This window comes from Peromyscus eremicus, chromosome 1 (assembly GCF_949786415.1).
Source record: "Peromyscus eremicus chromosome 1, PerEre_H2_v1, whole genome shotgun sequence".
In the NCBI taxonomy this organism is placed as follows: domain Eukaryota; kingdom Metazoa; phylum Chordata; class Mammalia; order Rodentia; family Cricetidae; genus Peromyscus; species Peromyscus eremicus.
The window spans coordinates 27,063,741-27,135,829 of NC_081416.1; positions in this window are offsets into that span (position 1 = coordinate 27,063,741).

The window sequence follows — 72,089 nt, forward strand, 5'->3', positions numbered from 1 at the left end:
AACTGTTCAAATTGATAGCTCTGTGGCTTGTGAGAAAACTGCTATTCAGCATTTTCTCTCAATGGAAACACTCTCATCTGAAAGGAGGCTAATAAGTCCCCAAAAGGTCAGACAAGACTTAGAAGGCCCTTCCCCAAAGTTATATAAACATCAAGGTGCTGGGGAGAGGAGACTTTCTCCTGTGGAGCTGCCTACCAGTTTTTCAGGAACTCCAGCAATGCTTTTGTGCATCATGACCAATCCTGAGTGGGGTTTTTAATGATGCGGCTGCTTGATTCACTCAATGTCCTGTATGGTACCCCAAGAAACTCTGGGTCACCATTCTAGAATGGAGTAAATCATTACTTTGGTCTGTCCTTGGTACCTTACCTGGGGATGAATAGACATGTGTCCATGTCTCCCCAGGAAACTTTACAGAAGTACTAGAGCAGAGTTCAAAAATTCTGATTTCCAACCTCATTGTTCTTAGGAGCTGTAAAAGCTCAGAACCTGTCATGTCATCTCAAGGCACATACATGTCACTAAATGTAGAGTAAATAATAATAAAATAAATGATATATGTTTCCATTTGAACTATAGAACCACTGTGAGTGTGAAATGACTACTTCACATGGGCCCACTGTATAGCATGCAACCAAGCTAGTTGAATATGAATACCTTTTGATGTGCCTTGGCTTCCAGTATTTAAAATCCACAAAATTACTTTGTTGGGTTTTTTGGTTTTGGTTTTTGTTGTCTTTCAGACTCCTTATTATATGGTGTGCTAGTTTCACAGAATTTTTATCTCTTTTTCCTGAATTAATCAGCTGTTGTTGTGTGATATTTTGTTTGTGTTCTGACAAATAAAGCTTGCCTGGAGATCAGAGGGTGGAGTTAGCCACTAGTTAACTATAGAGGCCAGGCAGTGGTGGCACACACGTTTAATCCCAGCACTTGGGAAGCTCACAGAGGAAGTAATGAGGCAGGGTGGAGACAGGATCTCTGCCCCTTCAGTCTGAGGATCTAGAGAGGTAAGAAGTCACTAGTGGCTGCTGCTCTGCTTCTCTGATCTTTCAGGTTATTACACTGATACTTGACTCCTGGTTTTTATTGATAAAAGTGATTAGGTTCATGCTCCAAGCTCTTGCTCCCCTGTTTTCTTGTTGTCTTTATCAAATCTGAGTAGATGACAAGATTATGTCTTTGATAGCTCTATGTAGAGCTGGGTTATATGAATAACTCTCATAAATCAACTCTTGAAGAAATAACAAACAAATGAACTAAAGTATTTAAAGAGTACCAAAAATGTTTTGGTCTCAATAAAATGATGGCTGTCTACCATGTACAAAGAAAAGTTGGATAGTTATTTGGGAAATTCTCCAGGTCATTACTTGTTTAACCTATGGATTTTTAAAAATATCTGTAGAAGAGCCAGAGAGATGACTCAGAAGGTAAAGCTGCTTACTATGCAAGCCAGAAGACCTGAGTTTGATCCTTGGACTTTAAGCAAATGTGGAAAAAAATAACTGACTCCATAAGGACTTCCTCTAACCTACACACACACACACACACACACACACACACACACACACACTAATACATACATATATGTGTAGCCCATGACATATATTTGTGTATATCTGTGTATGCACGTATATATGTATGTATCTGTGTAATGCAATCCTTGAAGTCCCAACAATGGCATGGCTGATTGTTCTAGGGAACTGTCTTCCTTTGTTTTTATATTTAGCCTGTGTTCTGAATTCAGAGCCCTCAGAGATGAAGTATGCTCTGAACTTTCTTTAGAGAAAATTAAAGCTCCAATTTCTACTATGCAGGAGAAGCATGCTCTATAAAGCATGGGCACCTGGACAGCACTCAGTGATTTGTGGTCTGTTAACAGGTCACTCATTTACATAATTATTTTCCCTTTTATTTCTGGACAAGCCAAGGAAGAAAATAAAAGTAATTAATTATTTAATTTTCTGGAGTCATATAACTTAGTTGGACTTAGGAGATCCTAGCAGCTTTTAAATGCCACAGTCCTTGAATTAATGTGTAATAAATATGTTCCTGAAATGTATAATTTGATGGCATTGATTATCCAAGACTTTTATGAATATTTTTACTGTTCTGAATTGTATTATTATGCATTATTCAGATGTTATTTGTATTTACCTTCATCTGTTGACATAGAGCATAAAAAGGAAGTTTTATGAGCATAAAATTGCTTTTAAATTGTTATACAAACAGTAGGCTATAATGTTCCCCTTTGAAAGGATAAAAATATTACATTTTTTAAAATCATCACTGTAGCTAAAGTTTTCCTGCCTGGCCCACAGTCAGGACAAGTCTCTCTCACCTGCCAGTCCCACAGCCGCTCAAACCCGACCAAGTAAACACAGAGACTTATATTGGTTACAAACTGTATGGCCGTGGCAGGCTTCTTGCTAACTGTTCTTACAGCTTAAATTAATCCATTTTCATTAATCTATACCTTGCCACATGGCTCGTGGCTTACTGGCATCTTCACATGCTGTTTGTCATCGTGGCGGCTGGCAGTGTCTCTCTGACTCAGCCTTCCACTTCCCAGCTTTATTCTCCTCCTTGTCCCGCCCACACTTCCTTCCTAGCCAATGGCCAATCAGTGTTTTATTTATTGACTAACTAGCAACATCATACAGAACGTCCCACAGAACATCACATAGCCAAATTACAATGGCTACATAACCTGCCTTCACTGATGGAATCTAAAACAAATGATAAAAATAACATGCTTTCAAAAGTTGGCCATCCTTTTCTAGATCTTAATCTTACACACGCACACAGTTAATGGGAGTCTTGTTTGACTATTTCTCTCTATGAAGAAAAGCTTGAATTTTGTCATAATACCAGAAGTAGCCCCATATGACCTAAGACCTGCCCATTCTAATGTCATCACTTTAGATTTGATTTTCTTAGTCATTCCTATAAGGATGTAACCTTGCATAAGAAATATGACATAAGAAAATGACATAATCAAGTCAGATTGACAGAGCAGACTAGGCCGAAGGTCCTGTTGCAAAGAGAAATGTGAGTTTGAAGTTTCACAGAGGTACCCAGAAATCTGTGGCCACTTAACAGACCAAATTCTCTTGTGGTTTTTATGAGACATGAAAGGAAATACTCACGTTATCAGTGGTGAGTTCTCATGATTGCCTCTGATTCCGCATGGTTCGTATAGTGAAAATGGCATTACTTATAGAAAAGCCACAGTGTTCCAAATTTAAAGAGTTCAGAATATACTTAAGCCATTCCTATTACATGACTATGAGCAAATTACTTGCATTCTTTGTTTCTAAAAAGATTAAATATGGAAAATATATGAAACTTTTAGCAATGAAATTACCAGCACTTTGGATCCAACAAATATACAAATTTAGTTGAGTTGAGTTTCCTTGTTTGGCATGTTTTTGGGTGGACTTCACCATGGAAGTTTATTGCTTTAGAAGTTTAAAGATTATGCAGAATCAAGAATTGAATAGTGTATACACATACACACACACACCAATTAAAGAAGTCCTGATGATACTAGGTGCTTCTACATATAAAACTTCCTTAACGTTTGATGGAGATGATATAAGAAGTTGTAAAGGCATTGTTTGGTACAGCAATTTATTTATTATTTATTTATTACTTTATTTATTTATTTTATTATTATTAAGAGATTTTCTATTCATTTTACATACCAACCACAGATTCCTCTCTCCTCCCTCCTCCCAACCCCAGCCTTACACCCATCCCCTATTCCCACCTCTTCCCAAGCAAGGTCTTCCATGGGGAGTCAGAAGAGCCTGGTACATTCAACTGAGGCAGGACCAAGCTCCTCCTCCCTGCTCCAGGGCTGCACAAAGTGTCCCACTATAAGCATTAGGCTCCAAGAAGCCGGCTCATGCACCAGGGATAGGTCCTGATCCCACTGCCTGGGGGCCCCCTAAACAATTCAAGCTAAACAACTGTCTTGCCTATCCAAAGGGCCTAGTCCAGTACCATGGGGGCTCCTCAGCTATTGGTCCACAGTTCATGTGTTTCCAACAGTTTAGCTGATTGTCTCTGGTACAGTAATTTATAACTTCTAGTGTTAATTGAGCAATTACTCAAGTTTAGCCAAACAAACCCTGAACAAAAAGAATATTGTGGGAGGTATCACCTTACTTGACTTCAGGTTATACTACAAAGTCACAGTAATAAAAATATGATACTGTTAGAATGAATAGAGAACCCAGTTTTCAGTCTACACAACTAAAGTTGCCCAATTTTTGGCAAAGATGCATAAAACATCCACTGGATAAAAAGACATCCTCAACAAATGGTCCTGAGAAACTGGGATATGAAGAAGTAGGAGAATGAAACTAGATCTTTATTTCCAGACCTTCACAAAACTCAACCCCAAATATATCCAAGACTTTAGAATGAGACATGATACCCCCAAATTGCTAGAGGAAAAATCAATGAGCATGTTTCAACGTGTGAGACTAGGTAAAGACTTTATGAATAGAACTTTGGTAATGAGAGAAGTAATGTCAACAATCAACAAATGAGATCTCATGAAACTAATTACCGTTTGTTCCACAAAGTAAAGTATCAATCGATGAGGCAGCCACAGAAGAAACACTTAAAAAGAATTCAACATCTTTAGCCATTGGGGAAATATATATTAAAACTATGTTAAGATTCCATTTCACCCCATTCAAAATGGCCATCAAGAGTAAAAAGGACGACAAACAGTAGAGTTTATATGGGGAAAGAAGACTCTTTATCCATTATTGTTGATGGGAGTGTAAGTTGTGGTAACTTTGTGAAATAATTTTTATGGTTTCTCAAAAAAATAAATATAAAACAAAACCTACAAATAGAACTCTCATACAACCCAGATATATCATATATTTGGCATAGAGATTTTTTTATATTCATGTTCATTGTTGCTTTATTTACAATGGAATCCACCTACACTTCCATCGACTGATGAACATATAATAAAAACAATGGAATTACATCAGCTGAAGTAAATAAAAATTTGAAACTATACAACTAGAGAAAAATATACTAACCCAGAGAGTCATATGCTGCATATCGTCTCTCATATATGGATGTAATGTTGAATCTTTAGTTGTATATGCTTAATTCAAAGTATATGTAAAAGCCAAAAAATTAAAAGAAACCATTGGAGGTGCTTTAAGAGAAGGGGAGTAATAGAATATGGGTGAAAAGCAACTATAGAGGGAATTCTAAGGGTGGGAAACTTTAATCATGAAGGAGAGAAGAGAGATAAGGAGGTGAGCAGGGGAGTTAGCCAGAATGAAGAGCATGTAAAAAATCCCTGTGGAAATCTGTTATATTGTAACTCAGTTAAAATATGCAATTAAAAAGAGTTAGGGGGAAGGTACACTTCATAGCTGTTTAGGGCTGCTCCTAGAAGCCATGGATTACTAAATAAAAATTCCAATGCCAGATGTGGGATACAACTATATGAGATGCTGGCCAGCAAGGCTCTAGAGGTCCCCAAACCAATACAGGTCCTTGCCACTCCACTTGGCTGTTCACCAAAGCTAAATGATAAGACACTACTGCTAAAGACAACACACACTTTGGTTGAAGGACATAAAAAAATCCAAAGTGGAACTAAGCAGGAAACTTGCTCCCTGTTGGCTAGACTTCATAGTGCTGGGAGATACTATGAAGCTCTTGGGGGAGCAGGGAGGCATCAATGGTCTTACCTTGCTATGCACTCTATGAACTACAATACCAACCTGTCAGGCAAAATGAGTCCACATGTGTAGTAGTGGCATGACTGTAAGTGGAACAGTCATCCACTTTTGTATTGGATTTGGGATCTGTTCCATATAAAGAAATCCATACTTATACCACAAACCTGGCCAAAAATATTTAACCGGGGAAGTCCTAAGTCCTAAGGGAGGGAACTTACTATGGCTGTCTAACTAAATTGGCATAACTTCAAGCTGCCTTTTTAAAAATCTATGTTTATATTCATAGACCTATTCTCAGCCTTAACAAAAATGACTTCTCTTTTCCATGAATATCAGGGAATACAGAGACTTATACCTGCTCAAGATGTGAGAATAATAAGTAACAGTTGAATCTCAGCCCTTCTATGAACATCACAAGATATATTCATAGAAGGTTATATAAGGATCAGGGAATATTGTACAAGATGACACAGAAAGACTGCAAGACCTGGAAGATAAGATGTAGGGCTGTCAAATGCCATCTTCTGGGCATGGAACAACCAACATCATCATGAATATATAGCAGCTTTGTTTTCTTGCATTGGGCCTTCACAAGACTGGCCCTGTTGACAATCTATCATGGATTGGGAAGAGACTTATAGGGTACTAACATCCCTAGCTGTAATCTTAGTTACTAATAGATTTCAGAAGGGTGAAGTTAACAGCTAATGTCTTTAAGTTGCTTTCTATGGTGGTATTTTATTTGTACTGAAATGTGATTTTAATTGTATGTTAATAAATAAAGTTGCCCAGGGGTCAGAGCTATTAGAGCCATAGCAAGAGCGTGGCGGTGGTGGCGCACACCTTTAATCTCAGCACTTGGTAGACAGAGCTAGGTAGATCTCTGTGTGTTCAAGGATACAGCCAGCATTGGAGACACACGCCTTTAATCTCAATACCAACCATAGAAGACCTGGAAGTCTCTACAGACAGGCAATGATGAGGCAGTCATATGTTTGGGTTTACAACCAATGAGAAGGCAGAACAGAAAGACTATATAAAGACAAACACACAGGAAGTAGGCCCCTTTTGGAAAGCTCTCTTGGCTGAAAAGGATCACTGAAGCAGGAAGGGTAAGGCTCTTAGCTCTGACCTTTTGGCTTTCATCTATGAATTGGCTCTGTGTTTCTTATTTAATAAGACAGTTGGTTACATCTACAGCTTTCCCACTCACAAACCCACCAGGTTTCAATGGGTGGTTCCAAATCAATAGTCACAAAGACAGCCCTGGATACAATTAGTGAGTCAAAAAGAAAGATTAAAAAATGCATCATTGTGGGAAAGAAATTTGAAGGGAAGAGATGTGTTTACAACAAAAAGATTGGGATTGGTGCTCTTAAAAATGGATGCCAGAAAGCTCCTTCTCTCTTTCAACCATGTGAAGATACATGAGTATGGCTATTAGAACCTGGAAAAGGTTTCTGATCAGTGCTGGTCCTACTGGTACCCTAATATTGAATATCTAGACCCTAGAACTATAATTAATAAATTTCTATAGTTTATAAACCATCCTATCTATCCTCATTTTTATAGCAGTCTGAACCCCTGTATCATCTGTTGACAGGGGCAGTATTTGAAGGCCCAGTACAGTACAGCCACACTGAATTCATGATTAGAATGGTCATGCCATGCTCAAGAGATGTATGGTTTTGAGTGTTGCATCACACATTTAAATACATAAAAAGCAATACTTTGTGTGTGGTATGACCTTAACATATAAACACATGTTTAATTAATATGTAAGCATAATATTCATGTCATATGATTTGGATAATTTATGTAAATTAATATCTAGAAAATTAATTATCAGTAGTTACATCTTACCAATACAATTACTGAATAAATTTAAACTTTATAATAGGATAATGATTTCTCCACACCCATGATACTCAACCATTCATTAAGGTATTCATGCTCACATGGCATTTTCCAATGATAACAATTATATGTCCAGTAGGTACCAATGATTGGTTATTAAATCTTCATGTGAATAGAACCATAGACATTTGTTTTATGTCAAATTCAACGAGACTCTTTTCCTCTCACAATGCCAAAATAAATGTAGGGTATGTGTAAATGTTAAATACCACTATAATGTCTCATTAAGAATAATGTTACAAATTTTTATAATAAAATGAAACGTCATGATCCCTGATAGTTTTCTTCTAATATTTGTGGGACTATTCTATTTTGTATCTTTAGCAGAAATAAATTCAAAATTTAAAAGTGATATTTCTATCTTCATCGTCTCAGACATTTTGTAGTGAAATCTATAGCTACTTCTTAATTCTTTTAAAAGGTATTAAATTTTCTATTGTGTTGGTCAGTTTTTCATCACTATGACAGAAACCTTAAAAAAAAAACTATTTAAATGAAGACATTTTATTTTGGCTTATGGTATGAAAGGTTCTGTCTAAGGTAGATAGAGTCATTGCTTGAACCTGAAGTAGGACAGGATATCACAGTGGCAACACCATGTAGCAGGAGATGTTCCCCACCTTATGGCAGCCAAGAAAGACACATAAACATACAGAGGTCCCAGGACAGGCTATGGCTCTCATAAATACGACACCAATTTAGCACAGTTTGCCAAGCATATTGTAGAAGGGGTGGAGTGGAGGGGGTGGAGGGGGTGGAGGGGGTGAATGCATATTTGATTCCTTATTACACTGTTCCCAAGTGTGAAGAGCAAGTTGTTTGTTTTTTTCTGATAGCATTTCAATGACAAAAAGTCGCATGCCTGTGTCTAGATATCAACGGACAGGGTGGGTATGAGTGTTATTGGTGAAATAAGGCTATCAGTTCCTTCCTAACAAATATGTCACACTGTGAAAGGCAGATACCTATCTATCCCCCACTCCATCTTCAGTAAAGGAGGTAAGATAACAATTCTCATCCTGAAGTTGAGATCCTACTAAAACATACATGGAAAAATAACTATATTTGCAAAGATGTTTTATTAAAATAAAGATACATCCTAGGTTATTGTGGTGGTTTGAATGAGAACTGTCCCCAATAGGCTCATGGATTTGAACACTTGGCCCGAGTTGGTGGCACTGTTTGGGAAGGTTATGAAACCTTTAGGAAGTATAATCTCACTGGAGGAAGGCCATCACTGGAGTGGGCTTTCAGGACTTGTAGCTTTGTCCCTTCTCTGTTGTTTTATCTGCTTTGCATGTGTTAATGAAAAATGTGATCATCCAGCCTCCTGCTTCTGCTTGCCATGCCATGACTTTACCATGATGGACTCTAACCCTCCAGAACCATAGCAAAATAAACTCTTCTCTAAGTTGCTTTTGCTCACAGTGTTTTCTCACAGTAACAGAAAAGTAAATAATATATTTATAACACAAAATGTGTGTGCACTTTTAAATTAAAACATAAATTTCGCCGGGTGGTGGTGGCGCACGCCTTTAATCCCAGCGCTCGGGAGGCAGAGCCAGGTGGATCTCTGTGAGTTCGAGGCCAGCCTGGGCTACCAAGTGAGTTCCAGGAGAGGCGCAAAGCTACCCAGAGAAACCCTGTCTCGAAAAACCAAAAAAAAAAAACAACCATAAATTTCAAGGAAATAGCATGTTTCTTTCATTATCATTGTCCAGAAAGAGAGAGAGACACACATACACACAGACAGAATTATCACTATCCTATATTAAGTGGAAAAGTTTGAGTACAATTAAAAAAAAAAAGACTTACATCTTAGTACTCTTTTCCTCCTTTCAAGTATTTGTTCTGTCTTTGATAATGAAGTTTGTGACAAATTTAGAGAGGAAACTTTCTCTTCTTTTCACATTTCCCCTATTGAACAAGTAATTCTGCTGTTGGAGTCCCATATAGAAGTTCAATTTCTTATTTGTATCAGGTGCATTACTAGAAGACACAAGAACACAGCATTCATAGAGCTCCGTTTTATAATAAAGATTGTTTTCTTCTCCCTAAAAGTATGTAAATGTCATAGACGAAGGAATAATCTGAAAATACAAAATTTTAGGGTCTTTCATATAAATTATATATAGTTCTAGATGGATTTATAGTCTAGAGACAGAAAGTTAATGGTGGGATAAATTCAATATAAAAGACTTGGAAAGGTGAGGATACCAACCCAGAAAAATAGTCCCTATGCAGGAGTGAGGGGAAAATGTCCACAGCAGAGGCCCCACAGAGGGAAGGTAGGAATTGAGGAGCCTTTCTTTTCAGCTGCAGATAACTGTGGTATTGTAGCCTCTAACTTCCAAAGTAAATGTTGACCTTCTGTCTCATAAAATATTTGCTGTGAAACTTGGAATGGATAATGCTCTTCTTGAAACCAAATTCAAAAAAAAAAGAAAAGAAAAAGAAAAATATTCCTCAAAGTTTTCTGACTTGTCATCTATATCACAGCAGAAAGGCTTTGCTATAATCTGCAGGACAAAGAAGCAACCATGTAGTGTGAGGTAAGTCCTGCTTGACTATGAAACCTTGAGATGCACTCTGTGTCCAGAGACTGGAAAACTTGAACATCAGTTCTCCTCCCTTATTCTAGCTCTACTAACATTACAGTAAATCATATAACAAGCCCAGATAGGTTGTAGGTAGAGAAAGAATCTGGCCAAAGTGGGCTTAAGTCCCACTTCCTAAGAGGAAACAGACTGCAGAAATAGCTGCAGCAGAATTACAATGGTGTGGGTATTTGGCCAGATAAAAGATTACAGAGAAGGTAGCAGAAACTTCTGTGACTGCATAAGAGATAGCCAGTAGCTGTTGGTCATGTTGCAATAATGGCACCAAGGGAAGAGTACTGGAGTAGTGCAGAGTGAGGGCTTTGTGCCCATGTGCCAGGATGACTCCTGTCAGCAGGAGATGGATGAATCTCCCAGGAAGACAGCCTGTGTCAAAGAATAGAATACATTTTCATCACCCACCTAGTCACACTGAAGGATAGGCCATCTCAGCCAAAGATCAGTGAGAACTAGAGCAACATGTAATCATATGCATTCAACAGCTATCTCTAGCTTCCAAAAATTCACTGTTTTTGTATTCAGAACAAACACTTGATAAGCAAGCCTACTAAGAACATTGAATGTAAAAGAGAATGAGACATTTAATTCTAGTATATATCAGGATACACTGAAGGATCAAGGCTAGAACTTCCAGGCTCTATGGAAGAAAGTTTTCTAATTGAGGTATCTACAATTTACACAAATTTGCAAAAGTTTGGCTACATAATATCTTTAAAACTTACATCTAGCAGAACACTTATTATGCATGGAATATATTTGTCGATTAAAGGATTACAAAAATAACAGTGTATTATCTTAAAACAAAAACTGATACTGTACATAATATCTGTATTCAAAAGTAATTTTTATAGCTACAAATGTACATGAGAAATATATATTTAAACCAAAATGGAAATACAAGACATTGTATAACTGAAAGTTTTTTACAGAGGCCAAGTAACGACTTTAACTTTGAAATACAAATTTAAATTGATTATCTAGAAAATAAACCCCAAAATTCATGAACTTCCCACTATTTTGGAATGACTATAAACAGTAACTTTAAAAATTTTTATGTGTAACCAAGGGACAAACATGCTACTTTTGGAATGTTTTTGGCCCCTTACTGGTCATGTCTTGGTTCCCATTGTGATCATGTATGGGATGATACAGCATTTATCAAGTGGGACCTACTGTGAGGTCCTTAGGTTATTGGTGATGCTGTCCTTGAAAGGAAACAATGGTACCATAAAAAGAAGTCCCCATGATCTTGTTACAAAAGCCTGAGCTTTTCCCTTTGGTTAGAGAATTCATTCCTCGTGTGAATATTCTTTTCTTCATGATGTAACACAACTAAGAGCACCTTCAGCAAAGCTGGTTGATGCCAATGCAGTGTCCCTTGAGCCTCCAAAACTTTCAGCTAAATACTCCTTTTATTTTAAAGTAGTTTGGCCCAAGTATTTCACTTTAGCTACAACATTCCGAGTATACAAGTAGATCAGGCAAACGGAAGAGAGACAAGAACTTTTGTATTTACTGCATTAATGCAATCAACTGGCTACTCTAATTACTTTACAAAGAGTGAATGAATTTTATTCAGTAACAACTGGAAGATTTTAAGACATAAACCAGAAGCATACAATAGTATTTTAACAAAGATAAAATAAAAACTAACAAAATTATCTACAGCGTAAAATATACAGTAGAAAAGCTAATATTACAAACATTACACAGACACACTAGAGGCTGAAGTTATTTCGAAATAAGAACAATTTGAATAAACTAAAGGGAATTATAGTTTTAGCCTTTCATCTTGACGCATGAATCTATAAGACAGAGTTAAATAAAATGAAGCCCACAAACGGAACATTAACCTTAAGCTGCTTGCTGGTTTGGATTTTGTGTTTGTTTTCCTAAATGTCATTTTCTCCAGGCACTGAATTGGATGTCCATTCCAATAACCAAATAGTTCCTGTGCTGACAGTATAAGGCAGGATGCTGAGTTACCATATCCATAAAACTGCACTAGTTCTTCATTTTACAGGGATTTAATTTTACTTAACTGGATTATCATCGATCCTCTTGCTCTAGCAGTCTACTTTATTATGACTCAAATATCACAGTAGGCCTTTTCTTAGTAGAAAATCATTTTGTTTTACATATTCAACTTTATCTGCTTTTCAGAAGGGTAATTTTGTTTCTTCCATGTCTGGGGTGATCTACAAGGTCATAAACTGTTGACAGTCTGCTATCAAATGATTCAAACCAGACTAGTAATGGGGTCAGCTTGCTGATACTGAAACACCAGTTGACTGATAATTTTCCTCCGTAGACTTCCAAATGATCAATGGATGTTCTATACTGCTGAAAAAAAATCGATAAAAGCAACTTATCTGTTGTACAGTGCTGCGTGTTAATAAGGGTTGCTCAGAAGGTTGAAGAGCACAGCTCTGTACTCAAAATCTCCCATGTCCTACCGCAAAGACTTGAGGCAATCATCCAGGATGCCAAAAGCAATTGTGCAGCTGAACTCCCACTGACCAATAGACCTACATAAGACTTGTTGCCAACGCTGCCTCTGTGCTCTCTTGATGCCACTTTGTCTTGTATCTCCTGGATTTGTAACCCACATGGTAATAACGTGGCTAAAATGGTAAAGATGCAGCATACAACAATGCAATTAAGGAGTCAAAGGCACAGGTGTATTTTCCACACTGTCAATGAGAATATTTGACAGAAAGTCTCTTACCTTAAATGTAAGAATAAGGAACTTCAAGAATCATATGATTTGCGTGGAGAACAAAACCCAACTTCCCTCGAATATGCCCTTTTTATTAAATATTCCCAGCTATGAATCACTCAATACACTTTCACCAAGACATTCTCTTCCTGAGTTGTTTCTATGCTTTTGTAATCTAATTAGTCAACACAGATTTATTCAGAATCTACTTATATCATAGGTCTCATAGGCATCAACAAGGAAAAAAAAAATGTGGTCTCTTTTACACACTTTTAAAATGTGTAATATATTTGGGAGAATTGTTTAAGGCCACTTCAAGAAAACAGGTGATTAGGTATCCACAATCAGTTTATTATAAATATGCTTCAAAGGGTTTATAAAATAAATAATAATAATTATCTGTGATTTTTTGAGTTTTTAAAAACATCTCAAGGGGACTAGAGAGATGGCTCAGCATTTAAGAGCACTTGTTTCTTTTGTAGACCTGAGCTAGATTCCTAACACCCACATAATGGCTTATAACTGTCTATAATTCCAGTTCCAGGAGATCTGGTGTCCTCTTTGGGCTTCTTTGAGCAATAGCCCACAATGTGGTACCTATATAAATGCAAGCCAAACATCCACACATAAAATAAAATAAATTAAATCTTCAAAAACATTTTAAAAATAGGCAGAACTTAAATTTAGCCATTAAAATGGTTGTAGGTTTCTCCTTCTTGGGCCAGTAAGATGGCTCACTAGGTCAAGGCGCTTGTCAGCTACAATGTACATTGTATTAGTGGATTTTTATGTGTTGTTTAAGCTTGTTCAAAAGCAAAGTTGGAGACAAGGAGACCCTCTGTGTCATCTCCAAAGCTCCCTCTCCTGGGTTAGTCTGGTCCTTAACTTTATAATAAGGAAAACAAGAAAATAAGGGTTTTTAAAACATTACACTCTTGAGGACAGCTAGAAAGTAAAGCTTCTAGGTCACTATTGTTAATCCCATACTGAAAAATATCCACAGTGGGAATGGAAAACCATATTGTTAAGGCATGGTTAACTCATCTATAAAGAGAAAGTTCAACTCCAGGTGACTTCTTCAACAACTCTAGTCAATTTCTGCTGGATATTGTGAGCATAGACACTGGATTTGGTGGTGGTATATATCTACTACTATGTGTTCTTTTTCTGGAAGCCTCATGGAAGAATGCATTCTGCTTCACTTGGAGCTCTGATAGGTGGGAACTCCAGATGATTGTCTCAATGAGTGTGGCAGGCTATTTCTACCAGGTGTTTCTAAGCTCCCAATTTGATAGTTATCTTTCATTCATTCTCTTCAGTTGACCTACTCCCATTGTCACTGCTACAGGTTGGGAGCATTCAGTGGAAGTCAGGGCAGCAGGAGACTAAAGCAGCTGGTTATATTGCATCTACAATCAGGAAGCATCGAACAATAAACGCATGCTGTTGCTCAGCTTGCTTTCTCCATGTACAGTCCAAGATCTCAGCCAGAGAATAGTGCCACTCACACTGGGCAGGTATTTCCACTTCAATTAACACAATCAACATAATCTCCACAGACATACCCAGAAGATTTATCTCCAAGGCAAGTCTAGAGTCTGCCAATCTGAAAACACTAACCACTGGGGATCTTCTTATATTACAAATATCAGCATGATTTCATGGCTCCCTTCATATCTTTTAGCTTCATCACTAGTGATAACAATGTATTCTATTAAAATTCAGAAACCTAAAGTATATTACTGACATATAGAGGTTAATAGATGGCACATAAAGTATCATCATGAGGCAGAGTTGATAGAACTCGGCTATTTGTATATAGGAGTTGAAGGTAAGAAATGATAAAACATGATTCCCATATCTTCATCAGAAATAATTTTCATTGTGAGGAAAAAAATGAATTGGATTTTCACCCCAAAAGATAGTAGTCTTGGGTAAGTTTCAGACCATACATATCATAGGCCTTTGAATAGGTTGCTTTTTGTATATTTGGTAATACTATAAATTACTAAGAACTATGGTAAATGTCTGGGTTTTCAAGATTAGCAAAGAAAATGAAAGGAGTGAGGCTGGATGAAAGTGGGACAAGATGAAAAGGACAATATAAAGAAACTTGGCAGGGCTGAAAATATTTGTCTCTGGACTGGATTTTCCAAGTCATGACCAACAGGTTAATCAGCAAGTGTACTGATTCTGTTAATAACATTTAACTAGGAAAAAACAACAGTCATTTTACTTTGAAGAATGCATGATTCTTTGAACTAAACAATAGAGTTGCATAGCTGTGAAGTTACCATCTATCCCTCAAAGCCTGAGTTATGTCCTCTGATGTCCTAGTCTCATGCACGTCAGCCCCCATACCCCTCCCAATAATTCTACTCACAGTTAAACTTCCCTGGCTTTAAAAATATGCCAGTTGCACTGAAACTTTCTTTATAAATAAAATTATTCTCATCACTGCAGCTTACCATCTGGATTGTAGCAAAAGTTACTTGTTAACCCATTTCTGCTTAGTCCCAAAGCACAGATTACTAGAATGATGTGTTAAAACATGAATTAGGATACTTCAGTGTTCAACACTCCCCATTAACTCCAAGCACTTTTAAGATGAAACTGTAATGATTTTCCATGATGCTGAGGTCACATTGACATCATTGACCCCGTGTTCTGTCTGTAGATATCTTTGACCCTATGTTCTTCATCTGTAGACATCTTTGACCCCATGTTCTCTGTCTGTAGACATCTTTGACCCTGTGTTCTCTGTCTATAGACATCTTTGATCCTGTGTTTTATGACTTGCTGCCTATAACAAGCCAATCAGTTTGCTGCCTAGAGCTTATGTCACTATTGTCTACTGCTTAAAAGGAAAAAAATCATTCTGATCCTCATAGCTGGCTATTCCCTGATATGTTTTTATCACAGCACAGATGTAACCCATTCAGGAAAGACACCCCCAGTTTTAGCACTGCACTCAGTAATAATCCTACCACTTAAGCCCTTCCTCTCTACCCAGTCCATATTCACTCATCTCTTTTTTTTTTTTTTTTTTTTTTTGTTTTTTGAGACAGGGTTTCTCTATGTAGCTTTGTGCCTTTCCTGGAACTCATTCTGTAGCCCAGGCTGGCCTCGAACTCATAGAGATCCGCCTGCCTTTGTCTCCTAAGTGCTGGGATTAAAGGCGTGGGCCACCACTGCCTGGCTCACTCACCTCTTTTATATTCCTCCTAGCCCTCATAGCAATCTGAAATTATCATCTTTCTTTATTCACTATTTTCCACATGCTAGTGCATTCTTTTCCTCATCAAGGACTTTGTTTCTTGAGTTCATTATTGCATTTTCAATGTCTAGGATGATTACTGGAAGTTCAACTTAGCTTTATGAGTTTATTGACAGAAAAATTAATGAACTGTACAAGTATTAATTTATTTCTATTTTTTCTCAACCATACTTCAAACACTAAGAAGCCAAACAACATGCATTTTTGTATGTATAACATACAATATAGTACCCAAATTCAATTAATGTATTTAATAACTGTTTGTTGAACAAATAATTACCTCCTAAGGAAATTATTAAGAGACTACTTAAAAACCATGAACATGCATGCAATCATAAATAACTGGAGTTTTAACCTAGAAATTTGCAAACTATAATTAAACATTACATCATTCTTATAAAATAACAGATGTTACTAGTATTGAGCTTTGCAAATTTTGAAAGAATTCAGTTTGTAATGATGGTGGCAATTTACCTTACTGACCAATTATTTTGCTTTTCAACTATAACCAGCATCTGTAGATGCCTCTCTTTTGTTTGTACTAGTATTTGTACTTGGCCATGGGTAAGACCTACAACCCAGCCACCCACAAATGTAAATCTGTTTCAGACACAGTCGTCAGCTTAGATGCCAGACAGCATTACAATGAAGAGAAATTTTACAACTGACAGTCAATTTACCTCCAGGTTCTTTCTTAAAGACACTAATCTATATGCTTTTGTTAGTTCAGACTTTGATCACAATGAATAAAGAATAGAAATCTGAGTGTCATGGCCATTTTCTTTCTAAGCTACTTTATAACCTTAAAGAAGAAAAAGAAATCAGTCTTCACAAGTGCAAAGTTATTCAAAAATCAGCCATTGAAAATCCAAGTTGTTATTAGGATAGATGCTATGGATGAAGGTCAGGTTTGAGGGATATTTGTTATGTAGACTTCAAGCCCAAATCTGAAAACAGGGGTAGAAGGACAAATTGCCTCTAAGTCTACAAGAAAATGAACCTTGGGGAAACTCTGTCTTAGAGCTGGCCCCATGCAAATGTCCAGATATAACGCAGTTATGTAGTAGCATTTCAAGTTAGAGGGTCAGTAAATGTGTCATTGGGGCTGCAGCTCTCAGGCCCTGCCCTGGCAGGGAATAGTCTCTTTGCAGGTCATGATATTCTAGCATCTGCTCTTCCATTTGCAAATCCACAAAATCAAAATTGTCAGTGTGTCTGCATTTGATTAATCCCTGGGAATTTAAAAGAGGCTGATAGACAAAAACAGAGTGCCGAATTTGCAATTTACACTAAGAAATGTAACGTCCATGCAGTTCAGACTGTTTATGTCAGCAAGAGAATACAGCCTCCTAATGGCATGAGGTAAATCACAAGCACAACTTCACTGGGTGAGCAGGGAGTTAGAACAAGAGGAAGAAGCTGGCAGACCTCAGTAACCAGTGTCATTGAGGCCTGACATATCCATCTACCAACTGATTTTTCTTGCCAAGAAATCAAGACATTTGGTTTTGCTGGCCATTGTTGGAAATGCACTGGCAGTTCTTCTCACTTTCTTTCCTTTTCCTAGATCCCTGATCACACATTCTCTCTTCATGTATATCAATGTCATTAAAGGGAGTACATGTTTGTTTATTAAATGAGCCTTCACTAAAAAGTATTAATGAGCAGATATTTATCGAGAGGTAATAAGGACTAGATGAATGCTAACAGTCATTTCTATATTTGGAAAAGATACTGTTGTTACAAAATGACTGGTATATTAGTAAACAATTTGAACACAATGCAAATTTAATTTGCTTATGTGCATTTTTTTCTGAGAAACACTAGACAGACAGAGAACTACTTTTTTCTTTTTTTAATTTTATAATTAATTTAATTTTACATATCAGCCACGGATTCCCCTGTCCTCCCTCCTCCTATCCCCCCACCCTCCCCCCACTCCACCCCCCATTCCTACCTCCTCCAAGGCCAGGACTCCCCTGGGGATTCAGCTCAGCCTGGTAGATTCAGCTAAGGCAGGTCCAGTCCCCTCCTCCCTTCACCTAGGCTGAGCAAAGTGTCCCAGCATAGTCCCTAGGTTCCAAAAAGATAGCTCATGCACTAAGGACAGGTCCTGGTCCTACTGCCTGGGGGCCTCCTAAATAGTTCAAGCTAATCGACTGTCTCATTTATCCAGAGGGCCTGATCCAGTTCCATGGGGGCTCCTCAGCTATTGGTTCATAGTTCATGTGTTTCCATTAGTTTGACTATTTGTCCCTGTGTTTTTCCAATCATGGTCTCAATATCTCTTGCTCATATAATCCCTCCTCTCTCTAGCCAATTGGACTCCTAGTGCTCCACCTGGGGCTTGGCCATGGATCTCTGCATTTGCTTCCATCAGTCACTGGATGAGAGTTTTATCATGACAGTTACGGTGTTCGGCCATCCAATCACCAGAGTAGGTCAGTTCTGGCTTTCTCTCGACCATTGCCAGTAGTCTATTGTGGAGGTATCTTTGTGGATTTCTGGGGACCTCTCTAGCACTTTGCTTCTTCTTATTCCCATGGGGTCTTCATTTGTCATGGTCTCTGTTTCCTTGTTCTCCCTCTCTGTTCTTGATCCAGCTGGGGTCTCCCACTCTCCTAAGCTCTCTTTCCCCTAACCTTGTCCTTCATTGCCCCCCTCATGTCCAGTTTGCTCATGTAGATCTCATCCATTTCTCTGTCATTGGGTGAACCCTGTGTCTTTCTTAGGGTCCTCTTTACTAGGTAGCCTCCCTGGAGTTGTGAGTAGCAGTCTAGTTATCCTTTGCTTTACATCTGGTATTCACCCATGAGTGAGTACATACTATGTTTGTCTTTTTGAGTCTGGGTTACCTCACTCAGGATAATTTTTTTCTAGTTCCATCCATTTGCCTGCAAACCTCATGATGTCATTGTTTATCTCTGCTGAATAGTATTCCATTGTGTATATGTACCACATTCTATTTATCCATTCTTCAGTTGAAGGGCATCTAGGTTGTTTCCAGGTTCTGGCTATTACAAACAATGCTGCTATGAACATAGTTGACCATGTGCCCTTGTGGAATGATTGAGCATTCCTTGGGTATATGCCCAAGAATGGTATAGCTGGGTCATGAGGGAGATTGATTCCCAATTTTCTATGAAAGCGCCATATTGATTTCCAAAGTGGCTGTACAAGTTTGCATTCCCACCAACAGTGTAGGAGTGTTCCCCTTGCTCCACATCCTCTCCAGCATAAGCTGTCTTCAGTGTTTTTGATCTTAGCCATAGAAAGCTACTGTCAACTGAAATAAACTGTTTAGAAATACACAGAACACATCAATCATACATTTCAACTACTCACCCCATCTTTCTTAGTTCATCATGTTTTGATTCATATTCAGTGTTAAAACATTTCAGACCATGTCAGAGAACCCTCCATCTCTCAATCTACCACTCTTCACACTGTATTGCTAGGGGATATATTTCTGTATGCTGTGAATATATGTTGTTCCCATGGGTTAATAAATAAGCTACTTTGGCTTATGGCAAGGCAGCTTAAAGGCAGGTGGAAAATCCAAAGAGAGATCAGGAAAGAGAAAGGAGGAGTCTAGAGAGACGCCAACCTGCCACCCAAGGAGCAACATGCCAGCAGACCAGTAAAGCCGCAGAACATGTGGTAAAACATAGATTAATAAAAATAGGTTAATTTAAGATATAAGAGATGGTTAACAAGAGGCCTGCCATAGGCCATACAGTTTGTAAATGGATGATTATTTTATACATGGCTGGGGGACTGCAGGGCTGGGCAGGACTGGAGAGAACTTTCAACTGCATTGCACTATCTGATTTCCAGATCTACAAGCTGACTTTAGGTCACATCTGCTTTTGTAGTAATGCATTTCCTAACTACCTAACACATGTGAAACAGCACTGCTATTTTCATTGAGATTATATCCTCTTTGTGAATATGTTTCATGGATTTTTTTTATACTGAGTCTCTAATTCCCATAAATCTTGTGGCTTTTATTGTGTTATTTTACACAATATGTTGTGTCGTAGCAAAAAAATGGTGGTAGATTTAGCATTTTTCTCAATTCCTACAAACATTCACCTGAGGAACTTGAGAGCCAAGAAGCTCAAGTCATTTACCCAAGAACAAACACCATCAATGGCAAATTGCAGATTCATGCTATCTACATGATACACTATGGCATCTTGAGGTTCTACATTGTTAGATAAGTCAGATATCTTTAATGTCATTTTTACTGAGAGCTTATGATATCTCTTACACACTCAGAGGTACTAGTGGGTGGGAGTAAAGTATATGCCCTCTGGAATCCTGTTCCCTGAATTCAGATTCTGGCTTAGTCACTGACCTGTGCAAAAATGAACAAGTTCCTAAGATAGTCTGTTATTATAAAATGATGCCAGGAATCTCGTTTCTTGTCTGTTATGTCTCATTGCTGGGACCAAATACCTGGCCATAAGCAGCTTAAAGAAAGAAGAGTCTGTTTTGCCTCACAGCTATAGGGCACAGCCCCTCATGGTTGGAAAGACATGGAGGCAAAAGTGACTCTTGACAATGGTGACAGGAACCTGAGGCAGTGGCCACATTGTGTCCACAGTCAAAAGGCAAAGAGAGGTGAAGTAAGCTTCCTCCTTCATGCCTTTTTTAATCAATCTTGTCATCCTATAATTGGTTCAGTCCAAATTCATGGTACATTTTCCCTCTTCAGACTTCTCTGGAAAACTCTTGCAGACACACTTGCATATACATACAGATGTGTATTTCCTGGTGACTCCAAATCTATTCAGCAATGAAGATTGCCTTGCACATTTTGTACCCTCACCCCTTGCAATGGATTTTTCTGAGAGATAGACACAATGAACTCACCCTTAAAAATGATTTCCCCATCCCTGGAGTCTGGGAAGCCTTGTAACATTCTGTTGAACAAAATAAAACAGAAATGACATTGTATTGGTCTGAAGATTAAGTTTCTAGATCCCTTTAATTCTTCATTTACTGTCCTGGAATACTTCCAACACCACAGGAACAAGTCCAGATTAGCCTTCTAAAGAATCAGTGAAGATATCACCCAGTCATCCCAGTATCCTCAGAGGTAAAAACAACAGCCAAAAATGCAAGAAAGATGGTCATGGACTCCAGTGAGCCAACAGCTAATTGCATATGCACCAGTGCAGCCAAGTAGGAATTGGCCAAACTAGGCTCATATTGGCAGAATTGTCATATTCTATTACTAGATTTCAGGGATATTTTTTACGTGGATATATTTAAGATTTCAGTAAGTTAACTGTTCAATATATAGAACATGGAAAATAGTGTTATTGGATTAAATGAGTTTAATGTATTAGAAACTTAAAATTATACTTAGATTTTATCCTCTTGTGATTGCTAGTTTTTATGTCAACCTGACACAAGCTGAAGTCATCTGGGAAGAAGGAACTTGACTAAAAAATGTCTTCCTCAGATTGGCCTACACACAAGCCTATGTATCATTTTCTTGAATAAGCATCAGTGCGGCATGCCAGGTGGTGGTGACCCATGCCTTTAATCCCAGCACTTGGGAAGCAGAGGCAGGCAAATCTCTGTGAGTTCAAGGCCAGTCTGGGCTGCAGAGTGAGTTCCAGGAAAAGCTACACAGAGAAACCCTGTCTTGAAAAAAAAATAATAATCACTGTGGCAGGGTTCAACCCACTGTGAGTGGTGCCACTCCTCGGCAGGTTGTCTTGGGTTGTATAAGGAAGCAAGATGATAAAACATATGCATATAAGCAAAACTAAATGAATTCAGTGGGTTGTGTTTATATATATGTACATATATACACTTATTCACTCATATGTAATTAATAACAATTAACAATAATAAAGAAAGAAAAAGAGGACATGAATTTTAGCTGGGTGGGGGGTTGAAAAGAGAAAGTGGGGAATGGTGTAGTATTTTAATTTTTAAAAGATTCTAATTCATACAACAAAATAAAAAGAAAGAAAAGAAAATAGAAAAGTGAGTAAGCCATGAAAAATAAGCCAGTAAACACCAACCAGTATCTGATATGAGTTAAGGCCCGCTCCACAGGATGGAACCTATATTCAATGCTGCTTGGATGGTCAAGCACAGTAGATAGGCCAGAGACCTAGTGGAAAACCAAATACTACTGTTCTGCTAAAAAACACAATAAAATGACTCCTAAAAACATTCTACTACATTCATAGATCAGTGCCTTGCTCAATCATCATTAGAGAAGCTTCCTCCTGCATCAGATGGGAACAAATACAGAGACTCATGGCCAAATATTATGCTGAGAGTAAAAGACCTTGGAATACTCAGCCCAAAAAGGATGTCTCCATCAAATTCCTCACCTCAGAGCTCATGTACCTCATAGAAGAGGGGGAAGAAAGAGTATAAGAGCCAGAAGGGATGGAGGGCACCAAGGATCCAATGCATTCTAAACACAACGGGACTAACACACATACGAACCCACATACACTGAGGCAGCATGCACAGGGCCTGCATGGGTTTGCACCAAATGGGGTGCTAGAGTTGAAAGAAGTGGACACATGCCCCCATCACTAACCCAGAAACTACTCCAACTGATAACCACTTGCAGATAAAAATTGCATTTTCTCCAAGGGAGCCTCACTTGGGGAATCAAACCACTTTTAAGGGTAGGCCCCACGCCCAGCAGTAGATGACCAACACGAAACAAACTCAATGACATCTTTAGAGGGTCTTCATCTCATAATCATAAACAGGGCATTTTTTTCTTACCTTACATTTCCAAGCTCCTGACTTGGGAATTTTATGGGATTCCTCTATGTGCAAACATGTGTGTTTCTTCTTCTATACACATTTCTTGTGCCTTTTCTTTGGTTCTTTTTCTTGTTTTATCATATTCTGATTTGCTTATTTTTATCTTACTATATTTTATTATTATTCATTAGATGCCTATATGTTTTCTAATGAAAGACAGAAAGCATGTGGATTTGAATGCATGGGGAGGTAGGGAGGTTGGGAGGAACAGGAAGAAGTGAGGAGAGAGGAAACCATAATCAGAATATATTGTATGACAATAATCTATTTTTAATTTAAAAAAAATCAAAAACAAATGATCCAGACTGACTCTTGACATTTAAAAACAGCCTAACTTTTTGCTGCTGTAAGAAATCTATATATATATAGAGAGAGAGAGAGAGAAATAAAAAGATGATAACATAATAAAATTTACATAATAAATACTAATATCATAATGAATCAGGAAAATTCTGAAAATATTTTCTTTAAAATTCTTACCACTTTTATTCACTTACCACTTTTATTTTATTATTTAAATAATACTTGAAACATTAGGCACAGCAAGAAGATATGACCATGAATTAAAGGTATACAAACAGGAAAGGAAAACTTATTCCAGTTAGCAGATGATATGGTTCTATATTTAAAATGTCTTAACTAATAACACAGAAGACTTTTTAATCTGGCTGAGAAATTCATCAAAGCAACAGGATACTAAATTAACTTATACATTCTATTAGCTTCTTCATGCATTAATCATGAACTTGCTGAGAAAGAAATAAAAATATTCCCCTCACAATATCTTCAAAAAGCACATCAGACTTATTCAAGAAGTTGAAATTCCCTTTATAATGAAAGTTATGACACACAATGAAAGAAATTAAAGAAGACACTGAAATATCCCATGTTCATGAATAAGCAAATTAATAATGTGAACATTGTAGTGGGTGGTTGTTTGTGCCATGCTCTGAAGCACCAACCATAGTGAGGCAGCAGGTACCTGCTCCTTGGGCATGGCCACCAGGGACCCTTAAGACCTGGGATACATGTACATAGGCTCTCTTCTCTTTGCTACCTCGTGGTGGTCTTGGATGCTGGTGTGGATCAAGGCAGAGCTCTCCTGAGAACCACCTTGGACTGTGTACCATCCCTCCAGGATTCTGTTACCAAGTCCTTTATTATGATTGTGAGTTAACTCCCAAATAAATTCCTTTGACCATCAAATAGACTCCATGGATATATGCCATTAGAAAATGGCTATTTCGTCAGATGTAATCTGCAGATTTAATGTAATCCTCACAAAAATAAATTATATTCTTCAGATAAATAAATAAAAATATTTTAAAATTTATATGGAAGTATAAAAGAAATATCAATGTTGGAGGTATGACAATACATGATATCAAAATATATTACTACAGAGTCATAGTAGTATAAACAGCAGTAGTATTGGCATAAACACACCAAAGAAACAGAATGGAATATTCAGAAATGAACCCATATATCTATGCCATTTGAGTCTCAGCAAAAGTGCCAAACCCATATTCTGGGAGAAAAATATAGACTTTTTGACAAGAGATACTATGAAAACTGAATACCCACAAGTAGAAGAGTGGAACTAGATCCCTATCTGGGACCCTGTGTAGGTTTCAATTAAAAACTGATTAAAGATCTTACTATGTGACTTGAAACTACTAAAGGAAAACAGAGGAGAAGCACTTTAAGATAGGCAAAGACAATAGTTTCCTGAATAGGACTCAGTTAGTTTAGGAAACAATATGAAGAATTGACAAAAGGGATCACATCTAATTAAAGCTTCTACATCCTGAAGGACACAATCAACAGTGAGAAGATGACTGCAGAATCAAAGAAATTCATTGCCAGCTAATCATCCGACAGAGTCCAGAATATACAAAGAACTCTGAACAGTTACCACTGTAAAGAAAAGAAGTAATCTAGCCAATAAGTGTGCAGAAGAGTGGAACAGATGTTCTCAAGATAATGTGAATGATGAATTATTGTATGAAAAATGTCCAACATCTTTAACCAGAAGAAAAATGTAAATCAAAACTACATTGAGATTCCAACTCACTAAAATCAGAATTGCTATCATTAGGAAAATATAAAAAGCAGATGCTAGCAAGGATGGAGACTGGCTTATACAATGTTGGTAGGAATGTGAATGAGCACAGCCACTATGAAAATGAACAATCTGGTTGTTCAAAAAGATAAAACAGAACTAAAACATTTTCCAGGTTTACCACTCTTGGTTTGTTTACTTGTAGGTATCAGAGCCAGGATATATAAGAGAACTCTATATGCCCATGTTTATCACAGCATTATTCAAATATAGTCAAGCCATGCAATATCCACCTAGGTGTCCATCAGCCTATGAATAGGTAGAGGAAGTGTGGTGTGCATACACAAGAATGTTTATTCAGCTATTAGGAAGAACTGAATTAAGTCAAGAAGATGGCTCTGTGGGTAAAAGCACTTTCTGAGCAAGATGACCACTTGAGTTCTATCCTCAGATCCCACAATGGAAGACATCCAAGTCCTGAAAATTGTCCTCTGACTTTCACAGGCAGATTGTAGTGTGCAAATGCCTGCAGTCACTCATATATAACATCATATACACACATTATACACACACAATAATAAAAACAAAAAAATTAGAAAAACAACAAAAGAATAAAATTATGTCAATTGCAGGATTATGAATAGAACTAGAAATATCATGTTTAGTAGAATAAGCCAGACTCAGATAAATGAGTATCTTGGTTATTCTGTTGTGTGTTGTAAATATATATATATATATATATATATATATATATATATATATATATATAGAGAGAGAGAGAGAGAGAGAGAGAGAGAGAGAGAGAGCTCCAAAGTAGAAATGAGAAATATTAAAAAAGAGGAAGAGAAAATAGGAGAAAGTGGGTGGTAGTAAAAAGTATATTTGATCAAGGAACATTATATGCATGTATTAGAGTCACATTGAAGCACATTACTTTGTACAATTGTCATGAGGTAATAATTACAGTAATAAAAGAAAATAAAAATCTTACTGTAGATGGTATCAACATTATAATAATAATGTACATGGAGAAGATATGAGGTTAAGACTATATCCCAAACCTAATGCTAAGAAAAAGCAAATACTTCATCTCTGCAGCAGAACACCTGTGGCAGCCTTCCCTGTCCTCCCCCCTGTTCTACCTCCTGTGGATCTCACAGATCTTTCCCTTCTAACCTCCCTCCCCCACTAGTTGCTTTTTTTCCAGCTCCCAACCCCAGCAGGTGCCTCCCAGCTAACCCAAGGGCTGCTTCTGCCAGGGCAACAAGTAGACTGACAAATCTACACCTCTCCTTCTGCTCCTCCAGATCCAGTACCCATAATAACATCCCCAGCTCTTCAGCGTAAAACCTGTTGTGGTCTTCCTTTCTTCTCTCACCCCATTCCCAAAGGATAGCAAAGATCTCCTCCAACCTCCTTTCTCCAACTCATCCCAATATTCCAGCCTCCAACACCAGCAGTCATATGCTAGGAACACACCAGCTAAGCAGGCCGGGGACACAGGTCCACATAAGGTTTCCTACCAAGCAGCACAGAGCCACTACAGTCTCCTAAAGTACATAGAGGAAGCAGAAACCATGGAACAAAACACTCACACACAAAGACAAAACCGGGTGTCATAACCCAGATGTATAGTCATCTTAATCCCAGATGTCTAGACATCAGCATAAAAATACAATCAATAACAGCCAGGAGAATATGTCTCCACTGGATCCCAGCACCCCTACCACAGCAGGTACTGAATATTCCAACATAGCTGAAGTCCAAGAAAAAGACCTTAAAAGAACCTAGATGAAGATTATAGAAGCCCTTTTAAAGAAATCCAGGAAAATACAAACTGCAAGGAAATGAATAAAAATGTTCAAGACCTGAAGATTGAGGTAGAATCAATGAAGAAAACGCAAACTGAGAGAATTCTGAAAATGAAAATTTGGGAATTTGAAAAGGGACTGCAGAGGCAAGCTTCACCACAGATTAATGGATGGAGGAAAGAATCACAGACATTGAAGATAGGAGAAATGGATACAGCAGTCAAAGAAAATGTTAAATCTAAAAAATTACTGACCCCAAACATTCAGGAAATCTAGGACACTGTGAAAAGGCCAAATGTAAAATAGTAGGAATATAGGAAGGAGGAGAAACACAGCTCAAAGGCCCAGAAAATATTTTCAACAAAATCATAGAAGAAAATTTTACTAACCTAAGGAAGGAGATACCTATAAATGTACAAGAAGCATACAGAACACCAAATATATTGGACCAGAAAAAACATGCCCTTGGAACAGAATCAAAACACTAAATGTACAGAACAGAGAAAGAACATTAAAAACTGTAAGGAGAAAGGACTAAGTAACATAATAAGGCAGAGATATGAGAATTACACCTGACTTCTCAATGGAGACTCTAAAAGGCAGAAGGACCTGGACAGATGTCGTGCAAACTCTAAGAGACCATAGATGCCAGCTCAGACTGCTGTACCCAACAGAACTCTGTAGATGGAGAAAAATAAGATATTCCATGATAAAACAAAAATTAAGCAATATTTATCAACAAATCTGAACAACTCTCTACTGAATGAGAAATGGGTCATGACAGAAATTAAAGATTTTCTAGAAATGAATGAAAATAAATGCACACCATACCAAAACTTTTGTAAGAGGAAAGTTCATAGCACTAAGTATCTATATTTTAAAAAAAGAAAAGAAAGAAACTGAAGAGAGCTCTTACTAACAACTTAATAGCACACCTAGAAGGAGTAGATGTAAGAAATGATCAAACTCAGATCTGAAATAAATAAAATAGAAACAAAGAGAACAAAACCAAGAATTGATGAAACAAAGAATTGATTCATTGAGGAAATAAATAAGATTGACAAACCATTATCCAAGTTAACTAAAGGCAGTGAGAGAATATCCAAATGAACAAAATCAGAAATGAAGAGGGGAACATAGCAACAGACACCAAGGAAATCCAAGGAATCATAAGGACATACTTTAAAAACCTGTACTCCATCAAATTGGAAAAGTTAAAAGAAATGGATAATTTTCTCAATAGATACCACTTACAAATGTTAAATCAAGATAAGAATAACAATTTAAACTGGTCTATATCCCCTAGAGAAATAGAAGCAGTCATTAAAAATCTCCCAACAAAGTGAGAGAGAGAGAGAGAGAGAGAGAGAGAGAGAGAGAGAGAGAGAGAAAGGCCCAGGGCCAGATGGTTTTAGTCCAGAATTCTACCACTTTCAAAGCAGAGTTAATGCCAATATCCCTCAAATTACTCCAGAAAATAAAAACAAGAGGAACATTTCCCACTTCATTCTATGAAGCCACAGCTTTCCTGATACCCAAACAACATAAGGCCCCAACAATGAAAAAAAAAATTACAGGCCCGTTTCCCTTATGAACATAGATGCAAAAATACTCAATAAAATACTTGCAAACTGAATTCAAGAACATATCACAAAGATCATCCACCACGATCAAGTAGGCTTGCTTCATCCCAGAAATGTAGAGATGGTTCAATATATGAAAATCAGTAAATGTAACCCACCATATAAACAGACTGAAAGACAAAAAATACATGATCATCACATTAGTTGCAGTGAAGGCCTTTGACAAAAATATAATACCCCTTCAAGATAAAAATCCTATAGAATTTAGGGATACAAAGGTCATACTGCAACATAATAAAGGCAGTTTACAGCAAAACTATAGCCAAAACCAAGTTAAATGGAGAGAAACTCAGAGCAGTTCCACTAAAATCAGAAACAAGACAAGTTTTTTTATTCTCTCCATATCTATTTAATATAGTACTTGAAGTCTTAGCTAAAGCAATAAAGCAACTGAAGGAGACCAAAGGGATACAAATTGGAAAGGAAGAAGTCAAAATATGATAGTATACATAACTTACCCTAAAAATTTCACAAGGGACCTACCTCCTACAGCAAAGTAGCTGGATACAAAATTAACTCACAAAAATTAGTAATCTTTCTATATATAAAAAAACAAATGGACTAAGAATGCAATCAGGGAAATAATACTTTTCTCAATAGTTTCACTTAATACAAAATATCTTGGGGTAACTCTAACCAAACAAGTCAAAGCCTATATGATAAAATCTCAAGTTTTTGAAGAAAGAAATTGAAGAAGATATCAAAAGATAAAATGATATCTCATGCTCATGGATCAGTAGAGTTATCATAGTAAAAAATGGCCATCCTACCAAAAGCAATCTCAAGATTCAGTGCAATCCGCATCATAATTCCAGCACAATTCTTCACAGATCTTGAAGCAACAATTCTCAACTTCATATGGAAACATGAAAAAAAAACAGCATAATAAAAAAATCCTGGATAACAAAGTAACTTCTAGAAGTATCATCATCCCTGATCTCAATTTATACTCCAAAGCTATAGGAATTTTTTAAAGCATGTTATTGGCATAAAAATAGATTCATTGATCAATGAAATCAAATTGAATACCCAGACATGAACCCGCCCAACTATGCACACCTGACTTTTGATAAAGAAGCCAGAAACACACACTGGAAAAAAGACAACATCTTCAACAAATGGTGTTGATCTAACTGGATGTTCACATGTAGAAGAAAGGAAATAGATCCATATATATCACCCTGCACAAAACTCAACTCCAAATAGATCAAAGACCTCTACATAAAGCCAAATATACTGAACTTGATAGAAGAGAAAGTGGGGGAATATTCTTGAACTCACTGGTAGTGGAGAAAGTTTTCTGAACAGAACACTGTTAATGCAGGCACTAAGATCAACAATTAGTATTTGGTACCTCATGAACCTGAAAACCTTCTGCATAGCAAAGCACACTACATTTGGACAAAAAGGCAGCCTACAGAATGGGAAAAGATTTTCAACAAGTCCACATACAATAGAGGGATAATACCCAAAATATATTTTTAAAAAATCAAGAAACTAGACATCATCAAAGCAAACAATCCAATTTTAAAAATGGGGTAAAGATCTAAACAAAATTCTCAATGGAGGAATCTCAAATGGCTGAGAAATACTTATGTTCAACATCCTTAGCCATCTTTAAAATGCAAATAAAAACTACTTTGAAATTCCATCTTACACCTATCAGAATGGCTAAGATAAATAATATAAGTGAAAGATCATGGTGAAGATGTGGAACAAGGGGAACACTCCTCCATTACTGGTGTGAGTGTAAACTTATATAGCCACTATGGAAATTAATATAGTACTTCCTCAGAAAGATGAGAATTGATCTACTTCAAGATCCAGCTACACAACTTTGGGCATATACCCAAAGGATGCTTCATTCTATCACAGGGACACTTTCTCAAGCATGTTCATTGATACTCTATTTAGAATAGCCAGAAACTGGGAACAATCTAGATATCCCTAAACAGAAGAATGGATAAAGAAAATGTGGTACATTTATGCAATGAAGTATTACTCAGCTGTTAAAAAAGTGACATCATGAAATTTACAGGCAAATGGATGAAACTAGAAAATATCATCCTGAGTGAGGTAACCCAGATCCAGAAAGATAAATATTGTGTGTATTCACTTATATGGATATTAGACTTTAAATAAATGATAACCAAGCTACAATCTATAGACCCAGGATGCTAGGCATAGAAGAGGGGACTGTGTTGGAGACATATGGATCTCCCATGGGAAGGAAAATAAAAAAGATTTTGTGGGTTGACTTGAACATGGAGGGGGCAGAAGGGATGAGAGTAGAAGAATCAGTTGGAAAGGGGAAGGGGAGATGAGATTGAAGGAGGAAATGAGCAGAGAGACAGCTGGAATTGAAGGGCATTTGAGGGGTATTATGTAAATCTAGCACAACAGAAAATCCCTGTAATACATGAAGGTGATCCTAATGAAGTCTCTAAATAATGAGGGAGATAGAATCCCAACTGGCCATCTCTTGTCAGCAAACTAAGTTTCCAGTACTAGGACTGGGCTTCATCCAATCGAATTGTTGGTCAAAAGATTTCCCATAGAAATCTCCAACAACCCAGGCTGTTGTCAAGACAAACAGACAGCAAGACCCCATTGCAGAAGACAGCACCCACACAACTCACTGAGTATAGAAAGGTAAATCTGGTGCCTCCATAGAACATTTACCCCATGTTCTGGTGTCTATGACATGAAAAGGTAATCTTCAGTCTAAGAAAAAAAGAGAAATGTGAACATCAACCTAACCACAAACTTTCTACCTACAGTAAAAATATGCCAGAGCAATGGTGGCACTATCCTTGTGGAGTAACCAATCAATGCCTGATTTGACTTAAGGCCCACTACAAGAGATGAAACCCATACCTGACACTGCTTAGGTGATCAAGAACCAGACACTAGATAGCCCAGATAACTAGGGTAAAACCAAATGCTACTGGTCTAAAAAGAAAAGTAACAATAAAAAGATTCCTAATGGTATTCTGCTATACTCATAGTTCAGTGCCTTATTCAGTCATCATCAGGGAGTATTCCTCCTGTAGCAGATGATAACAAATACAGAGACACACAGCCAGTGAGATACCTTGGAACACACAGTGGTAAATGAGATATCTCCATCAAATTCCTCTTCTCAGAGCTCAGGGAACCCCACGGAAGAGGAGTCAGAAAGAGTGGGGGAGACAGAGTGGATGGAGTCACCAGGGGAACGAGGCTTAAAACAACAAAGCTCAAAAGAATTCAGACTGAAGCAGCAATCACAGGGCCCACACATTTCTGTGCCAAGTCCTCTGCATACATACTACTTTCAGTTTAGTACTCTCACGATGAGTCCTGAATGTGTAAAGTAGTGGGTCTCTGATTCTTGTGCCATCTCTTGGGCTCTTTTATTTTTATTTTTCTGTTGACCTGTCTTGTCCAATTTTGATATGATGGTTTTTGTTTTATCTTATTGTATTTTATTTCATTATGTTTTATTATCACCTCTTAGAAACCTGTTCTTTTCTAGTGAGAGACAGAAAGGGAGTGAATCCAGATGAGAGAGGAGATGGGGAGGAACTGGGAGCAGTAGAGGAGGGGAAACTGTATGCAGATTATATTGTATGAGAAAAGAATCTGTTTTTAATAAAAAAGGGAAAAAGACAAAGCAAATATTATAGAAACTCTTTAGTGAGAAGCAGGAATCATCCCCATGAATGAATGTCTACTTAAGGGGGTGAGGCATGCTACCTTCTCCACTGTCCCAGGGCTTATTGCATCTTGAATCTCACAGAGCCTTGATTTTTCCATCTCTTATGACATAATTGGGAATATTCATGACATTGGATTCTCAACCATTTTTTCTTATTCTTTCACAGAGTTTCATTCAGAAAAGGAGTGGGATGAAGGAGAAATGAACAGGATGGAAATGGAAGAAATTTCTCCTGTCTGATTCAGACTTAGCAACCTTCTAGGAATTAGTTAATTGAATATTGTAGTCTCTTGAGTCATGAGGATCAAGTCATGTTTGGAGCATGTGTGGGAAGAAATCTATCCTAAAAATGAGCAATAATATAAATAGAGATGAAGATTTAAAAGAGAAGATTAAGACATTTTCCCATTTATCCTGAGAAAAAGGAAGAGTCCTTAGATTCTTAGGGGCCAAAGGATGGTAGCCCATGAGTCTGAGGTGAAAGGACATTATAGTATCTCATTGAAAGAAAATACAACCCACAAATTCATGAGATACTGTTGGGGAATAATGTTTTTGTACACTGTGAAGATGTGTTGCTCTCATTGGTTTAATAAAGAGCTAAGTGGCTAACAGCTAGGCCAGAAGAGGTTAGGCAGGACTTGCAGACAGGGAGATAGCTTTGGAATGTAGAAGGGCAGAGTCGTCAGGAGGCTCAGTGAGAAGTAAGATGAACATGCCATACTAAGGAAAGGTACTGAGCCACATGGTAGATGTAGATAAGAGATATGAGTTAATTTAAGTTGTAAGAGCTAGCTAGTAACAAGCCTAAGCCATCGGTTGATCATTTATAATTAATAATAAGTCTCAGTGTGGTTATTTGGGACCTGGCTGGCAGGACAAAAAGTTCCACCTACAGGATACTGTCAAGGTTTGGCTACTAAGTCTTCCTCCTAATTTCCTAAGGTAGCTTTTTGACCAAGCCACACTTCACTCTTTCTGCCACAATGCCTCAAACATGGTCCTGCTACTTCTCAATAAAGTACAGTCATTTAAGTACCAGATGAAATGCTCTTTTTCTGTAAAGGCATTTTCTTTATTCCTCCAAAGTCTCTGGTGGACATGAGTGCAATATAACTATTTGGATTCATGGCAAACCTCCCTTCTGACTATCAATGACAGAAGCATAACTCTGTATTTCCATATCCTAAAATGATACCTGGCACCCAGAAGATGCTGAATAAGTGTTCACTGAAAAAGTAAGAAATGTTTCTCTTAATTAAATCTCTGTTCCACCAGACCTAACTTGCCACACTTGCCTTAAGAAGTGGCAGTCACAGATGGAAAGCTAAGGGTCTCCTTAGGAATCCATGACACCACAATAAATCTACTGACCTTTGCAAATTTGTTTCATTCTAGGAGCTGCATCTAGAAGCTTGCCAATGGAGTGTGTGAGCATATTTCTATGATTTGCACCCAGGGAGAGACAGAGAGGAAGCCTGTAAGACAGAGAGGAAGCTCATAAATATACAGTAAGGTGAGTCAAACAGTCCATTTCAAAATTTAGGATTGTTGATCATAGTCTGGCAGTAGATATCAATTCTGTCTCAAGACCAAGAAAAGGATGGGGTCAAATGTCAGGAACATAACATAGAAACTACACAAAGCTCCTATTCTGCCTTGCTAATGCCTCATGCCGATTTCTTCAATAAACTTGCTTCAACTAACTTCTCATTCTGTCTGTAACATCCACAGAAGCCTTAAACATTATTTGACACCTAATTTGCAGTTATATTTTTGTTGTCACATTGGCCCCTAAGAATGAAAAAGTGAAGCTTATAACCACCAAATTCTGGAGCTAAAGATAAAATTTTAACTCAATGTGTTTTACCGTATGCACTTCTAGGAGATCCTTGTTCCTGCCATTCTAAGACATTCTTTTCCCTAAGACATTGTGTGTACTGACCAGAATCATGGATTATAGAAATTATCAAATATGGAAAAATGGGGGAAGGGTTTTGGGGAAAATTCTTTCTCTTAGTCATGCAGTGATAAAGTGCAGTAGTATTTTATCTACCACTTCTAAAAGTAAAAACTTATTCAGTTATATTGCAGTTTGAAATGAAATCTGCAGTCCTACTGACTCCTGATTGCTCACTAGCGCTTGGTTTGGCCATTTTGATCCCATGCAAGATTTCTGTGTCCAAAATGATATCAGCTCTTTGCACACATTAGCTGCACCTGTAATGAAAGCAAAAAGTTATCTGGTGAGATTAAGCAATAACTGCATATGCATAAAAATGCCACAAGAGTTTAAATTATGCACTCTATCAAACTGACTACTACAATAAAGAAAATCCTTGCTTTCCTTCCAGCTTTATATTCATTAATATAATGTATATCACCACTTTCATTTCTTGCTTTTATCACTACCAGTTCAGATAAGTGGTTATTCTTGACAATAAACTATTCTGCCCTATAGAATTTCTTCACAAGGAGAAAACTAAATTCTTATAGCTATTTCCTCATTCATTCTTTGAGTCTAAGCTATTGACTGGAATTTTATAGCTATGGAAAGATGAATAAATTAAAGTTTTGATCTTCAAAGAACTCAAAATGCAATATGAGAAAGCAGATACCACAAAATACTCTTATTACTTTGGTAACAAATCTAAAAAATAATATGTTGCCACGGAAGAAGAAAGCTCTAATTTTGTTTGGAAGGAGAGATGGGGATTTGAGAGGACTTAAAATGAAATTAGGTATTTAAAGCTGATTTTGAAAAAAAAGAAAAAGTAGGGACTCCACACTTGGGCCCACAAGGAAGCTAGACAAGGGACAAAAGTCTAGCATCCCTGCCTTCATGTCTGCCTGTGTTCTTTACTTGGGCCAGTTGCTTGCCTCTATGGGCCCACATGCTAATCACTCAAAGTCAGTCAGTCTGTCTAACAGAGCTCATCCTCCCTCAAGTTGCGGGCACAGAGATAAGTCATTGTCCTTAACCTGAAGTCATCTTGGATTCCAGGAAGAATAAAACCTCCTTGAGCAGACTTGCTTCCCTTCCCAGGTCCCAAGCAAGAACAATTATCCCTGAGGGCAGTGCACAGCCTAGATCAGAAGTAATCATCTAAGAAACGTCTCAGCACACTTTGGAACACTACTTAGCATCAGGACTTGGGAGAAAGATAAATGAGACTACATCTTGACCACTATTACTTATTTGAGCTTCTGCTAACCACTTGTCCTAATTATTAAAGTTCCTGTCAGTATTCCCAAAGCAAACTTAGCATCATTAGACCCTTTATCTGTTCCTATTTCTAAACTGGCCACATGAATAAACCACTCTCTCTCCACCTCCTCTCTCTTCTCACTCATATAACATGTCTCTTTGATGGCAATGTTAGAGATGTGGAATCCAGGCTTTTACCCCAAAACTCCAGTCATAGACATTTCAAGAAAGATAACATGGGTAGTCTATCCATAGCACACTGGGAATTTTGGAGACATGTTTTTGGGGAATCTCCTATGATTTGTATTCTTCTTTTCAAATAATAAGTTAGTAGAAGAATTGGCCATTAAATGCAAAATCTGTATAAGGCTTGGCTCAAAGCTCTTGAGTTTATTCATTTAGCATGAATCACATCCATAGTCTGAAAGAAAAAGGCTCAAAAATAAAGTATGTCATTCACAAAATAATAAGTTGGCTTAGATTACTTGCCCTACAAATTATCTCTTAGGATCATAATAAACTTAATTCTAGGTTCACTACCCTCCAAAGATGCAGACAAACTGCCAAAGGTGATTTAGTATCGTGGTTGTGGTGATTAAAATAGGTGTAGCCCCCATAAAGTGATGTGTTTGAATGGTTGGTCCATAGGGAATGGCACTATTAAGAGGTGTGGCCTTGTTGGAGTAGGTGTGTCCTTGTTAGAGGAAGTATGTCACTGTGAAGGGGGGCTTTGAGATCTCATATATGTTCAAGCTACATCCAGTGTGCAGTTTCTCCTTCTGTTGCCTGTGTATCAAGATGTAGAACTCTCAGCTCCTTCTGTAGCACCATGTCTGCCTGCTTGCTTCCATGTCCCATCAAGATGATAATGGACTAAACCTCTGAAACTGTAAGCTAGCCCCAATTAAATGTTTTCCCTTACAAGAGTTGCCATAATCATGGTCCCTCTTCATAGCAGTATTAACCCAGACTAACACAATGGTATTTCCTTGATGGGCAGATGTTGTTGAGCACTAGAGGATAATGAGAGTTGAAAATCTGGACACACAAATTAGAACATCAGAGACAGCAATAATTAAGAATAAAGTTCTATGGGAAATTATCAAGATCTATAAAGTATCCACTTTAGCAAATTGATACACACATTGTAGAGGGGATAATGGACGGACAATGTGGCTTGGTTGCAGATGCCTAGACTCAGTAAAACTAACTCATGGTTTTCCTGATTTGAAAAGAAATTAGAAAACAGAAATTTTTATGAAAAAATGGATTTATTTATAGTTGGTCAAATCAGGAGGAGAATGAAGTCTACACACACACACACACACACACACACACACACACACACACACAATACACTTGTTGCCATCTTAAAAATATATACAATTAAGGCCATGAAACAAAGAAGTTGAAACATATATAAATTTAATTTCATGACAGATGGGTTATATTTTTTCTGAGTAAAGGAATCTGGATTCCAAGTTGTCTCTAAAATACTTTTCCCATTTAATTCTACGTAAAATAAATGAGATCTTAATCTTTGCTTTGAAAGTTTCAATGCAAAGTATAGACATCATCTCAAATGGAATAAGAGATCATTTGTGAGCCAATTATGAATGACCATGCACCACACACACAGATTCAGCTTGTACCAAATACAATGTTCCAATATGGACATGGCTTCATGAAGCTCTCATAGCCACAGGACAAAACAAAAGCATAAATGGAGGCATTTCCCAAACACATCAGTGGGCACATCAGATAGGCAGGTGACAGCCAAGAGACAAAATCATTTTACAGGTTCCAGAGCTGTGTGATGATATTCTTAGCTTTTGGGTTGGTAGAAATTAGTGGCTACAAAGGTAAAGCATTGTTTACTTGTCTTGTCCCTGGGAGAAAATACCCTGACAAAAGTATATTAAGGGAGAAAATGACTTATTTTGGTTCACAGTTCAAGGACACATTCCATCTTGGGCCATTGTAACAGGTTACAACTGTATCAAAAGTTCTTGATGAGATGCAGGTGAGCCAGCCCTGAGGGAATGAGAGCATCAGAGCTGACTCCACCCCACTCCTTCTCTGCCATGTGCTAGCATGAATGAAGGAAAGATGCTCTCACCCCTGACCCCTTGCTACCTGTGGCAGGTGAGAGAGCTGTCTCCAGGGTCATGAGAGTAAGAGAACTAGTCCTGCCCTATACCAGCTGCAGCACACAGAAGATCCCTCCCTGGGCAGCACACTAGAGTTGACCCTGTTGTCAGGTTCATAGGTGAGCCAGCCCTCAGGGCTTGAGAGCAGGAGAGCTGATCCTGCTCTCCCCACCCCATCCTATGACCTCTACAGTAACCTAGAGAGAGGGTCCTGCCCATTGCTTGGGCAAAGTAGTAGAGCTGGCCTTGGCAATATGAGTGAGTGGGACCCAGATCTGAGGGCCTGAGAACAGGAGAAGTGGTCCCACTCCTTCTCCTTGCTGTAGGCTGCATTGGGTGAGCTAGCTGAGACAGTACTGGAGAGCTCATCCAGGTGGTGATGATGAGGGACAGACAGTGAGCCGACCAACCCAGCTACCACCCAGAGCCAGGACCAGGGCTATGAGTTGGCCCTTCCCAGCATCCACCAAATCTATGAACTATTGGAGCATTTGAAGGGAATGAACCTACAGATCCAAAGCAGCAGGAGCTCCATGACACAGGACAAACAGGATATCCAAGAGGAGCCCAAGCAAGAGTCCATTATCAGTGGTATAGCAGAAATCAGAGGCCTTGCAAGTAAAGATGAATAGACTAAAGGATGAACTCTGTGACTCAGTAAACTACAGCTTCCATGACAAGATTCCTCTTTCTTCTTCTTCTTCTTCTTCTTCTTCTTCTTCTTCTTCTTCTTCTTCTTCTTCTTCTTCTTCTTCTTCTCCTCCTCCTCCTCCTCCTCCTCCTCCTCCTCCTCCTCCTCCTCTTCCTCCTCCTCCTCCTCCTCCTCCCCTCCTCCTCCTCCTCCTCCTCCTCCTCCTTCTCCTCCTCTTCCTCTTCCTCCTCCTCCTTATTCTTTTGTTGTGTGTACTTTTTTTTTTTTGGTTTGGCTTTGTTTTTTTATTTTTCTTTTAAATTTTGTTTTGTTGTGGGGGGTGGTTTACAAGGGCAGAGGGTAGATGGGAGGAACAGAGAGATAAGTAGAATTGGAATGTATGATGTGAAATCCATGAAGAATCAATATAAGTAAAAAAAGAAAAGTTCTATTTAGGAAGTGATCTCCTGTGCCAATGCATTCTAGGCTACTTCCTACTTTCTACTCTATCAGGTTCAGTGTAGCTGGATTTATGTTGAGGTCTTTGATCCACTTGGATTTGAGTTTTGTGCATGGTGATAGATATGGATCTATTTGCAATCTCTACATGTTGACATCTAGTTATGCCAACACCATTTGTTGAAGATGCATTCTTTTTTCCATTGTACAGTTTTGGCTTCTTTGCCAAAAATCAGGTATTCATAGGTGTGTGAATTAATGTCAGGATCTTCAATTAGATTCCATTGGTCCACATGTCAGTTTTTATGCCAATATCAAGCTGTTTTTATTGCTATAGCTCTATAGTAGAGCTTGAAGTCAGGGATGGTGATACCTTCAGAAGTTGCTTTATTGTAAAGGATTGTTTTAGCTATCCTGGTTTTTTTTTGTTTTTCCATATGAAGTCGAGTACTATTCTTTCAAGTTCTGGTAATCAGATTGGTGAATACCCCAGCTGTCATCATAGAGCCTTCATCCAGTAACTGATAGAAGCAGATGCAGAGATCCACAACCAAGCACCAAGATAAGCTCTGGGAGTCCTATCGAAGAGAGGGAAGAGGGATTATATGAGCAAGGGACATCAAGATCATGATGGGGAAACCCACAGAGACAGCTGAACCAAGCTCATAGTAACTCACAAACTTTAGACCGATAGCTGTGGAATCTGCACAGGACTGGACTAGACCCTCTACATTTGGGAGACAGTTGTGTAGCTGGGTCTCTTTAAGAGGTCCCTGGCAGTGTGATCAGGATCTATCCCTGGTGCATGAGCTGGCTTTCTAGATCCCATTACCTACGGTGGGACGCCTTGCTCAGCCTTGATGTAGGGGGAAGGGGCTTGGTCCTGCCTCAACTAAATGTACCAGGCTTTGCTGTCCCCCGATGGGAGGACTTACCCTTTTGGAGGAAAGGATAGGGAGTCGGTCGGGAGGGGAAGCAGGGGGGAAGTGTGTGGGGCAGCAGGAGGAGAGATGAGAGGTAGATCTGTGGTTGGCATGTAAAATGAATAAAATATTTTTTTAATAAAAAAACAAAGTTCTTGAAAGAATCTTCTACAGATAATCAATTCTTTTAAATAATTTACTCTTACATGCTGCATAATTCATATTCTACACAAATTTGCTTCAGGGAAGAAATTCCTCAAAAAATTCTTTTCAATTTTTAATTACTTATTATTGTTTGTATGTGCATGGTGTGTGTGAGTGTGGCACTCACATTCCATGATACACGTGTGGAGGTCAGTGTGGCACTCACATTCCATGATACACGTGTGGAGGTCAGGTGACAACACTGGAGTTGGTTTTCTCCTTCCAGTGTAGTTCTCAGGGATGGAACTCATGTCATCAGGCTTATGTGCCAAGCCCTTTCACCTTATGAGCCATCTCACCCACCTGCAAAACACTCCTGTGTCTTATCTAATAGTCAAGCATGGTTAAATCGGTTAAATGGTCATTTTGTTGTTGTTTTTTTTTTTTTTTAAAAAAAATAGCTAACTTGTTTATTTCTCCAGACATAGAGGAAGTCTATTTTTTTTTAACTAGAAAACATAACCACTGTGCCGTTTGCTATTTTAAAAACCAGTTATAGTGGTTGCCCTCTGGTCACCTGGACTCCTGAATATTTTTTCCTTTTTCCTTTTTAATTTTTTGTAAAAAGGCAAGGTTATAACAATTTATAATTGTCTGTAAAAAAAATAAAGGATTATAAAAAGAGCTCCATTTTGAATTTTTTTAAAGATTTGTTTTATTTTTATTACTGTGTATATGCATGTGTCTGTATTATTTATGCACACATGTGCAGCTGGCCAGAGAATCCAGAAAAGAGTGTCAGATATGCTGGACCTGGAGTTATAGGAAGTTGTTTAAGAGCTTATGTAGATTCTTTGAACTCTGGTCCTCTAAAAGAGAAGCGAGCTCTGTTTGCCATGGATCCATTCCTCCATTCTCAAGAAAGCCCCAGTTTGAAATCTCCAAAATATGCCATTGAAATCTACCAAACATTTGAAAAGATCTCATTCATCAGACATTAGTAAGGGTAAGTCTCTCTGAGTATATGAATAAGAAAAGGTGTTGGGGTGGGGATGAGAAACCACTACCTTTTCAAAGCCGGGCTTTGCAAGTAGTATATTGTTAGAGAAATGACTAAATAATTGAGGGGATTTCTGCATATGGAGACGTGGAGATTTTGTCAGCCTCTTTTACTGTTTCAGTCTTTTAATTATGATACAATCTAGTGTTTGACTCCGCAGGTTCTACCAACTTTGCTTTTGAGACAGTTGTTCATCCTATCTGCAAACCTTGCTGCATATAACACAACCTAGAATGGAGTTGAATGGGGGAGACTGCATACCAGTGAGTAACAGTCAAGTCAACTTAGACTGGTCTTCTTATGTCCCAGCCACTGGCCATACATTCTTCGGTAGACAACTTTTCAATCCACTAATACATTTTGGGTATTTTCCCTTTACCTCAATATGTTCTTGTCTTATTCTAGCAATGACTTAAGGTTCAATATAATCATCGCCTATATGTATCTTCAAGCATAAGTTATCATCTTAAATAAGACAAAACATATCATTGACTAAATACTTTATGCTACAGTTAATTATCACAACTCCAATTAGTTTATTTATCTTATAGATAAGGAACCTAAGGTTAAGAGAGGCCATGGTACTTAGCTGGAGATACACCAGTAGAGATGTTAAACACAAGTATAAAATCCTAACTGTTGAGCCCTGCCTTTAGTCTATCACAACTACCCTTAATTTCCTGGTACATATGATCTTGATTTATTCTTTCTGCTAAACTGAAAGTTTTATGAACCAAGAATCAAGTTTTGCTTTGTCCCTTCAAAAATATCTGTCACAATGCTCTACATTAATTTATTTCAAAATGCTAGGATTTTCAGACACTAAGATTTAATAGATGAATAGATAGATGATAAGATAGACAGATAGATGGATAGATAAATAAATAAAATTGTTTAGAGAACAGAAATGGATGGGGAGATCCATCTCAGGGGAGATCAGCAATGGACTCTCAGGAAGAAATGAAAAGAAATTTCAAATTTAATACTTCAGTTCTAATTTATTTCAACCAAATCAAGTAATAAGATACATCCTCACAGAAAAAATGGCTAATATCTCTCCTGATTTACACTTTAAAGGATTTATTACTAGTCTCAACTCTGTAAAGTAATGTGAGATGAATAGGATTATTTGTATTATATTGTGTTATCCACAGAATTGAATACTAGTTGGAGCTGTTAAAAATTTATAGAAACAAATAAGAATGTCCAGTATCTGCCAAAGCTCTCTAATCCCCTCTAAATGAAGAACCAACTTCTAAATTACCATTTTCTTGGAAGAATAAACCCAAGCAATTGCAGTTTTTAAATGATGCTGGCCTTCCCCTGAAGTAAGACCATGGAAGAAAGAAGGGCTGGCTGGGTAAATATGGAGGAGGAACTGAAGACACAGTCATGCAGAGGTCATTGCATCTTTTCATTACGTGTGTGAACACATGGAGTATTGAGTACAGAAGTGACAGTGAAATGACTCCTCCTGAGGGAAGAGATAACTCAGAAATGAAGAAAGTGAATCTGCCCTGTCTATATTGAAGTCTAAAACAATCATATAAGACTTAGTTGTGCTGGGCAGTGGTGGCACACACCTTTAATTCCAGCATTGTAGGAGGCAGAGGCAGGTGGATTTTTGTGAATTCTAGGTCTGCTTGGTCTACAGAGCAGATGCCCAGTACAGTCAAGAATGTCACACAAACAAAAACAAAAAAAACTCAAAACAAACAAAAAAGAATTGTTAGCAAACTCCCCTGAAGAAAGCATGGTGACATCTATGGTATTAAAATTTATTCATTCACACATTCATTTGTTCATAAGTTTAAAAGACGGTTACATCTTTCAGAAAGGAAATTTGTTAACAATAGATATTTCAATATTCAAGATTTTCTCTGATATTCAGTACCCAGAGAGAAGGTGCTTTGCCTCTGAGCCCCAAGCCATCCTGGTCATACTGGAAACTCCACCCTTCCATGGAATCAGGTGCATACAGCTCCTCTGAATTGTAACAACTTTCTTTCTCCCTGTTCACTGTGGAACCTATGGTTTAAAGAATCCATTCAAGGATGAATATTGTATCTATCATTCAAGAAGAAAAAGCAAGTCATACCTACACTATGATAAATACTCCTTAAAATATGCAAGTGTGGTGTTAAAGTAAAGCATTGGTCCGAGTTTTGTTCTGTTAATTTTCTTCTTACCCACTACTGCCCAAAAATCTACCCTCACCTATCTCCATACTGTATCTGCCACAAGGGGCTGACCTGAAAGGGCCACATCCCTAGTTCTCAGGATCTTCCTCAGACCTTTGGACCTCCATGAAGCACTCAAGGTCACGCAACTTTTTAAATGACAGTAAGTGTTCTGATCAAAAAAGCAAGGTTGAGCACAGTTGTGGTCTCAGCAGACATTAAGGCAATGGTACCAAGTTGAGTTATAGACAAGACTGGGTGCACTCAGGGTAGTATGACTATACCCAAGTAGTACTACAGTAATTGTACTCTTCACTTATCAAGTAAAATGGAGAAAAATCAATGTCAGTTTATGAATTCCACAATTAGACAGAAAGACTAGCCTTAGCCTCTGAGTTCATGTCTTTTTACTCCAGGTAATACAATGTGTAGATGAAGGAAGCATTTCTGCCATATTCAAAAAATCAAATATTAGCCTCCCCTGAAAGCACTTACTGCTATTCCTTTGAGCTGCTTGCTGAACTGCCTGACTGCCTGCTTTTCTCATAGACTAGTATGTGGAAAGAAAATCAATACATAAACTATTATTATGGAGAATGAGAGTTTGATAGATCTATTATCAAAAAATATGAGTCTGTCACTTCAAGGAAAACAGCTGACAATATTTGTTGCCAATAAAACAATTTATGCTTTTAAACAGCAATAGGGTTTGTGAAAACTTTTATCAGTGGTTACGATTTTTGCACTGTCAAGTGAGTCAATATTTCATAGAACTGCATGATTCATTAAACTAGTATCTTCTAGATGATCAAACCTTGAAGCTCCAAAATCATGTATGGTTGATTTGAATATGCAAAATAAATCAATGAGTATCACCCAAAGACTATGTATTGAAGACTTGGCCCCAAGCCTGTGTGGTGCTATTGGAAGGAGAATGAACCATTAAGAGGTGTGTCTTCTATTTCTCATACTGGGTTGCCTTGTCCAGCCTTAATACAAGGGGAGGTGTTTAGTCTTACTACAACTTAATATGCCATGTTTTGTTGCTATCCATGGGAGGCTTGCCCTTTTCTGAATAGAAATGGAGGAGGAATAGATGGAGGGCATAGGTGGGGAAAGGGAAACTGTGGTTGAGATGTTAAATAAATAAGTAAACAAACAAACAAACAAACAAACAAATAAAAGAAATGGGTCCTAATGAAAAGAAGTCAGATTGTTGGAGGTGTGCTCTTGAAGGGTATAGTGGAATGAGAGGGCCTCCGATTCCTCTCCCTTTGCTTCCTGACTCATGAGGTCAGCAGTTTCCTACCATGGTATATTGCACTACTGTGGACTCAGAGTCCATAGAACCAGAAATGATGTACTGAAATCATGAGAAAAAATAACCTCCTTGTTATAAGTTGATTTATTTCAGGTATTTATTGCAGTGGCGGAAAATGATTAATGTCTAAACTACAAAATGAGTATTGCTATAATTTCAAATTCTGTATTATACTAGATGTTATAGTTGCTTTCTGCTGCTGTGATAAGATATTGAGAAAATCAACCTTCGGGGGAAAGTATTTATTTTATCTTACAACTCCCAGAGCACAATCCATCACTGAGAGAAATCAAGACAGAAGCTCAAGACAGGAACCTTGAGGCAGGAACTGACGCAGAAAGCAGAAGTATCATTGTTCACTGGCTTGCTTTTGATGGCTTCCTCAGTTTACTTTCTTAGACAACTCAAGACCACCTGCCCAGGATTGGCACCACCCAAGCTGGGCTGGGAAATCCTACATCGACCATTAATCAAGAAAATGATCCTGTCCTAACCAAAAGCTAAAAGCCTAACCAACACTCTAACCTTTAAGAAAGCACTCATTGGGCATTGGTGAGTTTAAAAAGAGTGTCTGTAAGTATCTGAAAAAGACACTTAAAATCTTTTACTTTTCTCACTATCTTTCTGTACAAAGACAGATTTTATTCTATATTTCAACCAAGACATTATATCATAATATTTGATTGAAAAATCAACATAAAAATCTATTTGTTTTCTATTAAAGCAATTTTGAAACATATGAAACAGTGGAATGATAGCTCCTGGTTTTTAAATATGTCTATTTTTTATAAAGAGACATTTTTGTTTTTTGTTGTTGTTGTTTGTTTTTGGTTTTATGGGTTTTTTTTTTTTTTTGGTTTTTCGAGACAGGGTTTCTCTGTGTAGTTTTGGTGCCTTTCCTGGGACTTATCAACACAGTATGGATTTTTGTGCTTTAGGGTTTTTTTTATTTGTTATTGTTTTGTTTTTGTTTTAAGAAAGGGCCTCACAGTGTAGCCTGTCTGGCCTGGAACTTACTATGTAGACCAGGCTAGCCTCAGACACAGAAATTGCCTGCCTCTGCCTCCTGAGTGCTAAATTAAAGGTATATACCACCACACCAGGCTCCCACACTAAAGACTTTTAGTTTTTTTGTTTGCATTAATAACTTAATTTCTTAGACTTTATTCCTAATATGACAAATACTAGGAAAGATAAGTAACTTAAAAATTCCTGGGGTCATCTGTAATTTTTCAATATGTGTGTAGTGGAAACATGCATGTACATATGCATGTTCACATATAAGGGAATACCTGTGTGTGAGGATGTGTGTGTGTGTGTGTGTGTGTGTGTGTGTGTGTGTGTGTGTGTGTGTGGTATGTGTGTACTACATGTAGAGGTCATGTAGAGGCCAGAAAATGATGTCAAGTGTCTTCCTTGATCACTCTCTACTTTGTATGCAGAAGAAAGCTCTCACTTGAACTCAGAGCTCCACAACCCAGCTTCTCTAGCTAAGCAGCTATCTTTGGAGATCCAGTCTCCACTTCCCACATACTGTGATTACAGGAGGGCCACCATGCCCACCCAGCACTTACATGAGTACTGGGGATCTGAACTCCAGTCCTCACACTTGCTCAGCAAGCATTTTTGCCTGCTAAACATCTCCCAAGGGTCCTCAGATTTTAATGGTGTAAAATAATTCTGTGATCAAATGTTTAAGAACTAACAGATTCTATCAATGGGTCATTTGATTACTACTTTCCAGTTGGGTTTGACTACTGTGCAACTTAAGCAACAGGAAAAGCGAGGCTTTTTACAATTTGGGTGGTTGTATGCCTTCTCCTCTTACAGTTAAAGGATTAGGCCCTGCTTCAAAACTCTCCTCCAGTTTCTGGTAGGATCTGTCCCATCAGCCTAACAGGAGAAGGATTTTGTTGTCATTCCTGAGTGATCCTATGCCCTCATGTATGTTTTCCTATTCCTTAGTTAGTTTCCTGTTGGGTTTCCGCTACTTGAAACTGTGATATAAGCATTGTTATCTTATATATACATAAAATGAAAAGTATTAGTTAATAAAATGCTTGTAAAAAATCCTCCTGTTCAAACCTGATTCTTTCCAATATTTTTTTTTCCCTGGGTCACTGAACTTCCTTTCTACCTCTCATGATCACAGAAATCTGGATTTCTTAAAATAGTGATCTACATTCTGTCCAGTCTCAACATCCGCTAAGGTGCTGACTCATTTTTCAATTTCTCATACTGGTGTTTTTGAGTTTATTCATATAAAGATTTCAATGAGCTACATTGTTATATTCTAACCAATAAGAATAGGAAGATGCCATTGTCTAAAACAGATAATGCCAAAGGTTCTAAAACGTGATCGTACATGTGTCTCAATATCCATGAACTGCAGATGATTAATTAGATGCCAGTAACTTTCTGAAAGATGTTTCACATCTTTTACTTCCTAATCCTCACATCACTGCATTATTAAAGCATCAGTTCATTGTGTATGGTTGTTTTGTGAACTGGAGTATTAGGCAGGAGGGTGTTACAGCCGTGTCAAGGATTCTACAGGGCTGATTGATTAATGATCAGAATTCATATGGCTATGGAAAGTGGAAATGTTGCAGGACCTTTGTCTAATCACTTGGGAGCCATTCATTGTACTTGGCTTACCACCCATGCATGTGAATGTTAGGGAAGACCTTCTGATGTGGCCAGCGACCTGAAGGCTGGGAGTGTCCTCGGGTGACACTGTCTGACGCCCACTGTGCTGTGGTGCTTCCATCAATGTGTGTGTAAAGTGCCCCGAGTTATGGCTTTCTTTGTTCTGTCGCTATTTTAAGAATCTCAAAACTGTTTGTGTTAGAACAGAATATTTGGGATGAGTTAATTCTGTGTGTCGGAGCCATGGTCATTCACCTGTGACTTCAGAATAAACTATTCTCTTTGAGGTAAGAAACTGTGTTTCTACATCTGTATTATGAGGACATTTTTTAAAAAAACAAGGAGTATTACCAATCTACAGCTCACTCACCAACCTGCATTTGGGGTTTTTTAACAGATGAGTTTTGCTGCCTCGAGAATAAAAGATTCAGCCCCTCGTGAGCTTAACATAAACACGGCCCTTTCCAGTAAGACTTAGTGTAAATCCCCTGCCTCAAGAATATCTCTGAGCTTCCAAATTGTTCAGCCCTCAGGTATCCACATATAGAAAGTGCCTAATCTTTTCTATGCCTCTTTTCTAGTTTGTGGGAGGTACCACAAGAATAGTTTCCCTTTACATTGTTGTCTCCTCCCTCCCTCCCTCCCTCCCTCTCTCTCTCTCTCTCTCTCTCTCTCTCTCTCTCTCTCTCTCTCTCTCTCCCTCTCTTTCTCTGAAACAAATCTGTCATTCCAAATAGCCAGTCCAACTGCTCCTCACTGCTACAGCTATTTATCTTGAGCACCCTCTTCATAATTAGCTTTCAATTGCTGCTTTCCAACATCAGCTACCCCATCTCCACAACTCTCTAAATCTCCATAATCAGCTACCCCATCTCCACGACCCTCTTAATCTAAGATGCTGATTTCTGGTTTCTCAGTGCGTCATAAAGCCACTGCCTATAAAGCCTTTTTGGCATTAGCATGTCAGAATTCATTATTATACAATAAAGACAGGGATGTGGTGACACGTACACATGTAATTGAGCATAAAGCCACAAGGATTCCCTCAGTGCTCACAGGCACTGAGTTTATTATGCATAATCCTTAAGAAAATGAAAGGCCAAAAACAACACAAACAAACTTAACTAATAACAAAACAGGATAGTTTAAAGAGCTCTGCAGTTCAGCCAAAGACTCAGAGCTAAAAGGAGCAGCTGCAGTTGAACCTGTGTTTCCATCTAAAGAGAATTAACTCTAGGTGTGACCATTCATTTCTTGAGTATTTATTAATACTTACATTAGGTAGTGGGCACTGATAGGTAGATACAAAACAGGAAAGAAGTGGATCCCCCCTCTCAAAGAGCTTAGGTTCCTTCAGGAAACTAGACCAAAAATGTAGTAAATCTAGCTCCTGGTACAATGCAACCTGCCAGGTGAAACCCACACAAAGTGTGGATAGAGCACAGAAGAGGATTCCAGCTGAAAAGCGTACGGCTTCCAGGAGGCAATGGCATTTGAACTGTACTTGAGTGATGGGTAGAATATAATGAGGAAGCTGTCAACGGAGCAGAAAGTAGGCTGAGTGCCTAGGGGTCTAGGAAGAAAGAAAGGGAAGCCGGGGAAAGGAAAGCTATTTATTACCACTTGTCACTCTTTGGAATTGTGCTGCTTATATTCAGAGGCAGCTCAAATCAGAAGCCAGAAAGGGCAGGCTCTTCCCCAGGATTGCCTACCAGGTCATTCTCTTAGCTACTGCTGCTTCCCAGCTATCTGCAGATATGCCTGGTGCTGGAGGCTGTCAGCGAATTTTTAAAAGGTTTCTCATCCCTGCTTGTGCTCCCCTTCAGCTTACAACTCTGGCTGTCATTTCATTCTTCACGCTCGCCCAATCTCAAAGAGACGAAGAGCACTAAACTATGCAGTTATCCCCAGACTGTCAATGCAGTCAAGGCCCTTTGCAGTCACTGGCACCAAGGGTTAAAATGCTTTTCAAAAAGAAAAAGAGGGGCCAATAAGATATCTAAGCAGGTGAACGCTTGCTGCCAAGCCTGATGACCTGAATCCCTGAGACCCACATGGTCAAAGGAAAGAACTGATTCCAGTAGATTTTCCTGACCTCTTCCTCATGCACACAGCAGCACACATACACAATAAACAACAAACATACAAATAAATAAACAAATAAATAAATAAATACAAAAGTAAAGAAGTGTGTGTGTGTGTGTGTGTGTGTGTGTGTGTGTGTGCCTGTGAACAAATATGACTCATTCTCCTCAGATGGCATCAGACATTTAAGTTTGGATGTGTTCAGTGAGTGGGAATCAGAGGCTGTCCATCATCACAGCCCCTGCTTACCCACTGTCTTATACACAAAGTATCACACTTTACTTCCTCAAAGAGGAATGACACTTTGCAAAGAGGCATGGCATTTTAATTTTTTTCTGAAGTGATCAATCATTTATAATTAAAGTAAGAAAACGAATGTGTGAAAGTCTGGACCAAAAACTGTGGCTAATTAATAACAAAGCTAAAAGAAACCCAAGAATCACCTATCATTTCTGTGATTTTTCTAGCTGAATCATACTTCTCTTCAACTTTGTAAATGAAATAGAAGCTTATAGTATAACATTTAATGGTCATAGATCTTATTTAAGAAATCCTCAAATTGATACCTTTCACTTTGTCAATATGTCATGCTATTGACATTAGGCATTTAGTTTTGTTTATTGATATTTGGTTATATTACAAATAAAACTTATAAATTACTTTTCCAAGACACATAAAAGACATCCATCTACATTAGAAGGAAGTAGGAGACTTCAACAGTAAGGAAATAAAATCAAGCAGGCAAGAGGCTCTTCAAACACACATTCTACAAAGTACTATTTGTGTGCCATGGGAAAGCGACACATCTGTTCTCTAGTTTCCAACAGGCGGTGTCATTTCCAGTTCACATATAATTCTGCTTCTCAATGATAAAATCAAACTACTTGTCACAATGTTAATCAATAACTTTTCACTGAGAAGCCACAGGTCTCATGTGGGCCAAGCATCAGCTCCTAATGAGCTCAGCCCTCAGCACCTCCATGATTCATTTTGTGTTTCATCTGGTGTTCACACTGGGGCTAGCTCATGACTCCTAACCTGTGCACACAAATACCTGAGGGAACTTGAAGTTCTTGTAAGGCCTTCAGAAACAGTGTCCATAAATTTATGACTGGGACAATTTTCCCAGTCACTAATGTTAAAATATATGTAGAAACTGTTGTGGCTATATAAATACGCTTTAGTTAAACTTGATAAATGACTCATAGAATTTTATTTTCTCATTTTATAGTTGACAATATATACTAAAGTTATTTTCAATGGTGGAGGATGGAGCTACAGACTCCTCATGAGGATGTAAAGAAATGCATCTCCAAAGGCGGAGCCAGTCATTGAAGCCACCATCCATTCAGACATATTTTAAAACTTTATTTTGTAGAAAAGACACATGTGTATCTAGAAGACTTAAAGAATGGTCATCCTCTTTGAGACATCCTCTTTATCCCATCCCTGGTTGGGACACCTTCCTCTTGCTATATAAATATGAAACTGTGCATCATAACCAGAATGTGACCAAGAAGAGCAGTTGGTACCATCTTATGATGTATGAGATGCCTGACATGGATATATCTCTCACTGCTGTACTAAAGAGAGATTCAGGCAGTACACAGAAATATACCTGCACATCCTCCTACCTTCCCCTCACATAGTAAAAACAATTCATATTCCAGAATGAGCCAAAGAGCATTGTCAAGATTGCCTTAACCGGCCAGGCAGTGGTTGTGCATGCCTTTAATCCCAGCACTCAGGAGGCAGAGCCAGGCGGATCTCTGTGTGTTCGAGGCCAGCCTGGGCTACCAAGTGAGTTCTAGGAAAAGGGCAAAGCTACACAGAGAAACCCTGTCTTGAAAAAACCAAAAAAAAAAAAAAGATTGCCTTAACTAAGAATATTTGACAGCCAGTTGAATCTAAATGCTTTCACTACCATTTTAAAATATCATTCATGGAAAACCTAATTTTTAGGTTATATTATTTCTTCCTGGTCCTTTCATTTAAAAAAAAATGTCAAGACCACTAAATGGGGTGGCTTGCTATGTGAAATTATTAAATAAAACTAATTTAAAGCAAGTTGAACTCTGTAAAGTTACTTCATTGGTGTCTTAGAGTTTCAATTGCTGCAACGAAGTGCTGTGACCAAGAAGCAAGTTGGGGAAGAAAGGGTTTCTTTGGCTTATACTTCCACATTGTTGTTCATCACCAAAGGAAGTCAGGGCAGGAATTCAAGCAGAGCAGGAACCTGGAGGCAGGAGCTGATGCAGAGACCATTGAAGAGTACTGTTTACTGGCTTGCTTCCCATTCAGCTTGCTTTCTTATAAAACCCAGGGCTACCAGCCCAGAGATGGCACCACCCACAATGGGCTTCACCCTCCCTGACTGATAATTTAAAAAAATGCCTTACAGCTGGATCTTGTGGAGGCATTTTCTCAATTAAGGTTCCCTCTTTTTAGACGACACTAGTTTGTGTGTCAAGTTGACACAAGACTAGCCAGTAGGGTTGGGGTGTACTAGTCTGTAATCTTTCCCTTCTGTAATAATCACATAGCATGTCAAATTGTCTTCTGAGATCTCTCCGAGATCATTAGATTGAAAACGTATCAACTTTATATAAAAAAAGACCTATCCCAATGTGTTATGAAATGATAAGAAACTAATTAAAATGAAGGAGAATCAGGACACAGCCAGGCTTTATCTCAATGGAAAAGCTTGGCTCTTTGAGGAAGGGTGCCTCTAGTCACTCTGCATGTTGGGAAATGTTAGGATTCAATTTTTTGTAGCCACAATAACTCAATGCAAGGCACAAGGGAAAGTAAGGTATTTTCAAATAACTTAAGGAATCTTTTGCACACAAACCCAAAACTAATGAAAGATCAGTAAAATAATGACAAGTAGTTTTCCATTACCTTGGATAGATTCATGAATAAATTTGCCCTGTATCATAGCAATAACTCAGCCTTGCTTTCTCCTTATTTAAAATACTAGATTGAGGAACTCAGATTTCTACTTGGATGGCCAAACACCCTAATTGTCGTGCTAGATACCTCATCCAACTACTGAGGGATCTGGATGCAGAGATCCATGACTAGGCCCCAGGTGGATCTCTGGGAGTCCAATTAGCGAGAATGAGGAGGGTTTATATGAGCGAGAATTGTTGAGACCAAGGTCAGATAAAGCACAGAGACAAATAGCCAAACAAACGAAAACACATGAAATATGAACCAATGGCTGAGGGGTCACCAACTGGATCAGGCCCTCTGAGTGGGTGAGACAGTTGATTGGCCTGATCTGTTTGGGAGGCATCCAGGCAGTGGCACCGGGTCCTGTGCTCATTGCATGAGTCGGCTGTTGGAAACCTGGGGCCTATGCAGGGTCCCTTGGCTCGGCCTGGGAGAAGGGGACTGGACCTACCTGGACTGAGTCCACCAGGTTGATCTCAGTCTGTGGGGAAGGCTTTGCCCTGGAGGAGATTGGAATGGGGGGCGGGCTGGGGGGAAGGTGAGGGGGGCGGGAGGGGGGAGAACAAGGGAATCTGTGGCTGATATGTAGAACTGAATTGTATTGCAAAATAAAATTTAAAAAAAAAAAAAAAAAAAGAAATCCTCTGCATGGCGAGACAGTTGTGTAGCTTGATCTGCTTGGGGGCCCCCTGGCGGTAGAATCAGAATCCATCACTGGTGCATGAGCGAGCTTTTTAGAGCCCACTACCTATGATGGGACACCTCCTGCAGCCTTAAGGCAGGGGGAAGGGCTTGAACTTGCCTCTACTGGATGTACCTCCCCATGGGAGGCCTTGCCTTCTTGTTGGGGGTACTGAGGAGGTGGGGTGGGAGGGAGAGGCTGGGGGGGGGCGGGAGGAGGGAAGAGAGGGATCTTTGATTGGTGTGTAAAATGAATGAAAAAAATTTCTTAATAAAAAAATAAAATTTAAAAAAATGAAATGAATCAGCCAATATTTTGAAGGGAATGTCTTTTAAGTGACAGATTTTAGACAGGAGCTAAAATATTTACCTTCTCCAAGAGAAGATACAGTCCACTGCATTTTCTAAAGTTGAATAAGTCTAAACCTTCTCCAAGAGAAGATGCAGTCCATTACATTTTCTAAAGTTGAATAAGTCCAAAAGGAACATGGTCTGCCGTTCTACATGTGTCCCAAATAACCAAGGCAGTGCAGGCAATATTGCAGGGTGATTGATTTAATTTGAGTATTCAGACCATGTTGATTTAAAAACAAACACACAAAAAAACCAGATAAGCTGAAGGTAAGTAACTTGCCTCTAAAGTGCCTCACAATTGTGAAGCAGGATTTTCAGCTTCTCAACTACAGTCAGTAGCCACAGTTCCATCACAAGCTTATTCCCCACGCCCTGCCTCCCTCTATCAAAATACAGCACCATTCCCGGGAGATGCCACCTGATATAATTAGGATGGCTCTATTTTGCAAAGTAGAAAATAATCAAGAGTTAATAAAAATACAAAGAAAATCAAAATCTTATATACTGCTTTTGGGAATGCAAAATAGCACAAATATTATAGAATATAGTTTTGTGGTCCCTAAAAAGTTAGGCATAGAATTAAATATGATCCAGCAATTCTGCTTCTGAGTATATGCCAAAAAAAAAATTGAAAGCAAGGATTTACAAGACTTACACATCCACAAATATTCACAATAGCCAAAAGGAAATAAGTGAAGTGGCCATCAACAAATGAATGTCTACACTAAATGCAGCACACACTTGCAATGTGACATTATTCAGACACACAAAAGGAACAGCATGCTGACACCTCCTTCACTGTGACCGTTCCTTGGAAATACCGTGCTATGTGGAATAAGCCAGACGCAAAAGGACAAACACTGCATGATTCTAGTCTTATGAGGTTCCTAGAAGAGGAAACTTCTTGGAGACAGAAAGTAAAATGTACCAGGCACTGAGGGAAAGAGAAGAAAACAAGTTGTTATAGTTAATGGTTCTCTGTTCAGAATGGAACAGGTTCTGGAAACAGAAGGTGATAACAGTTTGTTTTTTTTTTTTAAATCTGTGAATGAATGTACTTAATGCCACTGAATTGTATAGTTAAAATTGCTAGGGTAGTAAATTTTGTTATGTGTATTTTATCATTCTCAAAATTCAACCTAGAAACCACTACTCCTACCCAACTCTCTCTACACACATGTACACACACTCACACCATGATTCTATGACCTTTTACTTCATCCATCCCTAAGCCACTGTACTCATCCTATGAACCCCTGGGACTGCCTCCCTTGGGAACTCAGACATGTCCCTAACAGGAAATTTTATGATGCTTCTTATGTGATGGTTTTGGAACATCAATGATGGACTTAATAGCTGTAACGTTTTTGAAAAAAAAAATGGGTTGAATTGCAAATTGGCTAAAATTGTGTGGGCTTAATGAGGGTCAAGTTCTATTACAAGAGTTTTAGAATGCAAGAGTATGTACCAGATGGAATCATTTAAATCTCTAAAGCAATTGAACATTGTTGCTTGAAAAACTGGGGATTTGAAACAGTGGGAACAAAGGTTTCTTCTGCACATTCCCTCAACTTTCCAACCCCCCTTTCATAAGAAATGACCCTACAGGAAAAGGTATGTATCAATTAACAAAAGCACCAAAAAAGTGACATTGGCCTGAGTAATCAGGCCTTTGGTCATATCTGGAAGTATTGGTTATGAGTACTTAGACAGTTGGAAAATTCCCTAATGACATTGAGTCCTTTGGTGTGATTATTAGAGACCCATTTCCTCCCTCAGACTGGTGGCTGCCCTATTACATCCTTGCCGCAGATGAAACAGCTATGTCTCCTTTGACTTCTAAATACTTCTAAATCCCCACATCTGGGTAGGAATTTAGAAACAGTAGCAGAAAAGCATGGAGAAGTACAACAGAGCTACTCCCTACTCTTTCCTCCTTGTTGGGACAAAAGGTACTTTCTAACAAAACATTAAAGAACATAGTAGCTCTGTCTGGTGTGTAGAACATCCTGCCTCAGATGAAAGTATTTGCCATCCACATGACTGCTTTCTTTCTACCACTTCCCTTAGCCACGTGGGAGTAGAGTCATGAACAATCCTGTTCCTTGCCTTACAGGTTCTATGTTGTGTTACTTGCCAACAAAGCATTTCTCAGTGGTTGGGAACATATTTATAATCCATACTACCACCAGCATGGAGTGAAATGATGCAGTTCAGAGACTGGAACTAGATCAGTCACTGAGCGTGAGAAGTTCAACTCTCTCATTTCACAAATAGGAAAATGAGGTAATGTGAATTGAAAAGACCTGCCTGGGCTCATTAGTGATCGTGGTATTGTATTCCCCCAAATATTTTGCATGCTAATAAACTTATCTGGGGTCAGAGACAGAGCAGCCACAATATTAAACATAAAGGATAAGCAGTGGTAGCACACACCTTTAATCCTAGCATTCCAGAGGCAGAAATCCATGTGTTCAAGGATACAGACAAGCATGGTGACTCATGTCTTTAATCCCAGAAAGCAAGCCTTTAATTCCAGGGAGTGGTGGTAGAAAGCAGAAAGGTATATAAGGCGTGAGAACCAGAAACTAGAAGCATTTGGCCTGGTTAAGCATTTGGCCTGGTTAAGCATTTAGGCTTTTGAGCAGCAATTCAACTGAGAGCCATTGGGATGAGGACAGAGAAGCTTCCAGTCTGAGGAAACAAGACCAGTTGAGAAGTTGGCCAGACTCGCTAAGATTACTGCTACAAGTGATAGACAAGGAATTCCCTCTCAGATGTCCCTGTTCTTGGTTTGGGTGGGTGTTCCTGAATTTAGAACATTCTTCAGTTGTAGACAAGAGAAATCTCACCCTTTGGCTAAGGATATGTGGCTTTAGTGAGTTGACATAATTTGTATAAGGGCTCCAAATAGAGAGAAAGCATGTTTTCTTCTCTTTGAGTGATTAACTCTAAGTCATCCCTCTGGGTAGTGGCCTCCATTTAAATGATTGATGTCATGACAGCCATTACATATTTGAAACTCTTAAAATTTTGTTGAACCTATGATATATTGGGTTTTACATTTTCAATGTAAAAAAAATGACATTTCCCTCTCCTTTGTAGCTGGAATTTGATAGGTACTGCCCCCAAGAAATTTCAAAGGTGATATTTTTTAAGAAATGCTTGACTACTGGTGCAGATTCAACTCCCTGTTTGTTTTCAGAAATCTAGTAAAATGTGTTTTAGTTGAGTGTACGGCCAGAACTCCACAGTTAGTCTGTTCTGTGATTTGTTTCTCATCCCAATGAACCAATATTTTAAAACACACACTTAGAAGCAGCTTTTGCTTAAAAAAAAAAAAAAAGCATTGACTCCTCCCTTGGACCCACACAGTAACTAAAAAGTACAATAAAGCTCTGATATCCCTGCTTTCACTCAGTATCTGTCACTTGCTTTGGCTGAAGACACAGAGGTAAGTCATGGTCCTTAAAGTCTCTCTTGAGTCATTGTGGAGTCCAGAACAGCAGCGCTCTCGGGACAAGCTGACCCCAGGTGAGGGCAATTAGCCAGGAGGGTGAGGGTGTCCCTGGGAGCAGAAGGGATAATTGTAGGCAACAGGTTGTTCTTCTCAAACAACCACAGCAAATATGTTTCCAAGCGTTTCCCCAACGAGCAGAGACTCTAGGTTCCTGGAGACTTAATCGAAGGATTGAGGTAGCTAGTACTAGCAGTTGGCAGTGAAAGGTTTTACTCACAAGAGAAAAACACAGTAGCAGGCCAGGGAGCGGTGAGGCTGAGCAGGACATGGTTCAAGAGCTCCAAATCCTTTAGGTCTTCTCACTTACTTATAAAACTAGACAGAGTGAGGGGCCCTATCCCTAGGGAAAGGAATTGGATAGATTCTTATGCTGATTCAATGGTGGGTTTTCATACAACTTTGGACAATCTATGCCTGTACAGATCTACAGACAGTACATACATCCCATTGGTTTAAACATATGAGTGTACCACATATATGCATGAAGTGGTAAACAAGGGCTTTTCTCTGACAGGTCATTCAAGTACAGGCTGCCCAGCATTGTGCCTGTACCCAATATCAATTTCATCTAGCATTCCCTCTCCTATCAAGATGTATCTGACTCAGATTACCCAAACGAGGGGGTATGTTAGGTGGTGAACTGCTAGGAAGAAGATGGCATTTTGTCCCCTCCAATGAGTGGTGTAGCAAATTGCCTGGCTATAATATGCTTCCCTATTTCAGGAAAGCCTTAGTCAGACCACCTTCCAGAACCAGGACTGAGAATATGATCAGCCAGACCAGGACTGCTTGATTTTGCAGACATTTTGCTTCTGGCCTACCTTTATATTAAATCTGTAGTATCCCAAAGATGGAATTGGAGTCAGTGGACTTCTTTATAGTTCCTGTTCCTAATGTGACCACATTAAATAATTATCTTTTCTCTGCTTCTAACTATTATTTGTCTCTTTAATTGCCATATTGGGAACAGACTTGGCACCACAAAGGCCAAGGAGGTTTCACATGAAATCAGCATGTGCGCATTTCCTGACTTTTGCTTCACATTTCCTACAAAATTGTAACAACTACAGAGAAGGTAGATAGAAAACTAGACCCTGTGTTCCACAGGTTGGCCAAACTGTAAATCAGTCCAATATTTTTCATCAATTTTTGTTTCCCCTTAGTCTTTTCAAATAGAGAGGGAATTCTGAGGCTGATTTAGTGAATTTATGTACTTGAGAACAACCGCACCAAAGTCAGCCAGAAGAAAAGCCCATGGCTCACTGATTCCTGAATGGAGGGAATTCTGAGACACTGGGGTTTTTCCTGGTTGCCTGGCCCTTAGACGTCCACTGTCTATAAATACACATTGATGTACTAGTAAAGAAAGGGGTTTTTTAGATGCTGACTTGGTATTTTTTGTGCAAAGCATGATAGTGTTTAGTTTTATGATTTGGAGAGTTCCTGGTGAACTCACAATCTGGACCTTGGTTTGTTTTGTACTCTTGGCACCAATTTGTAACACTACATTTGAACTGCCTGTCAGCTTAAAGTCTCGGCTGAGCCATTGGCTGAATGGTTGTTTGGTTATGTGACCTGTAAGTTCAGGTGTTTGGTGGAGTGTTCACATTGCTTGTTTTCTGTAGAACTTTGTTTAGCATTCTTTAGGTTTTCTCTGTAAAATTTATCTCCAGGTTTGGAGCTTGAAACCGTTTGGACTTTTCTTGGCTTACCTTGCAGTACCAATTTTGTATTGACTACATTTATGAGACAAATTATCTCTACTCTCTGAGGCTCAGATAACCACTTGGATGCTGCCTTTGCTGTGGGATGAAAATCAAGATTCTTAGAACACGGTGTGCTTACATTTGAATCTCAGTAAATCTTTGAGAGATCTCTGTTGTATTTTGTGCAGGTATGAAACATTATAAGTCTATGCTATCCCAGGGACCCTCATGAACAATCCCTGCTGGTTCATCCTTTTGTGATCTAAGAGCACACAGAATTAATAAAATTTTATCTGTCATTTTTTGTTAGTCTCTGTGATAATTGGCTTGAAGGAAGGTATAGCAGAAGCAATAATCTCATTAAAGGTTTATCTACATAATGGTCCCATGGACTCTTAAAAAATGGTAGACAAATGCTCATTGTGACTGTCTCATTCTGAGTGACTCTACATGATCAAGGTCTTCACAGAGGAGTCAAGGGTGTCTTGCCTTATAATGAGGAACAATGTAATATGACAACACATTAGAGCACACCCCATCCTGAGATGAAGAATTCTAGTGGCTTCTCCAGAAAGTGCACATAAGAGTTTGTCACCCATGCTTCGGATTGATCTGTATCCCTTAGTATTTGGACTTCCTGAGACATGTGAAAAAGAAGATACCCAATCTCTAAGAAAGAATCCTCATTAAGCAGCACACATTCCTAATCCAAAATACATTCCAAACATTAATTGTTAGGTCAGCCACCAAGACAAATCCTGACCTAAAACTCAACCTGTTCCAGAATTCCTAAAAAATTACCAGCTAATGTACTTATGATCACACCATTTTTATTTTTATATACATGCCTTGCAAATTTTTAACATTATTTAAATTGCTATTTGTACCATGCCTAATTGAAAACATTTTTTAAACTTGTAAGGATTGTTATCTATCCCCATATCTTTTTTTCTGTCCCTTATAAAACTGTTTGCTCAAGATCTTTATTTCAGTCAGACCCACACTGTAAAATGGTTAGGACTCAGTGCTTCTAAACATTAATTCTAGGAACAAAAGCTGAAAAAAGGATCCCTTGTTATGTGTTTGTAAGACAGGCAGCAACATTAATTATAAGTTTAAGATAAAGGCAGATGGCCTTAATTTGTTGTAAATATAATTTAGATTTAAGTCTCTATTCAAAGACTTGAATCTCTGCTGCCTCTGTAACTGAAGTACTCTTAACATCTTAAAGTCTACTAAATGTTAGAAAATATTCCACAAAGCATGAAAATGATTTGAATATGATGTATTTGGCTGGCACAATTAGCATCTGAACTGCTTTACTAAAAGCATAATTTGTTTGTTTAAAATAAGATTCATTGAGTCATAACTTAAAATTTTTTCTGAGTTAGGAAGATTTTTATTTACATAGATGTTGGTAAGGATTTCTCCCTAAATAGATTCTAGGAGGAAAACATCTTGTTTGTTTGTTTGTTTGTTTGTTTGTTTGAGTAGTCAAGGGCAGTGGAAAATTAGAAAGCATAAGAATGCTTCATTTCAGTCAAAATCCCTCTAAAAATGGCTTACATTAAAATATATTTACAAGATTGTTGATATGGGCTTTTTCCACGATGTTCAAATGCATATATCTGCAACTGATAAACGCAAAATTTATATTAAGGCTCTGATACATATAAAATGATGGCTATGTGTGTTTGTCCAAGACTTGTATGTTAAATTTCTTTTCATAACTGGATTATGGGCAATGCCACCTACTACATAGAGTAGCGACCAGGATCTGGGTCAGTTTTTATATTACTCTGTGTAATAGCTGAAGTGACTGTGTTAACAAGTCTTACCAAGAAATTGTGGACCTGAGTTCAACTCCTGGGATCCATATAGTAGAATTAGAGAACTAATTCTGGCAAGTGCCCTCTGACCTTCAGAGTTCTTTCCTTCCCTCCCTCCCTCCCTTTCTCCTTCCCTCTATCTCCCTCCCTCTTTGTGTCTCTCTCTGTGTCTGCCTCTCTCTCTCTCTCTCTCTCTCTCTCTCTCTCTCTCTCTCTCTCTCTCTCTCTCTCACACACACACACACACACACACACACATACACACACATACACACACACACACACACACACACAAATGAATAAAAGTAAAATATTACTTTATTTAAAAATCACATAAAAGAGACTGGAAAGATGACCTCTCAGTTCCCAGTACCTACATGGAGACTGACAACCATCTGGAATTCAAGTTCCAAGTGAACCAAAGTCCTCTTCTGTCCTCCACAACACCAGGCATGCATGTGGTACACATATATACATGCAGGGAAAATAAACATAAAATAAATTATTTTTTTTAAAAAAAAAACATGTAAAAGCTACAAGGACTGTATAAGAATGTAATGCTAGAATCCAAACCAGGCTGCTGTTCAGGACAACTGTTAAGAATAAGGCATTTATTAGTGCCATGAACAAACAGACAAGAGCATGGCAAGCAACCTGGACATCGGAGATAGATGGCATGGCAGAGGATCTGAAGGGAAAAATCGGGACCATGTGCTAGAAGTGAGGAATCTCTTATAGCCCTCTGAGAATGAGGGTAGTTTCGCTGTATAAGCCTGCCTGGCTCTCCCATTCCCAGGCAGGTGCCAGGGAGGGGGCAAGAGCAGGACGTGTGGCCACCAACACTGCTTTGAGGTAGACTACTTCCCTAGGTAAGAAATCTGAGCACCTGGAAGTTGGTTGTGTGGATCGTCTACACCGCCCTCAGTAGAGTGCCTGTTGATGCCTGTGAGAGGGAGGGCCGCTGTAGGCATTTGACTGGAGCAGAATCTCATCTGGAGTTTAACATTTTCACAGACTGTACCTGTACGTGGAGACACATTTATGTCTCTGGGCCTTTCCATATAAAAGACACACATAATACATTCTCAGTATATGTTAAGGCAGGCTATTTTTGTGATTGGGAGAGGTTATCACTCAACGTCCATCTATTACTAGTAAATGTCATGATATTAAACATTTGAATATCTAATTTGCTGTGTGTGCACATTATAAAATTATGATAAAAACAGTATTATTATAGGGAGTACTTTGACTCATAAACACATTAAATCCTAAAAGAAATCAGAAAGGGAATTAATAAAACAAACAATTTATTTATAGTCTAGCAAAACCAGGGGGAAAAAATAACAGACACATCATTTCTCTCTGCTTTCTCCATAGTCCTGTTTCAACTTTATAGACAAACATGAAAGAATATCCAGGGTATACGCATGTGTTTAGTTTCCAGAACTGTGTGAAATTTCTTCTGTAGAGGCAAGACCCTCCTTGGTCTGCCCCTGGGCTTTGGCCTTTCCCTTCCCCAAACATGGTGAGAGTGGAAGAAAAAAGGATTCTCTTTAGAATAACTCCTGTCCTGCCACAGCAGGTACACCCTGTTCGCAAAAAGACAATTGCATCACTAGACTCAATATTATATTTGTGACAGGAAAAAAAATAGGTTTATTTTGTCTTTTGAGACAGGGTCTCTCCATTAGCCCTGACTGTACTGGAACTCACTCTGTAGACCAGGCTGGCCTCAAACTCACAGAGATCTGTCTGTCTCTGCCTCCTGAGTGCTGAGGTTAAAGGTGTGCACCCCCATGCCTGACCTAGAAAATATTTGTTATATGTGTAATGTAATGAATGCTAAGTAAACAAGTGTCTAACAGATACAATATGAAAATGTCATTAGAAATTCTGTCCATTTTTATGATTTTCAGATATATTTTTTATTTTCGTAGAAATTATTTTATAGTTTTATTCTTATTTTTGAGATTATAATATAATTACAAAGTTTCTCCTATCCCTGTCCTCTCTTCAAACCTCCCCACATACTCCTCTTCACCCTTTTTAAAATAAATTCATGGCCTCTTTTTTCACTAGTTGTTATTGAATATATGTATATATATATATATATATATATATATATATATATGTGCACACACATTTATATTTTTATATATAGATATACTTTATATAAACACACACACACACACACACACACATACACACACACACACACACACACATATTCCTAAATACAACCTGTCCAGTCCATATAAAATGTGACTTCTATACATGTTTTCTGGGCTGACCACTTGGCACTGGACAAACAATGGAGTGCTCTCCCTTGGGGAGGACCACCTCTCCCGCTCCCAGCTTTCCTCAGTTGTCTGTAGTTCTTTCTGTAGGGCTGAGGCCTCATGGGCTTTTCCCCTTCTGCTTTAGTGTGTCCGTTGGTGTCATCCTTGTTCAGCTCACATTTCAGTAGCCATATTGCTGAGACATTGTGGGTGTAGCTTCTGATAGTGATGTGACATACAATGATTATATAAGTGTCAGGCATAATTTTTATGAGATTTAGATATAAATTTACACAATGCTTATAAAAAGTAAATTTAGTAAGAAAAGATTTTTATGATATTAGATCGACCATAACCAAATTGTTGTTTATAAGGTATTTTGTATCCAAAGTAGTTAGACTTCCCTAGAATACAGAATTGTTTTTAATAACATTTACAAAATATTAGCTTTAAAAGGTCTAATGTCTTATGTTTCCTATTATTTTTTTCAGGCTTATAGCAGAATCATGGCTCATTAAAATTTCTGTTTAGATTTAAATCCTTTAATGGGCATTTTATAGCTTTGTTAAGTAGGGCTGTCACTCCTGTGATATATATGAATCACTAGGTGGTAAGTATTTAAATATTATAAAAGATGTTTAAAAATGTGAATTTATCTACAGGATTCCCTAAGGTCAAATTTTAATGTCCTCATATAAAACTAGAAGCAAAATGCTTCCTTAAAAGTAATGCTCTTAGTAATATTTACAAAATAAATTGGCTTACAGAACAAGATTTTATGTCTTAGTAAGATAATTGCTTATGTTTCTGCTGACTTTGTCAAACTTTAAACTACTTAAAAAACTGAGTCTCAGGGAAGCTACCCCCAGAAAATTGCAACAACATGGCTGAAACCTGAACAAGAACACTGGTTGGCATGTCAATGTGGATGGAGAAAATTACAAATTTTGTAATTATTTGTAATTGTAAGAGAGAGAATTAGTCTTTCCCAGAGATCAAGCCTAGTCTCTCTCTCTCTCTCTCTCTCTCTCTCTCTCTCTCTCTCTCTCTCTCTCTCTCTCTCTCACACACACACACACACACACACACACACACACCAATAATAAAGAATAAGAAGCTGTGAATTTGAAAGGGAGGGAGGAAGAGACGTGGGTTGAAAGGGAGGGAGGAAGAGATGTGGGGGAGGGATGTGGGAGAGGGATGTGGGGGTGGTTGGAAGAAGGAAAGGCAGTGGGGAAATGAAATTATATTTTAATTAAATAAGAAAGAGGAAAACTAATCTTAACAAAGTCAAGTTGCATTTACTTATTTCCTTGTGTTAAAGCCTTTAGCAACCATCTTATAAACTATTATTTTAAAGTAATTCTAGTCATTTAATACCATATGTATCTATGACTAGGAATGTATGGAGCTGTATGTTGGAATCTTATCCAAATATTATGCAAACATGCAGAGAGCTAGAGGTATGTAAGTTTTATATTTGCAAGGTAATGAATGAGTGCTCTTTTTATACAATATAACTGGATTGCCAATATGTAAAACAGCATAAGAAAAAGTTCATCTTGGTTATTTTTAATCAATACTGTTCCAATGAAAAACCTGGCATTGGAGCAGCCCTGCTACCTAAACCTTGATCTTCATTTTTTTGACCAAGTAAATGAGTTGTTATTGCACATACAAGATACATCTGTACATCAGAAAATGAATCCATTTGTGGTCATGAGCACTGCTCCCTCCAATTCTAACAGGTCAAAAAGTTTTGTATGTCAACATGGCAGACTTACCATCTTAAAAATCAAAGATTCTAATTTTGCATCAAAAGTAGATAATCTGTGTGTGTGTGTTTGTGTTTGTGTGTGTGTGTGTGTGTGTGTGTGTGACTTTTGTGTAGCTGTGATACTGATTATTGCAGGTTCGTTCATATGAAAACCTTCTAAAATGTAGGGCTTATAACAACACATTACCAAGAGAGAGCAATTTTCCAAGTTTTCACATTTTTAATTGTACCATGACTGTTCTCTCTAAGCAAAGATGTGTCAAACACTATGCACTCCAAAAAATATCTCCTAATAATTGAAAATATGGACATTAGTCACCTAAGGAGTACATGTATCACATATAGACTATAATTATTTAGAGAATTTTTCTTCCATTTGTGCTTAATAGGCAATATTAAGTGGTGATGCATGTATAAATATAACCAATTATCATCAAATTTTGTCATTTTTAAAAATTTAAACCAAAATTCAAATGTATTTGTGAGAAAATACTAGCATATCTCAAGAGACCTGACATAATGTTGACATGGTGTGATTAATCATAATTATTATGCTGCATTCAACTGAAATAACTTTGACTGTTGTCAATTGCCAGACTTTTTGCAGAATCCTAACAATGGCTCTTCTAAGTCATTGCCATCCCACTTCTGGTCCATCTCTAAACAATGATAAACAAATTCACAGAAAAGGACTGTAGCAAGTACTTTTGATCAAACTAGTGTTAAAATATTTGCTCTTATTGGTTGTGCTTTTATATTTTCATGATAAAACTTTCCAGCTGTTGTCTGTCGTTACACAGCAAAGTAACCTAAGCAGTAGAGTATTATTTTGATATGCTAGGTATTATTCAGAGAACAGAAAGAATTAATTTAGGCTAAGCTTTCCCAGAGTCTGGGGTTTTTTTTATATTTAATTTTAAAAGTTTTAATTGGGCATACATATGTGTCTTTAGGGCTAGATATGTGCACATGAGTGCAGGTGCGTATAGGGGCCCGAAGATGGAATCAGATCACAGGAGTCGGAGTTGAAGGCAGTTGTGAGGCTCACTGACATGGGTACTGGGAACTGGACTGAGGTCCTCTGGAAGAGCAGTAAGCTCTCTTCACTGCTGAGCCACCTCTCCGGCCTCTAGAGCCTATCCTTAAAAGCCTCTCCTAGTCCTCAGTTACCCAGACTGGAGGAAAGAGGGTTTATTAGCATCGACTGCCAGTCGGTCACTTCCTCCATGGCATGGGATCAGATTAGCCCAAGAAGAACAGAGTTCTTCCTGGCAGCGAGGGACAAAAACAAATGAAAGCAAACCACAAGACGGTTAATGAGGAATGTCTTCGGAGAAGATTGTTCAGAGCCAGGGAAGCTGTGGGACAACAAGAAGTTGTCAGAATCAAATAAAGTCATTCTTGAAGTACTGGCACAAGCCTGTAATCCCAGCACTTGAAAGGCCAAAGCAGGAGGATTGACAGTGTGAGTCAGCAAGACTCTGTCTCAAAGCTAATAACAAAAATTTTGTCACCTGTACCCTCTCCTCTAAAAGTAACCAAAGCCAAGGGATTATGAATTTCCTTTTCTTTTTTTGTTGTGTGCATGTGTGTATATACATGATTGCATGCATATGGGCACATGTGTATGGGTATATAGTATGAATTCTCTCCACCCATGACCTTGCGCTATCTGGCCTGATAGAGGTGGTGCTTCTTATCAGCCTATGCGACCACTTAAAAGGGAGGAGAAAGGGGGGCAAGGGCTCTTAGGTGGTGAAGACAGGCTTACACATTGTGAAGCAGCATGTGATTGGTCCCCAGCTTTCCAAGAACTCTGCAACTGGATGTACCTTATCCTGTATTAGTGAGTCTGTTTTCCCCATAGAACCCCTTTATACACACACACACACACACACACAGAGAGAGAGAGAGAGAGAGAGAGAGAGAGAGAGAGAGAGAGAGAGAGAGAGAGAGAGCGAGCACTGAGGCTCTTGTTACATGGGTACGTGTACATGCAGGTGGGAGCATGCATGTGGAAGCCCAAGAACTTATTCATTTGAGGGAGGATCTCATAATCAGACCCAGAACTCTCTGATGTGTCTAGTCTTATTCGCTAGCTTTTGCTGAGGAATCCTGTCTTCACCTTCTTTGACCAGAATTATAGGTGGGCCACAATTCCTACCTGGTATTTATGTGAGTGACCTGAACTCCGGTCTTCACACCTGCCTGTCAAGCTCTTCAGCCACCAAGCCATCCCCAAGCAATATTTCTTATGCAAACTTAGCTGACACTGACTGAATAGCTTCTAACCTGTCAATTGTATTCTGTTTATAATAATGATTTCAGTAATTCTTATACATGTCGAGCAAATCACCTCAAATCCCTCAAGATTGAGGCCTGAAAATAAGTGGGAGGAAACTTTCACAACCTCAACACAAGAGAGAGGTGTTCTAGAGACCCATGGGAACATCCCTTCCATGTTCAAATTATTGAAACAATAGACGCCAAAGAGTTAGAATTTCACTAAGAATCTTATGATGGCGGGAGAGAAAGCCTGAATCCCTGGTACTGGCCATGGGATGGGAGGTGCGGCGTGCCTTTCAGGAAATGATTTCACACAGTTCTGAGAGTTCAATTCAACATATGTGCACTACTTAGCCTTTGTTTCATCTTTTTATAAACTTGTAGCACTGTTGTATAAAAGAAATTAGGCATCTTCCTCCTCCTAGAACGGCAAAGCCATAAATAAATCCAGTTTCCTTTTCCAAGTTAAGGCTCCTAATTTTAAAATACAGGCAGATTATCCAATGAGGTTAGTGAATCTGAGTGTTCTGACAACAGTGTCATTCTAGAAATGGGACTGAGGGCTGAAATTGAAGGGAGGAAAGGGGGGTAAAATGTGACATATGTCAGTGAAGTGAGAGAACTACTTGGAGAATCAACTTGGTAAGTAGCTGCAGGCTTCCTCACAAGGATCTTTTACTTTTGACATTTCTTTATGCCTTTGTGCCCATGTGAGTGAGTCAGTCCGTAAGTAGGGCTTTAGTAAGAGGCATTTGTTATAGGCAGAATTCTCTTCCAGCGCTTAGGGAAATTAATGATTCAAACACAAAACCTCTGATCATGTAGAGCATACATTTTAGTAGAATGCTGGATGAGAGAAACAAATAAACAAAAAACATAAATTTAGACATATAAAGTTAGTTCCAGAGAGCAATAGATGCTATCAAACCACAGTATACAATGTGCCCAGTGGCAAGAAGGGAACAAAATAGGCTGTAGGGGTCAGTGCAGGACTTTTGAGGTGGTAAGGTCACAACTTTCTTAGTTGAACACAATAAAAATCCAAATTATATTAAAGAGAGCAGAGATTTTACCAACCCAAGAGGATAGATACAATACTGGGATACAATTGGGATTAAATGAGTAATTCAGGATCCAGGTTTTCCTTACCTTACAGAGGACAAATTGGATGCAGGAAAAGCTACATTCTACTTTGCCTAGCATGTAGTCTTGGTTGACTTAGACTCCTATTCTGTGTTGTCTTTTCCCCAGAAATATGCCAACTTCCAGAAAATAATCTTAACTATTTATAGCAAGTCATTCCTAAAGCCAGCATGGCATCTATGGGGAGTGGTAAATGGGTGGGAAGAAAGAGCATGTCACAAACAGCAGAGAATAGTTAAGCTCTACAACAACACATGGCTACTACATCCTAGCCTTAACTTCCTAACTGATTCAAAGTATCCTGCCCTGACACTAAATTAGGCTATGCACTTATCAAGTGCCAGGATCTGTACACAATAAGAAACATACACCCTTTCTAAACATAATGAATGAACCACATGATTTTTATGTCTAATCTGAAGTTTTATCATATCTTGCTAAGTAATAAGTTTAACTATCCCAATATGACCAACATAAAATTATTGGAGAGTACACAATATCTGCACTAAAACTCCCATTTGGAAAGCACAGGAAGCACAGAAGACCAGCTACCTCTGGTGGTCATCATATTCGGTGTATCGATGAACCAGAAGGTCAAGACTCTACATCCCTGGTCCATAAAGAAGTCCTTAGACAAGCTGATTTTCCTGACTCTTGTTGCCTAAGCATAGACATTGATAACAAAGTCGGGGGTCATAGCTGTATTCCAAGCTAGGTTCAGCCACTCATCCACACTAAGGCAATTAAAAAATCCAAATTAATAGTGGAAAGCTAAAAAAAAAAAAAGTTGTAGTCAATGTGGTCACATTAGTAAGGGAGAAAAGAGATCCAGTGACTCTCCTAAGTCTGAAGTAAGATTAAAGTTTAAATAAAGGGTCAAGGATAGGCACACATAAACAGGCACAATCAGGGTATACTCCTGCCTACCACTGATCCATCATTGCCTGGGATTCAGTCTCATCCTGCAAGGTGGGCTAAGAAGTTGTTATAGTTGTATGAAATCTCTTTTAGGGAGACCCGTTTCCCCTCTGACTGGCACCGTTTTCTTCTGCTGGGATGAGATTTCTGGAGAAAGCTCCATTTCTTTGGAGTCCATTGTTTTGATAGTCTGATAGTCAGATTGAAAGCTATAAGATATTGTGAAATATCTCCATTCTGTTAGACCAGCTACAAGCCATTGGCCTCTCTGGATAAGCCTGAGGTGACTCTTCTTAGTACAACAAAGTTGTATCTACTTATTGCTGGTATAATTGTAGCTGTGGTAAGGCCCACAGGGTAGAAAAATATAGGACAATTTTCCTGGGATCAGAATTCTTGCTCAATGTAATTTCTTTACTACTCTGTAATATTTTTGTACTATCGACTACTTAATCATCAACATCAGGAATTTTGGCAAAATGTTTCTCAAAGTTGAACCAGTAACAAATTCTATTCATTAAGATTCTCTGAGTTTTAAGACTCATACTATACATATCAACATGAAAACTGAGGATATGCTGTCTTTTTTTTTTTTTTTTGGTGTTTTGACATAGTTTCTTTGTCCTGGAACTTGCTCTGTAGACCAGACTGGCTTCAAACTCACAGAGATCCGCCTGTCTCTGCCTCCTGAGTGCTGGGATTAAAGGCATGCGCGACCACCGCCTGGCAAGGACATGTTGTCATTTGCCCAGACTTTTGGAGATCTCCCTAAAAAACAAATACACCTAAATTACTAACTTAGCCAGATCTAACTGAGTGGTAGCCAATGGGTAGGTGGGGATGTAATTCTGCTATTCTAGTGGCAGCTTAATTGGGCTGAACCCCATGGAAGTCAATGAAAGCAAAATAGATGCCAGACTAGGGGTCCTGAAACTCTGACTTTCTACTAACTCAGAATGGCTTTACCATCAGATTCTTCCCCAAGATGGCAGATAAGATGGCTGCTAGTAGTCCAAAATCTAAAACCCCTCTCAATAACCTCATAAGAAAGGAGAATTTTTTAAGAAGCAGCTATGATACTAGTCTTAAAAAAAAAAACACTCTATTCACATCTCTTTGGTAGAGATCAGTGAAGAAGAGGAGTAGGGAACCAGAGTGAGTCAGCATGAGAAAGACCAAGACAAAGTTCTTCAGCAATTACTCTAGCCACCATTGCCCACTGTCTGCCAATCAGTTTGACATCAGTCTCCACTAGAAAAGATACTGTTGTCTTCTATAATTAGAGACAATTGTATATTACTGAAGTAGGATGAATCCTTTCCTATTCAGTGAGATACTGAGCACCAAAGCAAAGCCCGACCTCCCATCACAACTTCTTATTCATTAATTTCCCCCAAAAATAGTCATTGTGTGCCTACCATTTCCCAAGCACGGAGTTAAGTATAGGCTATATGTCACCTTGAAGCATAGCCATGGTCTTCACCTTCATAGACGGGGAGTTGTGATTTAAATGAAGAATCCCACAAAGTCAAACCAGTCACATTGTAAGTAATGTAGTTGATTCTATAAAAAGATGTAATTATTCTAGAGGTAAAATTGGAATGCAAGTATTCAGTGAAGACGTGTGAAAAACATGTGACCTAATAACCATAGTTGTTAGTCCAGAGTGAAATCTAGTTATAATTGTCAAAATCTCAATAAGAGCACTGCCCATAAAGACGAAGGGAAAATTCTGAGGCTCTTGCCTTCCCATATCTGATTAATAGCATCATTTTCCACTAAGTGTATTCAGAGAAGAACAAAATACTCTAGAACATCTCTTTCCACTTGTCTTTACAGTTTTCCTTACAGGCATATTTTTATTATCCCTAAAGCCAGAAGAGGCACAAATAGAAAAATGTTACAGTTTAGGAGTCAGAAGAAATAAGTAAGCAAGCTTCTTTCCTATCTACCTCCAAACCATCATTTCCAACAATATCCTATCTGACTCTCCATGGCATGATTCCTCCACCCCATGAAATGGCCTTCAAGTCTGAAAACAGCTGATAGGCAATTACAGCTGGCATGCTCCCTAGAAATAGTTGGCCTTGCCTCAGATGTGACTTCCCATGAAGTAGCTTGCTGCCCCTCAGAGCAGTTGACCTGCATTAGAATTATGTCCTCTCCCATGTCTCCTTGGTGGATGTGAAATTAACTGTTACTGAGTTTGTTGAAGTCACTAGGGCCATGCATAAAAAATAAATAGTTGTGCATGACTAAAGTGAATAATCTATTATCAGATACATTTGCATAATTAAGCTTGCTCCAGAAAATTGGCAGAGCACAAACTGGCAAAATGACATTGCATAATATCGACCATGAAGCCCTGGAATGTGATTCTAGCAGAACACAATGAAGTCAGAACTCTGTGTGTACAGATTAGATAATGCATCAGCTCAGTGGCTGAAGACAAACTACATGCTTAGAATTTGTTAAATGTTGTTTCTTCTTTTTGAACAGAATAAGACTTCAGACCAGGACAGTGGCTAGAGGCAGTGCATACTGACAGCAAAATGCCATGCTGACTGTCATAAAATATTCATTTCTTGTATATTTTGTAGCCTCTGGCTAGACACACAACTGGGTTTTGTATTATTTTTCACTACTTAAATAGTCTAAAAGTGGTTCCCTTAACTACCTAATGGATTATAAAAAGCACAGAGAAAGAAAACATCCTACTGTGAGAATGTAAGAGGCCACCAGATGCCCTCTTCATGACTCTGGAGTCAGTGGTAGCCACAGGCTTGCTGTATGCTCTATGGGAATTCCTCTAGAGGTGAAGAAGTTGTCCTCTGACTTTTTCCTATGTCTGTTTCTCATATCACAAAGAAGCATCAAAGCAGTTCAGAAACCTGGACGCCAGTTCATTGTGTCTTGTAGATGAGTTTCCAAGAAGGCAAGATGGCTGAGAAGTGCTGTGGGACTCTTCATAATTATGTGCCTAGATAAACAGGTATGGTAGTTTAAATGTAATTGGGCACCATAATCTCATAGAGAGTGGCACTATTAGGAGATTTGGCTTTGTTGGAGTGGGTATGACCTTGTTGGAGGAAGTATAGGAGGCAGGCTTTGATATTTCTATGCTCAGGATACTACCAAGTGTGTCAGTTGACTTCCTGTTGCCTGCAAGATGTAGGACTCTCAGCTACGTTCCAGTACCAAGTCTGCCTGCATGCTGCCATGATGACAATGGACTGAACCTCTGAAACTGTAAGAGAGCCACCCCAATTAAATATTTTCTTTATAAAAGTTTTCATGGTCATGTTGTCTCTTCACAGCAATAAAAACACTAAGACAGCAGGAAAGTCAGAATTGCAGTATCTTAGTTAGTACCAAAGGGGGGAAAAACTACCTACCTGCACAGACACACACACACAAAAAAATCACCAACCCACAATTTTTATATTTTCTTTTCAACTGGAGCCTTTCTGCAACACCCACAGGAGAAAGAAGCTCCAGGCCAGGCTTTATATTACCAGTGTTCCCATTTGATGGTGTGAGGA